Source organism: Macaca nemestrina, unplaced genomic scaffold (genome assembly GCF_043159975.1).
Source record: "Macaca nemestrina isolate mMacNem1 unplaced genomic scaffold, mMacNem.hap1 Scaffold_490, whole genome shotgun sequence".
Lineage (NCBI taxonomy): Eukaryota > Metazoa > Chordata > Mammalia > Primates > Cercopithecidae > Macaca > Macaca nemestrina.
The window spans coordinates 1-71535 of record NW_027257682.1 but is presented as its reverse complement, the minus strand read 5'-3'; the positions used below and the strand labels follow the sequence as shown (position 1 = coordinate 71535).

General features: G+C 49.1%; 1 protein-coding gene across 5 annotated transcripts; it reads left to right on the top strand.

Annotated features, from left to right (window-relative positions):
- Positions 1–18681: 18681 nt before the first annotated feature.
- Positions 18682–61178, top strand: LOC139361435 (SH3 domain and tetratricopeptide repeat-containing protein 1-like). 5 transcript variants are annotated; one of them, XM_071090030.1, is made up of 7 exons: positions 22363–26791; positions 27383–27547; positions 52007–52156; positions 55825–55947; positions 56654–56816; positions 57778–57974; positions 60792–61178. In XM_071090030.1, the coding sequence occupies exons 2-6, from the start codon at positions 27518–27520 to the stop codon at positions 57879–57881; spliced, it is 570 nt and encodes a 189-aa protein (XP_070946131.1). In that variant the 5' UTR covers positions 22363–26791; positions 27383–27517; the 3' UTR covers positions 57882–57974; positions 60792–61178. The 5 variants fall into 5 exon arrangements, with proteins under 5 accessions (XP_070946134.1, XP_070946131.1, XP_070946130.1 ...); XM_071090033.1 differs by lacking the exons at positions 22363–26791; positions 27383–27547 and adding an exon at positions 18682–18825; XM_071090029.1 differs by having other exon boundaries at positions 22363–27547.
- The last annotated feature ends 10357 nt before the right edge of the window (positions 61179–71535 follow it).

The window sequence follows — 71535 nt, the reverse complement described above, 5'->3', positions numbered from 1 at the left end:
TAATGCAGGAAGAAAAAACCAAATACCATATGTTCTTAGTTATAAGTAAGAACAAAGCGCTGATTATACATGGATGTAAAGATGGGAACAACGGATACTGGGAACTACAAGAAGGGGAAGGGAAGGTGGGGACCAAAACCTGAAAAACATATACACCATGAAATACTATGTTTTCTACCTGGGTTACAAGATCATTCATACTCCAAGCCTCAGCATCACACAATGTGCCAATGTAAAACCCTGCACATGCATTCACTGAATCTAAAATAAAAGTTGAAATTTTTTTTTAAATAGGTGAAGATCTGAATAGACATTTCCCAGAAGAAGAGATACAAACGGCCAACAAATACATGACAAAATTCTTACCACCTCTAATTGTCAGGGGGATGCAAATAAAAACCACCATGAAATGTCACCTGACACCTCTTACAACAGCTGTTATCGAAAAGATGAATAGCAAGTATTAGTGAGGATGTGGATAAAAGATAACCCTTGTATAGTCGTGGTGGAAATACAAACTACTATGGCCATTTTGGATAATAGTATGAAGGTTTCTCAAAAAATTTTTAAATAAAACTACCTGCTGGTGAGGCTGTTGAGATATAGGAACACTTTTACACTGTTGGTGGAATGTAAATTAGTTCAACCATTGTGGAAGACAGTATGGTGATTCCTCAAAGACCTAGAACCGGAAATATCACTTGACCCAGCAATCTCATTACTATGTATATACCCAAAGGAATATAAATCATTCTGTTATAAAGATACATGAACACACATGTTCATTGCAGCACTAGTCACAATAGCAAAGACATGGAATCAACCCAAATGTCCATCAATGATAGACTGGATAAAGAAAATGTGGTACATATACACCATGAAATACTATGCAGCCATAAAAGGGAATGAGATCATGTCCTTTGCAGGGACATAGATGGAGCTGGAAGCCATTATCCTCAGCAAACTAACCCGGGAATAGAAAATGAAACAGTGCATGTTCTCACAAGTGGAAGCAGAACAATGAGAACACATGGATACTGAGAGGGGAACAACACACACTGCGGCCTATTGGGAGGCAGGTGGAGGGAGAGTATCAGGATAAATGGTTAATACATATATGCATTGGAATATTATTCAGTGTTACATAATAATGAAATCCTGTCATTTGTGACAACATGAGTGGACTTTGAGGGCATTACGTTATATGAAATAGGCCAGCCACAGAATGACAATTACTATATGATTTCACTTGCATTTGAAATCTAAAATAAACAAACTCACAAAAGCAGAGAGTAGAATGGTGGCTGCCAGGGGCTGTGGTGTAGGGGAAATGTGTAGATGTGGTTAGAGCACAAAGTTTCAGATATACCATATAAGTAAGTTCTGGAGGTCTCATTTACAGCATGGTGCTTAAAGCTAAGAATACTCTATTGCATACTTAAAATTTGCTAAAAGGCTGGATTTTGTGTTCTTACCAAAATTTCTTACCAGTAATAATAATAATAATAATGGGAGGGACTTTGGGAGGTGAAGGATGTGTTTATAATCTTAAGGGTAGTGGTGTTCATGATGTATACTTATCCCCAGGCTCACTGAGATGCGTACCTTAAACATGGACAGCTTTTTAAATGTAATCATAGCTCAACAAATTGGGTTAAAAAAAAAAAAAAGAGGGGGTTGGTTAAAAAATTTAAAAGGAGGGGTAGACGTTCCCTTGTTTTTCTCTCTTGGTTATTTTCTTTCCTGCTGCCTGGAATTAAAAAATGATAGGTGGGCATTTAGCAGCCAAACTGGAGCCTCTTCTAAAATGCAGCAGAGCAGACAGCTGGAAGGGGCCTGCGTCCCTAATGAATTTGGCAAGCATCTGTACCAGCCATGATACGTGTAACTATAGATTTAAGTGAGAAACAAATAAACTTCTGCCTTGTTTAAGCCACTTTGTTCAGACATTAATTTCATATGCGTATAGAGAATATATGTTCCTTACGAGTAGGAAAAATGTTTATGCCATATGGTTCATAATGGGTGTTCAGCAATGTAGGGTGATGCTGATTATGATGACAATGGTGACAAACAGCATGAAATAATAAGTAATGAAAAAAAGTAGTTTAATAGTTGTATATGGTTACTTTCTTTAAAGATCCTGCTGCTAATATCATTCAATGTATTTGTATGCCGGTGGGAGTTTTATTAGATGTAGACTAAGAAAGTTTACATTATTTAATGAAAAATACTAGATCAATTTTAAAAAACAGTAAAAATATCATGAGATGGAACTAAGCATCTGTATTGCAGAGCAACTCTCCCAGGTGACTTTATGCATAGTAATGATTGAGAATCCCCTGATCTAGATCCAACAGATCTCAACCTTTATAGGTGCTATCAAGGAAGCACCTAAGGAAGACAATTTTCCTGACTATATCCATACCTCCAATTAGTAATAGATCTAGAGATCTAGAACCCAAATCCAGACCTCCTGCTTCCATGTGCAGTGGTCTTTCACTGTTCTGTTTTGTTCCACTTGGTGAAGAGGATTTGAGAATAAATGGCCGCATGATTCAACTCCCTCCTCTGCTCTGAGGAATATAGCCTTGTCCTAGCAAGCAAGAAGCTCATACAGTGGCGGAAGAGGCAAATATACATTCACTAATCTAACATACAAGGCAGTAAGCACTGTAACATCAACAAAGCACTTTGGGGTTTCAGACCAGGAGCAAGTGGGGTGATTAATTCTTAGCAGGGCTAGTAAAGTCTGGGAAGTGTTCACTAACAAAATGTCTGGTCATTAACGAAAGCAACTGGTTTCTCAACATAGTCTAATTTATTGTAACAATATAAATGGTTGTTTGTTCATAAACTTTCATCTTTTGCCAAAATGTTTGTAGCTTATGTTCCCATTGAACAAGGTTTTCTGGCCAAAACTGTGCACCCACATCAGTCCTCCCATAAAAGCAATTTTGCATGCATAGAACACCTCTATCTATGAATATTCCTAATGAGGTACAGAAAGGCTCTCATTATTCAAACAGAGACATTCCACTGGTGCTAGAGAGCCACAGACGGAAGTTTTCTCTGCCTCCTGGAAATGAAGCCAAACTTTCTTCTTTCTTCAGCCATGAGGATTCCTGTCCTCCTCTTCACCGTTTTCTTCTTTATGAGCCAGGTTCTACCAGGTAACAAAATAAACTTGGTAAGAATGGAGTGCCTAACACCTTACAGGGATTCAGTACTCAAAGAGAAATCACCATCATCTATGACCAGATAGGGGATCTCATAGGAAATCGGGAAGACACATCAGTCTCTGGCTCCCTGGTCAGGCCCAGTTCTGTCCAACCCATCTATATAGGCCCCACACACCCAGTGCCCACCAGGCTCCTGTCAGCCAGGAGGACCCGTGCTCATCCCCTGAAGCATCCCACAGGGACCTGCATTCCACAGGGACCCACATCTCGGGGCCAACCTCCATGGGGGCCTCTTGGTTGTGGTGGCAGGGGCGGGGGGGTAGTTGACCTCCAGCCCTCCCATCCTGGCCACTGTATTTTGTGGTGATCGTTCAGTCCTGGGAGCTTCCTGGGGACCCCGGAAGGAAGAGAACAGGGTGGTCATGGCAGCCTCAGCCTCAGCCCCAGGCTCTGGGACCAAGCGCAACAGAAGGTAGAGAACAGGGTGGTCATGGCAGCCTCAGCCCAGGCTCTGGGCCAGAAGTTGATAACGACCAATTGAGAGCAACCACCGAATTCGATCCTCTTACAGATACACGAGAAGTTGGCGAAGAACTGAATGTCGACCATTCTATGGTCATCCAGCATTTCAAGCCAATTGGAAAGCTGAAAAATCTTGATAAGTGAGTGCCTCATGAGCTGACCAAATATTTTAAAAAGCATCCTTTTGAAGTGTCATCTTCTCTTATTCTATGAAACAACAATGAACCATTTCTTGATCAGATTGTGACATGCCACGAAAAGTGGATTTCATACAACAGCCAGCTCAGTGGCTGGACTGAGAAGAAGCTCTAAACCACTTCCCAAAGTCAAACTTGCACCAAAAAAAGGTCACGGTCACTGTTTGGTGGTCAGCTGCCGGTCTTTTGATCCACTACAGTTTTTGAATCCTGGTGAAATCATTACATCTGAGAAGTATGCCGAGTTAATGGATGACATGCATGGAAAACTGCAGCACCTGGAGCTGGCACTGGTCAACATGAAGGGCCCAGCTCTCCACAATGCGTGACCACATGTCATACAACCAGGGCTTCAAAAGTTGAAGAAACTGGGCTATGAAGTTTTGTCTCATCTGCCATATTCACCTGACCTCTCGCCAACCAACTACCACTTCTTTAAGCATCTTGACAACTTTTTGCAGGGAAAACACTTACACAACCAGCAGGATGCAGAAAATGCTTTCCAAGAGTTCATCGAACCCTGAAAGCATGGAATAAACAAGTTTATTTCTCATTGGCAAAAATGTGCTCAATGTAATGGTTTCTTTTCTTTTAAAGACCAAGTCTCACTCTATCACCCAGGCCAGAGTGCAAAGGTGCAGTCTCAGCTCACTGTAACCTCTGCCTCCTGGGTTCAAGAGATTCTCCTGCCTCAACCTCTTGAGTAGCTGGGATTACAGGCACATGCCACCACACCCGGCTACTTTTTGTATTTTTAGTAAAGACGGGATTTCACTATGTTGGTCAGGCTGGTCTCAAACTCCTGACTTCCTGATTCACCCGCCTCAGCCTCCTAAAGTGCTGGGATTACAGGCATGAGCGACTGTGCCCAGTCCATTGTAATGGGTTCTATTTTGATTAATAAAGATGTGTTGAAGCCTAGTTATAAAAATTTAAAATTCGTGGTCCAAAACCACAATTACTTTGGCACCAACCTAATAATAGAAGAATTAAAAGAGGCCTTTATATTAGAGAGCCCATGGATGATAAAATAATAAAGAATATTACAATCTCCATAATGCACAAACTTGGTAACTTAGACCAACTGGATGAATTAAAAGACACAATCTATTAATACTAAAACATAGGAGAAATAGGTAATCTAAATATATTGATATCTATTTTAAAAATGGAATCAATACTTACTAACCTCACAGAAAACCTATATATTCCAAAAATCTGACATTCTGTCATGTTATTCTAACTGGTGGGATTCGGGGATTTCCATTTTGATAAGAACATAGGTGAGTCGCACACACTTACTTTCAGTGCTCATTGGTCAGGAAACGTATGTCCTCTATAGGATACTGCAGAGCGATGCGTTTTGGAAAATTTAGGTAAGATAATATTATTTTCAGAGTTAAAGGAAGACAACCTGTTTTATGTACAGCAATTCCTCATAATATCACAGGGGATACCATATTTAAACTTTGGGGTATCCCCAGGTATAATTCTTATTTGAGCCACATGTGAATTTCAGATACGGAGGCTGCCGAACTTTGGTGGCTTTCAACAGATGTGGAAGTTAATTCACAATCCACTTTGTGGAGGCATAAAATTCAATGAGCACTCATTTAGCATTTTATTTTAATATTATTTTTGTAAACTTTGCATTTCCAATTAGGTGAAATTTTAAACCTGTTTCAGCTCTTATACACTTTTTTTCCCCCCTGAGACAGAGTCTTGCCCTATCACCCAGGCTGGAGTGCAGTGGCATGGTCTTGACTCACTTCAACCTCCGCCTCCAAGGTTCAAGCAATTCTCCTGCATCAGCCTCCCAAGTGGCTGGGATTACAGGTGCCCACCACCATGCCCAGCTAATTTTTGTAGTTTTAGTAGAGATGTGGCTTCCCCATGTTGGTCAGGCTGGTCTTGAACCCCTGATCTTGTGATCTGCCTACCTCGGCCTCCCAGAGTGCTCAGATTAAAGGCCTGAGCCACCGTGCCTGGCCTCTTCACTCTTTTTAGGCAGAGGGGAGTAAGGGTTGCTTTAAGTTAGGAGGGACTCCCGTGTACCCAACCCATTTGTGTAAATTTCTTCCTTCAGAGTTCTGCAAATCAGCATCACCATTGTTAAAGGCCTTCCACATGGTAATAATTCTGCTACAGGGTTTTACGCACATGAAGTTTATGTTTGGCTGAATGAACCTCCTTGCTGTGGCACAAGGGGGGCATAGGCGTTTTCACCAATTATGAAGCAGGTTCACTGTGCAATGGCTACCAACTTTTCTGAGTACAATGAGACCAAACACATTCATACATAAATTCCATGAAGTGAATTTATTACTTACAAATAGCAAACAAAAGACAACAGAAGCCTAGGATTCAATATGAACCGCTACCACAAGATCAGGAAGGCTACCCAGAGCAGATGGATGGAGTTTTGATGTAAACACTTCACTTGCACTACAACTGAGGGACCCCAGAAAGCAGCCCACCTTCGGTTTTCTCCAATGATGTGGTTTGCTGGACACAAGCGTTGAAGACCATTCTGTTTTGAGCAGGGACTATAACAGAGCCTGGGCTGTTCTGACCAATGTCACCTGATTATCAGGATATTGTCTTCCCAGCATATCATACAGTTATCTTGAGAACTACCAGTAAGAAAGGGAGGAAAATGGCCCTGCACTCTTAAAACTGAAGGATCAGGATATTTGTTGTGACAGAGTCACAGACAGTAGCGACAGAGTGTTCTTGTGAGCCATTCACTAGTTCTCTTGACTGGAGCATGGCACCTAACTGCCTTTCTCTTTCCTTTCAATGGAAACTGTTTCAGAATATTTTGAATACTTTGAGTTTCTACATCTACAGAGTTGAGGCACATGATTGCTGGCAGTGTAGACTCTCTGCATGGTTACAGGAAAGAGTTCAGGAGCCCACCAAGCCACATTGGAGGAGACCACCTAATCCTCCAGAGACTGTCATTCCATCTTCCTGGGGTTAGCTCCACATGCAGTAAGGCCATTGTGTCTAAGGCCGGCAAGACTTGCAGTCCGAAGATTTGACTTTTGACAAGCCGATAAGCAGCAGTGATAAGAAAAGCCCACACACTCGCTAGGAATTTTTCAATGAAAGCAGCTGAGACTCTTCTTCATATATTTTGATAGGGGCTAATATCAAACTCTTTCTTCGCATTTTCTTTACTCATCCATGACTGAAGCATGAGGCACCATAGATGTACACCTCATCAGGAGGGTGTAGGGGACAGCGGCAAGGGGAGCAGCAGCACAAGAAACAAACAAGGCCACTACTTCTGCCTACATAAAAACTATTGTCTTGGAGTATACAATAATTAATAATGTTCACATGGCTGCCCTAAGCATACAGAGATGGTGACCAGAGTAGATGCAGGGACTACAGAGATACAGCCTGATCCTTGCTAATTAGGACTTAACTGTCGGCTTATGTGCTGCGCTTTTGTGCATTAATAAGCCAGGGCCTCAAAACTGCCTGCTAAGCACAGGCCAAATGTCATGCTGGGTGCAAGTAAACATTCATGTCTAGGAGATGAGAGCAGTTTAGTGTGGGAGAAGATGACAACACCTGAAGACCACAAAACACTGTGCAGACCAAAGGGAAGGCCCATCATCAGCTCACGGTTCTGACTCAGGCGGCTGCTGATGTGTTACGGAACCGTCAGCCGACAGCAGGTAGGTCAAGTTGAGCAGGTGTCCTTCATGAGGGCTGGTCCATTCCATTTGTGTTGCCAATTGTTTCAACAGCGTCTCACGCACCCCACTGGTGAGGAAGGAATGAGCACCCTACGTTTACTATCACCGTTAAACACATAACATCTATTACTAAACAGATAAGCCAGACATCAGTTATTAATTACATATAGGAGGATGGTGTAAGCTCCCACAGGCCCAAACAGGGATTAACTTGGAGCAGAGAGTGGTATAGCAGTGGTATAGCATTAAAAAAGTGAGGATGTTTTTTTTTTTCTTTTTTTGGGGGGGGGGACAGAATCTCTCTCTGTCACCCTTGCTGGAGTGCAGTGGTGTGATCTTGGCTCACTGAAATCTCCGTCTTCTGGGTTCACACCATTCTCCTGCCTCAGCCTCTCTAGAAGCTGGGACTACAGGCACCCACCACCACACACGGCTAAATTTTTGTATTTTTAGTAGAGATGGGGTTTCACCGTGTTAGCCAGGATGGTCTCGATCTCCCGACCTCATGATTCACCGGCCTCGGCCTCCCTAAGTGCTGGGATTACAGGCGTGATCCACCCACGCGGCCGAGGATGTTCCTTGTTCCTACAGGAGTATGTGATTGATTTGTCTATTGGCTGATAGGGAACTGAATCATGTGACACTGACTGGTAAGACTGTAATACTCTAAAATACAGTATATAAACTATCATATCATAATGGTGCAATACTATCTACTACAATAAGAAAGGCATTGATGAAAAGCCCAACGCTATCATATGTGACTGAGAGATTGAATGCTTCCTCCCTCAGATTGGTTACAACATATTGTCCTATCACAGTCCTCTCTCCTTCATTCAAAGTGAATGACCCAAATAATAGACAGAAATAATAAAGAATAAAGGGCAACAAATGCAAAGAACTCACGAGATGATACTCTACGGTAAAATTTATGTACTTAGGAATTAATACCAACTCATTATTAGCAAAAAATAAACATCTTTACATCAAGAGTAGTTTTTCCTTTAATAAAGAAAGGTGGAATGTGTATAATGAACAAGGGATAATCAAAATTTGCCAAATGAGGCTAGTAAGACAATCCCAACAATTCACAATCATTATTCACTGGTCCGTTAATCACAGGACAATACATAAAAGCGAAACTTACCTGACCGGGTGCAGTGGCTCATGTCTGTAATCCCAGCACATTGGGAGGCTGAGGTGGGCAAATCATGAGGCCAGGAGTTCAAGACCAGCCTAGACAACATGGTGAAACCCTGTCTCTACTAAAAATACGAAGAATTAGCTGGATGTAGTGGCAGGCACCTGTAGTCCCAGCTACTACAGAGGCTGAGGCAGGAGAATCACTTAAACCCAGGAGGCGGAGGTTGCAGTGAGCCAAGATTGCACCACTACACTCCACCTCGGCAACACAGTGAGACTCCATCTCAAAAAAAGGTAATAATGAAATAAAAAAAATTAAACTTACCTACACATTAGAAAAACATTAAAATTCAACCATGAATCCAGCACATTATCAAATGAATAGACAAAAATTCTACCAATAAACTGAATATCATTATCTATGAAAATCAAGTACTACTGCTTAAAGAGCATTTACAGAACTCTCACCTCAAGGTTTCCCTGAAAAACAAGGTGAATTGCATACTCATGACTCCTTAAGAATGAGCCACTGATAAAAACAATATACTTGTAACTTGTGTAGCATTTCATACATTTTTTCAAGCACTGCACCGTAATTAATTTGCATCAGGCTTTCCAAATTAGAAAAGCTTCACTTATAGAACTTCTTTCCTGTGGGAGTTTTCACATGACTTTTCAAGTAAATGTGAAAACTGAAAATATTCTTGCAGTTTCTAAACTATTAGAGTTTTAATCCTGTGTACGTTCTTGTATTTATAAGGTCCAGGGAGCTACAGTGTGCATTTTCATATGTCCTTGAGTGGGTATGAGAGAAATGAAACATTCCCACTTTCTAAAAAAAATAATTTTTTTTTCTAAAAACAAATAAATTTCAAGTGACTCTTGTTTGTTTTGATTGCTTGTTTTTAAGTTCATGACTTGATAAGGTTCCTTCAGAGGACTTTATTTCCTCTTCTCAGTACAAATTATCTTGTATCTTTCCCAGGTTTTTCAAAGTGATTTTCAATATTCTGGTCTTTCCATTTGTTTCCTAAAATGCAGACCCACAAAATTATCATGAATTATTACAAACTACAGAAACATTACTAGATTTAATGTTCTTTGTACACAGTGCCCATGCCTGATTTATTCACCAAATCATTCCCTTGCCACATTCCAAATCACAAATAGCACTGATAATAGGGAAATACTTCTGTAATTAAGTGAAATGTGTTGTCATTCTCACCTACAGAAGCCAGGTTCCTGCAGGTTTCCTGCATCACTTCTCTGTAGAGATTCTTCTGAGAAGAATCTAGCAAAACCCATTCCTCCTGGGTAAAGTTCACAGCCACATCCTCAAAAGCCATGGAGTCCTAGAACATTCCACACATGTGGATAGAAGGATGGGTGAGACTGACTGCACTGGGAATCTATACTCAATCCATAAGCTGTTTACATGATTCTAAAATTTCCAAGCATTTTTTCTATGACTTGATTGTCACAACTCTTACTCTGTTCACACATACTCCCTCCCACACAGCAGTACTAATGCTGGAATTGAACTATTCAGAAAGGCAACAGCAAAGTAGAAACACCCATCTCATTAGAGAATCCAGGGAGTAAGATGTGCTGCTAGGCGTTACCTTTTAACTTCACTTTGTGCATTTTTACTATCTGTCATAATAAAGTCCTACCTGATGTGCATAAGGGAGTTAATATTATCAGTCCTGAGACTACTTATTCTTAAAAATGCCTGCTCACAAAATTCCACCTTTGTTTGTAATAGTAACTTACATTTTGAAAGGGATTCCACCAACCCAAGTAATAAGAATGACTCACTGCATCTAAATGGCTTATGCAATATATTTGCCAAAAGTTTTTCTACCAAAGGTCTATTATTTTCACTGCAGTGGTGCTTAGGGAACCAGACACTAAAACACAGTCTGAACACTAAGTGTTCAACGAGTTTCCCTGGTAGACAATATTTTACGTGTGCTGTCACTTGTTAACTGGGGAGTTGAGCCCATTCAATGTGATTATACCAAGAGAAAGTAGGCTTACTAAATTTAATTGAGTAGTAAACAAAACCAATAATTGATATTTAACAGTACTAATACAACAATTTTTAAAATTTCTATTGCACAATGTCAAGGCAGAAAGGAATAAGAGGAAATATGACACATGTTTTTTAAAATGACATTAATGTCAGCACTTCCAGATGCTATTCCTATGAAATCACATAAATTTCCAAATCAGGTTTTTTTTAGGAAGGAAAAATTACTTTTTCATGCGTAGTAAAAATGACAAATGTCTAATGCTTTTTCGTCATCTAAAAAAAGAGTGATGACTTGTCTAACATACTTCTAAGATTTTCAAACGAAAATACTCAGGACAGCACAGTATTAGCAGAGAGATGAGCAAGCAGACCAAGGGGAAGAAAAGTCTTAATGACCCAGCATTTATAAGGAAAGTCGATGAATGATAGAGTAGGCACTGTAGAGTAGAAAAAGAAATCACATGTACTTTAAAATATGAGGCAAACCAGGCTGGCATCTACTTGGGAAAATGTATTGCATTCTTCTCCATTCCATGATCCATAATCAACTTGTATATTCAAATGTGAAAGATAAAACCAGAAAACTTTCAGAAGTCACAGGAAGATTTTTTTTTATGAAGGATTAGGCAGAATTTCTTTTATGTAAGAAAACAGTGATAAAGGAACAGACAAACTCAAACATATTAAAATTTAGGGAATAAAAAGAAAATAGAGTGGGCCGGGCATGGTGGCTTATGCCTGTAATCCCAGCACCTTGGGAGTATGAGACGGGTGATCACCTGATGTAAGGAGGTTGAGACCAGCCTGACAAACATATCAAAACCCCGTCTTTTTGCTGTTTGTTTGTTTGTTTGTTTGTTTTTTGAGACGGAGTCTTGCATTGTCGCTTGGGCTGGGGTGCAGTGGCAAGATCTTGGCTCACTGCAACCTCCACCTCCCGAGTTCAAGCAATTCTTTTGCCTCAGCATCCCGAGTAGTTGGGATTACAGGTGTCTGCCACCAGGCTCAGCTAATTTTTTTGTATTTGTGGTAGAGACAGTTTTTCACCACGTTGACCAGGCTGCTCTGGAACTCCTGACCTTGTGATCCGCCCACCTTGGCCTCCCAAAGTGCTGGGATTACAGGCATGAGCCACCGTGCCAGGCCTAAAACCCCGTGTTTACTGAAAATACAAAAATTAGCTGGGTGTGGTGGTGGGTGACTATAATCCCAGTTACTCGGGAGGCTGACACAGGAGAATCACTTGAACCCGGGAGGCAGAGGTTGCAGTAAGTAGAGATGGCGCCACTGCACTCCGGTTGGGTTACAGAGCAAGACAGTGTCTCCAAAAAAACAAAAACAACATGAAAAACCCCCTCAGATATCCAGATAAGAGGATACAGATATGTCCACTGTCATAAATTCTTCACCATGCTACAAGAGGGGAACTGACATTTTGGTGAATCTTTGTAAATCATCAATTTATCTATCACACTTTTATTTCACCAGTAGCATTGACAAAGCTAAGTCCTACAATTCCATTTGAAATTACCCTTAAAAAGAACAGACCTTTAAAACTTACTACACTCACTCTGGGGAAGAAATAAATACGAATTTTTAGCAAATAAAATGCATCATTTTATCTTGTCTCTTTGCAAATAGTATTTTATCTTTCAAGCTGTACTGACAAAATGTATCTTACACTCAATGAAAAACTGAAACTCAAATAAGAGGACAAGCCTTATCAAGGTAACAAACTCAGGGAGAGGCAGTGCTGACTCCAACACAGACCTTTCTAAGTGTCACGGCAGGCCATTCTATCCCTCGGGACACCCATTCTGTTCAGTAAAGCACTCAGTGACCACCTAGGAGGCATTGGCACTGCTCTTTGTCCTCCTGTGTGCCTTCAGTGCATTTCCATATTCAGGTTCTTGCACATCCTCTCTGGGGTGGGTTTTCCTCATCCTTTGGGAGAGTTTTTCTCTCTTCACAAGTCTGAGACAATCTAGAGAGCAGAAATCATTTCTGCCTTTTCCTCTCAATATCAGCATTCCATTGGCAGACCATCAATGTGTCTCCGAGGAATAAAACCTCCAGCTAGAGGAACAGTTTTATTTTATTTTATTTTATTTTATTTTATTTTATTTTATTTTATTTTATTTTATTTTATTTGAGACGGAGTCTGGCTCTGTCGCCCGGGCTGGAGTGCAGTGGCCGGATCTCAGCTCACTGCAAGCTCCGCCCCCCGGGTTTACGCCATTCTCCTGCCTCAGCCTCCCGAGTAGCTGGGACTACAGGCGCCCGCCGCCTCGCCCGGCTAGTTTTTTGTATTTTTTAGTAGAGACGGGGTTTCACCGTGTTCGCCAGGATGGTCTCGATCTCCTGACCTAGTGATCCGCCCGTCTCGGCCTCCCAAAGTGCTGGGATTACAGGGTTGAGCCACCGCGCCCGGTCGAGGAACAGTTTTAATGACCTATCTTTAATGACATTATGTTGTATTGTCCATTCATTTTAATGTACTAAAATTTTAATAACCCTAAGGGGTCACCATTTTAGATGAAACTATACCAGGAGATTCCTCTAAGGCCAAGAGCATCCAGCTGCTCCCCTGAGAGACTCTACCCCCTACCTCAGGCTGTCCTTGGGGATGAGATGACCCCGGGGCTGATACTCACTAGACCCTCCAATAGACATGGCCACTGTGGGTATCCTGGGTCATCCCCAGACGGTTCTAAAATGCCAGGACTAGGAAAAGACAGGAGGGTGGTTGAGGACACAATGCCCTGTAAAGTTTTCACGGGGGGAACTCAACCTAAAGACATTTTGGTAATATGTACAATTAGGAAAGATGAAAAGAAGAGAGGCACAAAGATTTTCTTTTTACAGTAGAGTGTCAGATGATTTATTCTCCACTTTCCTCTCATGTAAAAAGTTTGGAAACAGAAAAATATTTTGGCCAAGGTGGCTCACGCCTGTATTCCCAGCGCTTTAGCAGGCTGAGGCGGGCGATCACTTAAGGTCAGGAGTTTGAAACCAACATAGCCACAATGGCAAAACCCTGTCTCCACTAAAAATACAAAAATTAGCTGGACATGGTGGTGGGCGCTTATAAGCCCAGCTACTTGGGAGGCTGAGGCAGGAGAATCGCTTAAACCTGGGAGTCAGAGGTTGCAATGAGCTGAGACTGCGCCATTGCACTCCAGCCTGGTGACAGGGTGAGACTCCGTCTCAAAAAAAAAATATATATATATATATATATATATAAAAATATACATTTAAAATTATTACATGTAGATAGTATTTGAAGTCATGGGTATATACTGACTGTAGGTAGAAACAAGAGAAGGCAAGGAAAGTTTTTATATTTTTATATTTATATATAATTATATAAAATTAATACACATAATTATAATATGTAAATATATAATATAGGCTGCGCACAGTGGCTTACAACTGTAATCCCAGCAATTTGGGAGGCCAAGGTGGGCAGATCACCTGAGGTCAGGAGTTCGAAACTAGCCTTACCGACATGGAGAAACCCCATCTCTACTAAAGATACAAAAATTAGCCAGGCGTGGTGGTGCGTGTCTGTAATCCCAGCTACTCAGGAGACTGAGGCAGGAAAATCACTTGAACCTGGGAGGTGGAGGTTGCAGTGAGCCCAGATTGTGTCATTGCACTCCAGCCTGGGCGACAAGAGTTAAATTCCATCTCAAAATAAATAAATAAATAAATAAAACAAGAAATACATATTTATGTCTAAATATATAATTATAATACATAAATGTGTATATATATATTTATTATAAATTTATTAATATATGAAATATATTTATTTCTGAGACAGGGTCTGGCTCTGTCACCCAGGCTGGAGTGCAGTGGCACTATCATAGCTCATTGGAGCCTTGAACAGATGGCTCAAGCGATCCTCCCATCTCAGCCTCCTGAGTGGCTAGGATTGCATGCACACACCACCATGCCTAGCTAATTTTAAAATTTTTTGTAGAGACAGGATCTTCCTTTTTTGCCTAAGCTGGTCTTGAATTCCTGGGCTCAAGTGATCTTCCTGCCTCAGGCTTCCAATGTGTTAGACGTGGGCCACTGCATCTGGTCTAATGCATTTTTTAATTTGCGAGTTGATATTATTTAAAATTTGAAGTACTGAATGTGTTGAACAACTAACTTGCAGAATTCCGGAACAATGGACGGTTAGCTGTCATGTCCTGGTTCAAATCGTCCCAGCACACCAAGCCTAGAAACCTTTCAGCCAACTTCCACTTATGTCTCCCGGGGCAGGACAAGGTCATTTGGCCAATCCCCACTAAGAGGGACTCTGGAAAGGCAAGAAACTATTCTGTTCTCTATAATGGAAAGTGACCAGGGAGAAGGCAGCTGGGAGGACCAGCTGGGCCCTCCAACCAGCAGCATCCACCATCGACCAACTGCCCTACAGCTACACTGTGCTGGGCATTTGGGGCACTGTTATGAGCAAGAGTTTCCATTTTTTTTCTCATGGGACCTTCATGCTGGTGGCAAGAGACAATTTTTTTTTTTTTTGAGAGAGTTTTGTTCTTGTCACTCAGGCTGGAGGGCAATGGTGTAATCTCAGCTCACTGCAATCTCTGCCTCCTGGATTCAAGCAATTCTCCTGCCTCAGCCTTCCGAGTAGCTGGGATTACAGGATTGCACCACCATGTCTAGCTAATTTTTGTATTTTTTGTAGAGATGGGGTTTCACCATGTTGGCCAGGCTGGTCTGGAACTCCTGAGCCACTGCACCCAGTCAAGAGGGAGATTTTAAATCAGTAAGTATAATTGTGATGAATGCCAAAAAGAAGAATGTGTGTGATGGGGAGAGGACTTCAGTTATTGTCTCATATTTTAACACTTTCATAGGCAATAATTATAAACTTAGAAGCTTAAAACAACACACACTTTTAAGCCAATTTTGGCAAGCTAGGAGTTGAGCACATTTTAGCGGGTCCTGTGCTTGGGATCTCACGCTAAGCAACTGGGCTGCATCCTCATCTGAGGCTCCACCAGGGCAGAATCCATTTCCAGGTCCGCCGAGGTTACTGGCCGAATTCATTTCCTCGGACCCACTTGGCAAGGGCCCAGCTTTTTGCTTCCTTGCCTACCGGGCTCCTCCAAAGGTCCTTTCTCAGCACAGCATCTCCCTCCTGTAGCGCCTGCAGGCGGAACCTTTCTCTCTAGTGTGCGAAGGTGATGCACTGTGACAGTGACATCCCATTGCTTTTGCCAGGCCCTATGGGTTAGAAGCCAGTCACCGGTTTTGCTTGTACCCAAGGTCAGGAAGACTATGCAAGGGCATAGGTCATTGGGGGGTCAGTCACTTTAGGGTGTGGCTGCCACCACTGAACTTGGTGAGACTTTAAGGGTTGGTAGGAGCTGGCCAGGTACAGGGGTGAGGGTGTGTCAGGCAGGGGTGAGGGCATGGAGGCGGATGCAGAGGCCTGCACCCTGGAATGTCCCTTCACTCCCTGAGGTTTTGTTCTCCTGATCCCTGAGTACATCCCACAACACGGTGGGGCCCTAGCAGGGGAGAGGTAGGGAAGCATGTGTTATTCATCCGGGGACCTTGTTAGGCAAATCAGATTAGGGGCCAGGCTTTCAGTGGTGGGTGTGAGCGTGGGAGTGATGAGTGTGCAGGTGTGTGTGGGAAGAGCGATGGGGATGGGGTCAGCCCCAGCCACCATGAAGACCTTAACTCTGCATCCACCCATCCCAGCAGCCTCCCTGAGTGAGTGCCTTCAGGGCGCAGGTCCTGTTTTGCACATGGAATTGAATCAGAATGGGACACTGCCTTGCCTTAGAGAGGTCACACTTTTTCTCTTTCTTTTTCTTCTTCTTCTTTTTCTTTTTTTTTAAATTTGCGAGAGATTCTCACTCTGTTGCCCAGCCTGGAGTGCAGTGGTGTGACCTTGGCTCACTGCAACCTCTGCCTCCCAGGTTCGAGCAATTTTCCTGCCTCAGCCTCCTCGGTAGGGTAGCTGGGATGATAGGCACGCATTACCATTCCTGACTAATTGTTGTATTTTAGTTTCACCATATTGGCCCAGCTCGTCCCAGTCTCCTGGCCTCAAGCAATCTGCCCGCCTCAGCCTCCCAAAGTGCTGTGACTACAGGCGTAAGCCACGACACCGGGCGAGAGGTCCCACTTCATGCCAAGTGGGTGGCAGCCACTCAGACAGCACCCCAGCTGGCGCTGGGAGTGAGGGGTGCTCAGCGTCCTAGGAAGGCAGAGGGCTGCATGAGAGGTTCGGGGAGGAAGGATTGGAGGAGGATTTGAGATTTTCACCTGAGCAGCTGGGTGGATGGAGGGGCTGTTTACAGAGAATCACAAGAATGTGGATGAGCAGGTTAGGGCACTAATAAAGCACTCTGTTTTGGCCCGCGGAAAATTTGAGATGCTTCCCTGTGTCCAGCTGGGCCTTTGGGAAAGGTCAGGGCTGGGCATCTGACTGGGATGGATGTCTCTGGCAGGCAGCAGAGCATGTGGATGGTTTGTGAAGCCCGGAAGGGCATGAGATTTCCTGTGGCAGTGCCCACTGCAAATGGAAGGGCATTTGGCCTGAGTCCAGACATATACAAGTTGGGCAGAGAAGGGGGTGGGTCCCTGGGACCCACCGAGGAGCAGCTATGGAAGTACAGGAAAACCAAGGGTGTGGGGTCACATGAAGCAGGAAGCTCAAATAAGATGAGGAAAGACGTTTTAAAGACGATCAGGGCTGGGGACAGTGGTTCATGCCTGTAATCCCAACACTTTGGGAGGCTGAGAGGAGAGGATAGCTTGAGGCCAGGAGTTTGAGACCAGCCTGAGCAACATAGGGAGACCTCATTTCTATAAATAAATAAATACCATTGGTACTTGGCATTTCAGGCGGGGAACAGCAAACACATGAAAGCTCTGAGGCAGGAAATGGAAGTAATTAGTGCTCGTTCCTGGTTCCTTTATCAGACCTTAAAGAGATGCAGAGACATTTGAGGTACTCCTTGGCCGAGCTCCTTCAGGGAAGGCCTAAGTTCGCTTCTACTTCCCATCTATTAATTTTTTTTTTTTTTTTTTTTTTGGAGACAGAGTCTCATTCTGTCGCCCAGGCTGGAGCGCATGCAGTGGCACCGTCTCAGCTCACTGCAACCTCCACCTCCCGGGTTCAAACGATTTTCCTGCCTCAGCCTTCCCAGTAGCTGGAACCACAGGTACGCGCCACCACGATCGGCTAAGTTTTTGTATTTTTAGCAGAGATGGGATTTCATCTTGTTGGCCAGGCGATTTTCGAACTCCTGGCCTCAAGTAATCCACCTGCCTCGGCCCCACAAAGTGCTGGGATCACAGGCGCCAGCCACCGCGCCCGGCCCTACTTCACTCCTAACGCCCACCATCCGTGCTTCCAAATGTTTGCTGAATGACAAGGTGAACGAGTGAATGGGACTACGTGAGTTCAGTCAGCAGGCAATCCTATTCCTTGGACCTCAGTTTCCCTTTTTGTAAAGCAAGCCTGTCTCTCGCTCTCTGCCCTAAAAGCCTGAGTTCTGGGCTTGAGATGAGCGCGTTCTGTAGAGCAGACTCCAGGTGGACGTTGAGCTGGGTCTTCTAGGAGGCCAGGATCCGGCCAGCTCTTGGGTCCGGTCCTCCCGCGGGACCCCCACGCCCAGTCCCAGCGCCGCCCCGCCCAACCTCTCTTTGTTCCCCTAGGCCCCGCCCTCTCCGCGTAGCTCGCTCCCCATTGGCCGGGGGGCGGGGCGGCGGGCGGCGGGCGGCGGGCGGCGGGCGGCGGGCGGCGGGCGGCGGGCGGCGGGCGGCGGGCGGGGCCGTGTGCACCTGCGCGGTGTGTTTCCCGGCCGCAGCCCCGCGCCAGCTGCAGCTCCTTGATCCGAGTCGGATCCCGAGCGGGGAACACGGGCTGAAGCGGCGGCAGCGGCCCCGCCCCCGGGCTCCATTGTTGAGGCTGCCGCGGCTCTGTTGGCTGCTCAGCTGTGCTCCAGTCGGCCCAGGCGCGGCGGCGAGGAGCGAGCGCTGCGAGGCGGCGGTCTGAGGTGAGACGGCGCCATGGGCGACCGGGTCTCCGGACCGGGCGGGGGTCTCTGCCCCCGGCGTGGCAGCTCCGAGCTGGGCTCTGCAGGGTCCGAGGTCGGGATCCGGGGTCCTTGCGCCTGGACTTTGTCTCGGTCTCGGGTGGCACCGGGGGCTTCGCCCCTGCTGCGATACCGCGTGGGCCCGCGCGGGGGTCATGGTCCCCCTGCGGGTGGGGGCCGGTCCCCACTGCTCCCCGGCTCCCCGCGTCTGCCGCGGAGGGGACTGCATGGACCCGGGCGCTGGCTTCTGCCCAGTCCCCCGCGGCGTGGCTGGTCCCCGCGTGCGGCAGAGGGGGCCCTGCGAGGACCCACTCGTGGGGCGGGGTCCGGGTCACGGCGAGTGGGAGACTCCGCCGCCCTCCCTCGCAGCGAGACTGCTTCGCCAGACTCAACGAGGGGACTGTGCGGACCCTCGGAGGAGGGAGTCCGTGACTCTGGGTGGGGGCTCTTTCCCGCCCCGCATGACAGCTTCTTGAGTGTTTTGTCACCTATATAGGTGGCGCGTGGGTCCTGGCCGCCCTGCTAGTGGGGCTGTGCGGCGCCCCGTGGCTCGTCTGGGTCGACCCCGCCTGGGACGCGCGTGTAGTGGGGGTCCGCGCGCGGGGGGCGCACTGCCCCCGCCCCATGGTTTATCCTCTCACTTGCCCGGCGGGAGGAAGCAAGAGGCGCGGGCCCGGAGCTGTCGCGCAGCGTCCACACAGACCGCACTGCCCTCTGCCCTGGCCGGCGGGACCCGGGGGTCCATGGGCTGTCACCGCGAGTCCCACCGCAGTGTTTCCTGCTCTGGCCCTGGGCGGGGCTCTGATTCGAGGGAACAGGGCCCTTCTGCCCGGCGCTGCTTGATTTCTTCCATTAGTAATGGGAAGAAAAAAAAATCTGGAAAGCCAGATTGAACTTTGTAGCTCTTAGCGCTTGGAGAGTGAAAGAAACTCTCCCAAGAATTTGGCGGGCTGGAAAATGCGTTTCAAGCAGGAGCACCCACACCCACGGAATGAGGCCAAGGCAGTTACAGTTAGAGGTCAGATTTATGAGGGGAGACTCCGACCTCAGCTTGATGGGAAGACCTGATGCTGCCCCTCAGACGCTGTATTTCTCAGCCACCGAAGAAAGTGGAGTCACTCCTTAGTGAATGCTTTCATCAAACTTTTGAAAAACCTGTAATGTCCCAGGAAGGAAAATCGAACTGGACAGTTTTCCCCTTTTAAGAGTGTTCAACGTCCCGGAGACAAACAGCAGAAGGCTCAAGGAGTCCAAATACTCAACCTGAAGTTCTTTCTGAACAAGAGATGGTGTATAAGTAACAGGCATAGCCGACAAAACTGAACTAATGACCGCAGCTGTGGCTCCTAGCCCTGTAGGGTGTCATGCAGGCCCTTTTGCCTTCTCTGCCCTCCGCTGTCCCACACCCCAACGCTACTGCGCCACCTCCAGTCATCAGCTCCTGCCAACCCATTGCTATGTTTTGGAATTACAGGCGTGAGCCACCGCGCCTGGCCTGCATGAGTATATTTACTAATTGCTAAGTTACTCTGTTCAATACGTGTCTATTGAATTCCCCCATGTGCCAAGCATTGTTCTGAATACCTTATATGCACGAATTCACTTAATTTTTAGAGCAGCTCTATTATTGTGGCCCTTTTACGGTGAGGAAACGGAACCACAGAGAGGCTGGGGACGTTGTCTAACATCACACAGCCAGCGCTGTTGGAATTGAGGTTTGAACCCAGACAGCTGGCTTCAGATCTCTTAGCTGTTATCATAGATGGCACACCCTAACCTTAGGGCCGGCTCCCAAGCCTTGCCTGAGTTCTGCCTGAGCTCTGCGAGAGCCATGTATGTGAGGTTTCTTTCCTCTTTAAGAACACAAGTCTTGGAATTGTCCCAGACCCTGGTAGGACCTCTTGAGGACCAAAAACAGGGATTCTTCCAGCCTGCCCCAAGGCCAGATCTCTGATTTAGCTAGTTGGAAGGCAGACGCGGAAGAGAGTAATTTAGCCAGAACAAAAAGTCAGGATGGCTGGGCTGACTCGGCCAGATGTGGTGGCTCATGCCTGTAATCCCAGCACTTTGGGAGGCCGAGGCAGGTGGATCACCTGAGGTCGGGAGTTCGAGAGCAGCCTGGCCAACAAGTAGAAACTCCGTCTCTACTGAAAATATAAAAATTAGCTGGGCGTGGTGGTGGGCGCCTGTAATCTCAGGTACTTGGGAGGCTGAGGCAGGAGAATTGTTTGAACCCGGGGGGCAGAGGTGGCAGTGAGCTACGATTGCACCACTGCACTCTAGCTTGGGTGACAGAGTGAGACTCTGTCTCAGGGAAAAAAAAAAAAAAAAAAAAAAGGGAAGGGGAATGGCTGGGCTGTCTCATCCTAGGGAAGAGGCCCTACAGCAGCTGTAGGACCTTGGTCACTTGGGTGGAAAAGAAGGAAGGAAAAGCTTCACCCATGGCAGTGACCTGGACTGCAGAAACCACACTACACAGTCCACGTCCTGGAGCCTGGCCACCCCGTTTGTTTTTCTTCTCCTTGGGTAGAGGGTGTGGGGAGCTTTCTACCCTGGAGGCTGAGCAGCGCAGCTTCTAACCAGAGTAGGCATTTGTCTGTCCCTGGGAATACAGACAGCATTCTCATAACCAGCCCAAATCCTCCTGAACAGCTTTTTGTAGGGTGGGGCGGGGCAGGGCAGAGGGTCATTTTGACTCATAGGTACCTTTTCCACTTTCGCTGCTGATAACTGTGTTACAGATTAAAGTTTTGTTTTTGATACTGAAGAGGGCTTAAGAGAGTGAGCTATTATGGCACATCTAAGTCTGCTAAAATAGAACCACGGAGTAGTGTAGGAAAATCTCTTCTAAATTATGGATCATATATAGTGAACGTTCGAAGCCATGTGTACCTAAGTTGAAAAATCAAAACATATCTTGCATTTGGGTGACCCCGGTAAGTCTGGATCCCACTGCGCCTTGTGTGAACACAGGATGCTGAGGTGTAGGGATCAACAGGCTTTTTCTGGACATCTTGTGCTTCTCCCTTGGGGTAAAGTGGGGTGGCAGTAGGAGCACACAGCTGTTGGGCCCCTAATATTTGTCAGCTGTTTTACATGTGGGATTCCATTTAATACAATCTTGGAGGTAAAATTATTTTATTGAAGATGAAGATAGAGGCTTAGAGAAGTTATGAAAATTGTTCAAGGTCACGTCGGGTTTTTTTTTTTTTTTTTTTTTTTTTGTTTTTTGTTGTTGTTGTTTTTTTTTTTTTTTTTTTTTTGAGACAGAGTTTTGCTCTTCTTGCCCATACTGGAGTGCAATGGCATGATCTCGGCTCACCACAACCTCTGCTTCCCAGGTTCAAGTGATTCTCCTGCCTCAGCCTCCCGAGTAGCTGGGATGACAGGCATGCGCCACCACACCAGGCTGATTTCGTATTTTTAGTAGGAATGGGGTTTTTCCATGTTGGTTAGGCTGGTCTTGAACTCCCAGCCTTGGGTGATCTGCCCAACTCGGCCTCCCAAAGTGCTGGGATTACAGGTGTGAGCCACCACCCCTGGCCAAGGCCATGTAATTTGTTAAGTGGAAAGATGAGGTACTTGATGAACTCAGAAGTTTGACTTCAAGACCCTTGATCTTTCCATAACACGTGGTTCCTTCCCTGGTTGGTGGGGAGTGACTGAGGAACTCAAGGAAGCTGTGTTTTGTGGAAAGAAGACCTGAGGGGTGTATGGTCTTTCCAGGCTTGGAATCTGCCATGCTGGGCTTCTGAATTGTATAGCTTGGCCATATGGAGAGAAGCCCCTCATTTAAGACTTATTCTTTGGGGGAAATAAGGGAAGGCCGCCCACATGAGACAGGCAGGGGCAACTTTCTCGGAGCTGCTGTGGCAAGGGAGTCGGCACCGTCACTTGCGTGTGGCAGAGACTGACATGCCAGTGAGTGGCGGATGAGGAGTGGGGAAGCTTCAGGATGGAAAAGAACGGCTCCCAGTGGAGGCTGTTGTGGGGGCTGGAGGCAGCTGTGCAGAAGTGGGGTGTCCTACGTGATTGGTTAGGGTCGTATATGGCTTTCTGTGAATTATCCTAACTGGAAATAGGGGCCAAAACTAGGGTGGCTGTCGGTTTTGAGTCAAGTCCTGGCCACATGGGACAGAGTTGTGGTTTAGTTTCTGGGTTGTTGAGAGAGCAGTCTGGCTTCCTGTCTGATGTGCTAGCCTGGCTGACCTCCTGGCTGTTGATTGTAGATAGGGGATTGGTTTCTTGGGTGGGCAGCTACCGGTTGTGGTCTGAGTTCTGTCTTTATACATATGATCGGGCATGGTCTGTTTGTATATTCAGTCCCTCATTTTTCTTGTCAGTAAAAGTATCAAATGACATATTGGATACATTGGGAACTTTTTAGATGTCTGTGTCCCCTGGAGGAAGTTTTCACGTTCACATTTAATCAGAATGAATATAAACAATTGGGCCATTTATCTTGAAGATGTAAAATAGGAAATCTTCAACAATACTACCTCGGCGCCATTGCCTGTCTGTCCATCATTAGGGAATGTGTTTTTATCCCCCGCTGGCTCATCGTCCACCAGTTTGTGGTTGATCCACTTCTCTATACGTCTTGTCTTGTGTGCATCTCATTGTTTGCTAGTGTTAGCTTTCCCCTTCATCAGTGTAGTTTATTTGTGTAGCCTCTGTTGGTAGGAAGTTATTTGTGGAATTTGTGAATGGAAGGGACCTTGGAGGTCTGCTAGGTCAGCCCAGTGATTTTCAAGATAAACGGAAATACAGGGAAATGTTCCAGCTTCTTTGGTGGCAAAACCAGGAATAGAAAGCAGTGTTCTTTGTGCCACAATGTCATTGAAAGACAGCTCAATGTGGGCCTAAAATGCAGAGTAGCTAACTTTCATGTATCTCTGCTTCTGACTCTTGTTATCAGACATTTTAAATTGACCTTAATGTGTTAGCAGAAATATGAAAAGTCCTGACTTGTTTACATATAAGGTACTTCTTTGCCTACTCATTTGGTTGTTTTTTTCAACAGGATTGAAAAGACATTGTTATAAACTGAATGTTTATGTCTCCCCCAGATTCTTGTACTGGAGCCCTAACTGCCAGTGTGATGGTATTAGGGGATAGGACCTTTGGGAGATGATTAGGGTTAGATGAAGTCATGAGCATGGGCCCTGGTCTGACAGGATTAGTGCGGTTAGAAGAAGAGAAACCAGGCCGGGTGTGGTGGCTCACACCTGTAATCCCAGCACTTTGGGAGGCTGAGGTGGGCAGATCACGAGGTCAGGAAATTGAGACCATCCTGAAACCCCGTTTCTACTAAAAATACGAAAATGAGTTGGGTGTGGTGGCACGTGCCTGTAATCCCAGCTACTCGGGAGGCTGAGGCAGGAGAGTTGCTTGAACCAGGGAGTCGGAAGTTGCAGTGAGCTGAGATTGTGCCACTGCACTCCAACCAGGTGACAGAGTGGGACTCTGTCTCAAAAAAAGAAGAGAAAGCAGAGAGCTCCCACTGCCCTGGTGTGAGGAAACAAGAAGAAAGATGGCTGTCTGCAAGCCAGGAAGAGGTCCCTGTCTCGGAACTGAGTTGGCCGACACCTTGATCTTGGACTTCCAGCCTCCAGAGCTGTGAGCAATAAACTAATGTTTAAACCACACAGCCTATGGTGTTTTTTATGGTATTTGCCTATGGTATTATGGCCATCTGATAATGGCCTGTATCTAAGTTGGTGATGCCATGAAAATAAATGTGGTAGTTCATTCCTTTATATAAAGATAGCGCTGTGAGCCCAGGGCCTTTGCTCGTGTCTTAGTTGAGTCTTGTCTTCTTATAATAGCTTCCTAATTTCTCTTTTCCCCCTCTGATTTATATTATATATCTGGATTAAATCATATATGGTATGATTTTATACTTTATGTCTATACAAACTTTTAGTGATTTTATTTCATTTTTTTTTTTTTTTTTTTTTTGAGACATGCCCTTGCTCTGTTTCTCAGGCTGGAATGCAGGCATGCCATCACAGCTCACGGTAACCCTGAATTCCTGGGCTCAAGTGATCCTCCCGCCTCAGCTTCCTGAGTAGCTGGGACTACAGGTGTGCTATCCTGCCTAGCTAATTTTTAAATTTTTTGTAAGGATAAAGTCTTGCTGTGTTGTCCAGAGTGGTTTCAAACTCCTGGCCTCAAGCAGTCCTCTCACCTCAGCCTCTCAAAGCACTGGATTACAGGCATGAGTCGCCACACCCAGCCCAGTGACTTTTCATTGTTAAGATCAAGGAGGGGTTCCCTGGCTTGGCATTCAAGGCTCATGATCCAGGAGTGATATGGAAGTTTGGGTTTCAGTGTTTCCATTCCCGCCATCAGCCTTGCACTCCAGCTTGTTGCCTAAGCCCTGTTCTGAAGCCCAGCCTGAGAGCTGCACTTAGAATTTAGACCTTCTCATCTCTTCATCTTCTTCGTCTATGTTCTTATCTCCATCTGGGACATCATCTCCACACTTCTGCCTCTTTAAATCTTCTCCATCCTTCAAGACTTGAAATACTCACTTCCTTTACATGATCCCCGCTCTGACATCCAAGCTAGAATTAATCTTTCTTCCTTTAAACTCTGATAGTGATTAAAACTTTTCATTCTTTAATTATGCAGTAGTCCTGTGTGTTAGATATTATTATTTCCCCAGTTTTTCATAGTTACTCTGAAAATATTTACTGTAGTCATATATTTTGAATATGTAATGTGAGTGACATTCAAAAGGTCCTGGAGAGTGAAAGGCAGTCCTACTCCCATCACTGCTCTGTGACCACTGTTGCCAGTTTTGTTTGTTTGTTTGCTTGTTTGTTTTTCCAAGATGGAGTCTTGCTCTGTCACCAGGCTGGTGTGACCTCAGCTCACTGCAACCTCCACCTCCTGGGTTCAAGCGATTCTCCTGCCTCAACCTCCTGAGTAGCTGGGACTACAGGCGCACGCCACTGTGCCCAGATTATTTTTGTATTTTTAGTAGAGACGGGGTTTCACCGTGTTGGCCAGGATGGTCTGGATATCTTGGCCTCGTGATCCACCTGCCTCAGCCTCTCAAAGTGCTGGGATTACACGTGTGAACAACTGCACCCAGCCTATGTATCTTCTTTTTAAAAACACAGATGTTGGCATAAGATAAATACTGTTCTCCACCAATTCCCCACTGGTAAATATTTAGGTTGTTCCCAACCGTTTGAATTAATCAATGCTGAGTTGTATGTAATTCTTGCATATTTGCGTGAATATGTTCATAGGATGCATTGCTAGAAATGGAATTGTGGGATCCAGGGTTCTGCACATTTTAAATGTTGATGGGTGTTGCTCGATTCCCTTCCGTTAGGGCCATACCGTTATCTCACTGTCAATGTGTAAGGGCGCCTATTTCTATTTCCTTGCCAACAGTTTCTTCTGACATCACACACACACACACAAAAATAGCCCCCTTGTTCCAAAAACATGGACATTTTACCTTTCTACTTAAAGTGTGTGCACACTGACTGAAGCTCTGTGTTGCAGTGATACGTGCTGCTAGGATTGTGGCTGTTTTGAATTTGCTAGCCAGGCTACGGCTTTCCAGTCAGGTATTTTTTGTTTTGTTCATGTTGTTGCTGCCATTGGGGCAGGGTAATGTGTGTGAATTTCCCTCTACTGCCCAGCCAGATTTCCTTTCCAGTGGACGTGATTAGTGTCTCATCCGGCAGTCCTGTTTCCTGGTGATCTGGGCCAAGTGTCTCATCCGGCAGCCCTGTTTCCTGGTGATCTGGGCTGAGTGGCTCCATGAGAAGTTGCACCCATCTTCTCCAGTAGTGCGTCTTTTTACAGCAAGCAAAACATTTTCACCACGTTTCTAGCGGGACAGGCACTAGCTCTTTTCTGGGCATCAGGAGACCTGGCTTTGTTCTGGTTCAAGCAACAGCTGGTGAGTTACCAAAGACAAGTCGCATCTGGCCCCTGGTCCTTTGCTTTTTAAGTAGAATCACAGTCCGAGTGGGCATCACTGCCCTGGTCTCTATGCGGTGCTGAGTGTTGTGGGGATGATGGCCAAGTGTCAGGGTGCATTTCCCCACTAGGGGATTACAGTCCAGTCAGAGACACAGGAGGAAAGCTAACAGCCCCGGGCAGGTACACAGAACCAGAGGAGTTTGAAAGGGTGGTTCCAAGCTCCTTGGTGTGATTGATGTGATCACAATAAACATTTTATCTCTAAGTCTTGGGCCATTGGACCAAGAGAAGAGAGAGCTGGTGTTGAGTTGTAGTGAGAGGTGCGTGGTTCGTGTGCCTGCTGAGCCATTTTACCTTCTGTTTCCACCTTTTTCATGCTCCTGCTTGTTTCTCCAGAAAAAAAATGCAATAAGTTCCTTTCAAAAACTTTACAAAAGCCATAGATGCTTATTGAAAATAGTTCAAATGATATGGAAGACAGAAAGATAGTGAGTGTTTTTCTCCTGTGTGTTTGGATGAATGTGTCTTTGGGGTAGTCACTATTAACACTGGGTGTATTTCCTTCCAGATCTTTTCCAGTGTACCTACAAATATATATGTACACATTCTAAAAAGCAAAATAGTACCTGATAAACATTGAGTTCCCCTACTCCCACTCCGCAGTCTACATGGACATCCTTTCATGGTGATACGATGAGACCTGATGGACTCCTTTTATTCGCTGGAGTGGCAGGTAATAATAGCTACAGATAACTCACCTTCAGTGGGCATTTACCATGTGACAGGGTCTGTGCTCCTGGCAGGCTACATGAAGTGGGTCTTAAGGCTGTTTACAACAATGCTATGGGTGAACACAGTAATTGTTAACATTTTGCAAATGATAGAATTGCAGTAGAGAGAAGCAAAGCTGCTTGCTCAAACTCATGGCACGATTCCTGAGAGACAGAGAGAGAACACTTTTAGAACAATTGTTGTTATCATCAGGTGATTTATGATCATTTCAAGAAATAGTGCATTCAGCGAATACATTTCAGGGTCTGGTACAGTCTGGGAGCTGGTCCTGAAAATGCACTGGGCTAGAGGTAAGGGAGTGGTCCATTGGCCCTGGAACCCTAGTGCAAGGAGGGAGGTCCCGGGGAGAGGGGGCATGGAGAGGAGGTCTCTGAACAAACCTTGCAACATCCATTTCTGCTGAGTCCGGTCCGAGGTCTGGGTCTTGCCATGTACACTTTTCAGAGATACTTGGTTTTGATTTTTATCACGGCTCACCTGAGCAGCCATGGTTTCAAACTGCCTGGAGATGTGGTCTGGCAGGCCAGTGCTCTGCCCATCCTTCCCGCTCCTGCAGGAGGGGAGTCATCCTGGACTAGAGGACTTCGCCTGTGATCAGCTATCTCATAATAAGTGGATTTGATGCTGGTTTCGCTAGGTCAGGAAATTTCCCATTTGGAAGGAAAACTGATACTTGTTTTTGGGTTTTGCTGAGGAGCCACAGGGTTTAGAGCAGGGACTGGAAGTTTGTTGAGACACACGTGAGTGCACTCAAACATCTTCCATGAAACGTGGAAATAAAGACAGTGTTCCAGAGAGGTCCCTGGCTTTGGGATATAAATATTTCTGTAACAGAATGGCACTGGATGTCTGCTGTATTTTTTTCTCTGCTATTTTGGCAAATTTTATTTGGGTGTGTGTCTCCTGTACAGAAGGTATGACATCCGTTTTTGCCACCAAGTATTTACAGCCGTTGGTCCCTCCTATGTGGGTCACTTTTGTGCCATGGTTTCTTTGGCGAAATTGTAGGTCTCCTACCCAAAGCACATTGCCCATTTCAAGGTGCTCCTGGTTTCTGAACACCTGTGGCAGTGCCGTCCATGTGAGTGAAGCCAGCAGAGAAAGTACCCCTCCGCAGGAGGTGGGGACTGGTGATTGGCTGAGTGAGGAGGCTGGAGATAAGCCCTGGACTAGAACTTGTGACTGGCTGCTTTTCCTTCCCCTCCTCTCCCTCCTATTTTGCCACCACCCCCACTTTTAAAAAATTTCTTATTAAAAATTAAGCAACTATTTTGGTTTCCTTTATTCGCTATTCCTTGCTAATCGCATGCAGAGTGAGCCTGGGACAGTGGAAAGGAAAGTTGTACTTAGCTTCAGATGATCCTACCAGTCCCGCATTGAGGGGTTTCCGCCAGGCGGCATTGTCAAGTGGCGTTGTGGAGGTTCTCCTTTCAGTCCTCAGCCTTAACCAGCAGAGGCGGGTGGTACTTATTCCTGGTTAATGTTGAGGAAATTGAGCTCAAAGTGGCTAAGGGAGCTTCCTAAAGTCACATAGGAAGTAGGAGAGTAGAACCAAACACAGATTGTCCCTGAATCAGGCAGGTCGTCCGATTCCAAAATGAACTCTTAATTTTTGGAGATCAAAAAGCTGAACAGACACAGACACAGATATTTCTTTTTCTTTTTCTTTTTCTTTTTCTTTTTTTTTGTTTTGTTTTGTTTTTGAGCTAGGGATTTGCTATGCTGCCTAGGCCGGTGTAGACTCAAGCTGTCCTCCTGCCTTAGCGTTCTGAGTGCTGGACTTATAGGTTTGTGTCACCACACCCAACCGAACAGACATTTCCTGAAGGAAGACATCCAAATGGCCAAAAAATATGTGAAAAAAATGCTCAGTATCACTTATAATCAGAGAAATGCAAATCAGAAACCGCAGTGAGGTATCCTCTCACCTGTTAGGATGGGTATTATCAAAAAGACAAAAAATAACAAGTGCTGGTGGAGATATGGAGAAAAGGGAGCTCTTACACACTGTAGGGGGGTGTAAACTAGGGCAGCTGGCTGGGCGCAGGGCGCACGCTGACATCCCAGCACTTTGGGAGGCCGAGTCAGGCAGATCACCTGATGTCAGGAGTTTGAAACCAGCCTGGCCAACATGGTGAAACCCCGTCTCTACTAAAAACACAAAAATTAGCTGGGAGTGGTGGATCACATCTGTAATCCCACACTGTTGGGCGGCTGAGGTGGGTGATTCACTTGAGGCCAGGAGTTCAAGACCAGCCTGGCCAACGTGGTGAAACCCCATCTCTACTAAAAAATACAAAAATTTGCCAGGTGCAGTGGCGGTTGCCCATAATCCCAGCTACTTGGGAGGCTGAGGCATGAGAACCACTGGAACCCGGGAGGCGGATGCTACAGTAAGCAAGCCAAGATTGCACCACTGTACTCCAGCCTGGGCAACAGTGAGACTCTGTCTCAAAGAGAAAAAAGAATAAGAGTGAGTAAGCTAGGACACCCACTATGGCCAAGAGTATGGAGGTTCTTCAGAAAACTGCAAATGAAATTACAGTGTGATCCAGCAGTCCCACTACAGTGTAGATACCCAAAGAAAAGGAAATCATTGTCGAAGGGGCATCTGCACCTCTGTGTTTCCTGCAGCACTGTTCACCATAGCCAAGATATGGAATCAGCCTCGGTGTCCAACAGCAGATGATGGGTAGAGAAAATGTGGTCTTTATACACAGTGGAGTACTATTCAGCCATAACACAGGATGAAGTCCTGTTATTCTCAGCAACGTGGATGGAACTGGAAGATATTATGTGAAATAAGCCAGGGACAGAAAGTTGCACAGCACATGTTCTCTTATGTGGAAGGCAAAAAAGAGTGGATCTCATGGAAGTTGAAAGTAGACAGAGGATCCTAGAGGGTGAGAAGGGTGCGGGAAGAGGGAGATAGGGAGAAATTTGTTAAAGAATACAAAATTATAGCTAGATAGGAATAAGTTCTAGTGTTCTATAACATAGGATGACTATAGTTAACAAGAACATATAGTTTCAGGCTGGGCGCGGTGGCTCATGCCTGTAATCCTAGCACTTTGGGAGGCTGAGGTGGGTGGATCACCTGAGGTCAGGAGTTTGAGACCAGCCTGGCCAACGTGGTGAAACCCCATCTCTACTAAAAATACAAAAATTATCCGGGCATAGTGGTGGGTGCCTGTAACCCCAGCTACCAGGGAGGCCGAGGCAGGAGAATAGCTTGAACCTGGGAAGCAGATGTTACAGTGAGCTGAGATCACACCACTGCACTCCAGCCTGGGCAACAGAGCAAGACTTTTTCTCAAAAAAAAAAAATAAAATATATATATATATATATAGTTCCAAATAATTGGAGGAAGGGTATTGAACGTTACCAACACAAAGAAATGATAAATGTTTGAGATGGTGGATATGTTAATTACACTGATCACATACATTACATGTATTATAACATCCCTATGTGTACTCCATACGTATGTACAGTACACAATTATGTGTCAATTAAAAAAGAAAAAGCTGAACTTAGATTGGAATGGCTATGAAAGTAGCTAGCTTTTTCATATTTTTGATATAGACCCTAGGCATTTATTTTAAGTAAACTACCCTTGGCTTCAGGAAATATTTAGTATTTGAATTTTAGCCTTGCATTTTCTAATACAGAGAAGTAAAACTGTAGGCTTTCTTTAGATACCGTCACAGGGGTTTGCTGTGATGACTTTTTGTGTAATGAGGGGGAAATATACCTTAATTAACAGGCATACATGCTCATTGTTCTCCCTCGTACACATTTTTAGTTGTTGTCCAGGCATTGTGATACTTATGTAAACAGTATGCGATATCTTAGGTAGGAATCAGAATTTTAAGGTAAGAATACATAGAGTTATATATTTTTCAAGCTTTCAAAGTGGACATTTTACATGTCCATTACATAACTGTAATTAAATTTTCAAAAAGATAATACCTGTCTTTGATATGGGTGATGTGCTAGCTTTTTTTTTTTTTTTTTTTTTTTTTTGAGACAAAGTCTCACTTTCTCCCAGGCTGGAGTGTAGTGGTGCGATCATGGCTCACTGCAGCCTCAGCCTCATAGGCTGGAGAGATCCTCCCACCTCAGCCTCCCAAGTAGCTGGGACCACAGGTGTACAACACCATGCCCAGCTAATGTTTAAAATTTTTTGCAGAGACAGGGCCTCCCTCTGTGGCTCACGCTGGTCTAGAATTCCTGGGTTCAAGTGATTGTCCTGCTTCATCCTCCCAAAGTGTTGTGATTACAGTCATGTGCCACTGCCTGGCCCCATATAAGTGGGATGATGACTTTAGCCTAGGAGTTCCACATCAGCCTGGGTAACATGGCTCAAGACCCTGTCTCTTCAAAAACTAAAAAAATTAACTGGTCATGGTGGCACCTGCCTGTGGTCCCAGTTACTCCAGGAGGCTGAGGCGGGAGGATAACTTGAGCCCAGGAGTCGAGGCTGCAGTGAGCTCTGATCTTGTCATTGCATTCCAGCCTGGGTGACAGAGTGAGACCTTGTCTCTTAAAAAAAGTTACTGGCTACCTGATTATGCATAGGAAAAAACCCTGAACTCTGATCTAAACTTCATATCTCGTTCAAAAATTAACTCAAAATGGATCATGGACTAAAATGTAAAATGCAAAATAAAGATGAAAAGAGAAGCTAGAGACTGGGAGAAACTATTTGCAAACCAGATGTCTGATAAAGGACTCATATCTATAATATATAAAGAACTATCAAAATTCAGCAGTGAAACCAAATCATCTACTTTGAAAATGAATAAAAGACCTGAAGAGACATTTCAGATAACATATAAGCACATGAAAAGATGTTCAACATCATGAGCCATCAGAAAAATGCACACTAAAGCCACATCACTATACACCTATGAGAATGCCTAAAATAAAAAGTAGTAACAAGACCAGTGCTGGTGAGGATGCGGGGAAACGGGATCACTCACACTTGGCTGGTGGGAATGGAAGATGGCACAGCCATTCTGGAAAACAGCTTGACAGTTTCTGAAAAAACTAAATGTGCAATTGCCATGGGATGCAGCAGTCACATTCGTGGGCGGTTATCCCAGAGAAATGAAGACTTACGTTCACACAAAATCCTATATGTACCTGTTCATAGCAGTATTATTTATAAAGGCTAGAAACTGGAAACAGCCCGCAGACTGCTCAGCAGGTGAATGGTTAAACAAACTGGTGCACCCAGGCCCCAGATACCACTCTGCAGTAGTTAATGACATCGTTGTTCATCAGTCTTTCAAACTAGACACCACCATCATGCTTAATTCCCTTTTTTCCATCCTGGGTCTGAGTGGACTTCATTTTGCATTGCTTTCCAATGCATTTTCCCTCTGTCCTTTCTGGTTGCGCCTCATGCCTCATTTGAACTGTTGTAAGAGCCACCGAATTGTTTCTCTGCCTCTTCATGGAATCCTTTCTACACTTCATGCCCCGCATTGCCATTGGAACAATCTTTCCAAAATATGAACAAACTAACTTAAAAGGAATATCCCAGGTATCCTTCCAAATAAGTATAAGCTTTCTGTTAGAAGTTTGACTTCTTGTCTATAGGGAACCCCAGGACTGTAGAGAGATGGATTTCCTGTCTGCATTTCAAGATCAGGCAGAAATCCCTGGAGGGGCCCATGTGGAACAGTGGCACAAATACTGGTTCTAGAATCAGAAGCCCTCATATCCTGGTTCTAACACTAGCTGGATGTTCTTGGGAAAGTTTTGGTTTCATAACCTCAGAAACTCCATTTCTTAAGAAATGGAGATGAGGAAGCATACTCAAGGGATCACACAAGGCTGCTGGGAGGAGCGGATGAGGGGCCTGGTGAAAATGCTGTGTAATCCGTGAAGCACGTCGTATGTGTGAGAATTGGAGCTGTGTGGATAGCGGTTCTGGAATCATTGTATGAAAACGATGGAAAGCACATTCGTAGTTCTGTGTGATGATACCACTGGGCAACTGTGTTGTACATGCCTGTAACATGGGTGAGCCCCGGGTCAGTACAGCTCACAGTTTGGTTTTCATGCAGTTAGAAAGGCCCGAGAGGACCCTTCCCCACTCCAGCTGTAGGAAGGAGGTGGCTGTCTCCTGCCTATATTTGGTGGGATTGTCTGTGGCTCCTTAGGGACAGGAATGCAGGGAGTGGGGGAAGAAAGCCGGCCTGACTGCTCGCTAGTCAGCCTTCCCCCAGGGAGGTGTGGAGGGGTCATTTCGTGATAACTTGCCAAGTCTTTCTTAACCCATCTGCTCTTAGAAATGACCAGCATGACAAGTAAAAGACCCGTTCGAGACAGATGGGCTGTGTGTCCCCTGCGTTTATGGCTTCGTGGCCTTAGAGCTGCCAGAACTCGATAGCTGTCTGGGGAATGCTGGGTCAGCCAAGGGACTGAAAATAGTGAGAGGAAGAAAATTCTCCCCCGCTGTTCTGGTCTGGGAGTGATTACTGAGGAGAGCGGCATGGAGAGCCCAGCCATGGGGTCCCTCTCAAGCACGCCCTCACCGGGTCTCAACCTCCCTAGGCCTCCGTGATTTTCATCTGTCACATACTCACCTCCAGCAGGGATGTCTATGGTGATGAGATGAGGGAGCATCATAGCACATGTGGCACTTAGTAGGCTTGCGGAGAGTGGACGCTGGCGTCAGTGGAACAGGAGACTGGGCTCTGCGTGTGGACGCACTCACGTGCTGGTGGCATGGGTGTATAGAGGAGAGAGGGACGCTCTGCAGTTCTCCTTTTGGTCTGTCACCCCCGATGTTGTGAACAGAATCCGTGAGTGTATTCTGTTGCCCCAGTCAACTTTGTAGGCTGATTGATCAATTTTCTGCTTCCACTTTTGATTTCTTATGAATGGGAAAAGGAATACTTCAGTTACTTTTCTGGTTGATGGCATACATTCCTTGATATCACCTTAATGCTTTTTAATTTCTATGTATTTTGGATGCTGGAGCTTGCCTGACATCTGTGTTTTTATACCTCACCCTCTCATGTAACTGTTGGCCACACTAGGACCAGAGGGAAGTGACCAGAGCGATTGGTTGCGGGGCTAGGACTGGAATTCCCCAGCCTTTGGGCACCCAGCAGGCTCTGTTTTCTGTATTGCACTGCTCTTCCCTATTTCGACCCCTGTTAGGACAGTGGATGTGAAATGTAGCTGGGCGCTTTTGGGGGTGTACTAGGAGTGTGGCAGATGCCTCAGACTGGCATTTTCCCCTGATTCTGAATTCTCATGGCTCAGAGTCAGTTTCTAGGCTACTGACCGGGAATATACAGGGAGTTGTTTTGTGTGGCAAACTATGCCAGGGCATTTTTTTCACCGGGCAATTTATTTGGTTTGGACTGGAATAAATCTCTGATGTTGATTTCTTTGCCAATATTATTAGGGAGTGGAGCCTGACTTGTCTACTTAGCCCGATTCATAGTGCTTAGAATCTCAGTGAGTGTGTGTTGAACTGAGCGGAAGTGTGAGAGCATCTTGGACAGTGGTTTGTAAACCTAGCTGCATCTGGGAGGCTGTGAAAAAAGCATGCGTGCTTCCTCCAGACCAGTTGAAATAGAATCTGCAGGAACGGAGCCTGGGCAGCTGTAGTGCTGTTAAAAACCCCCAGGTGGTTCTGATATACCGTAAAGGTTGAGATCCGCTGATCCACAGTGAATTGGAGTCCTGGATCATAGACATGCCTGATGCTTTCACCAGCTTAGAATGGTTCTTGTGCTTTAGAACTGTGAAAAAAAGTGTTATGCAAACAAATGTGGAAATAGCCTAAATGCCACCTCCTGTTACTACCTGTCATGAAGTATATTCACCAGTTATTCACTCTATTCTGATCTCTACCCATTCCACCTTTTCTTCATGGAACAATAATTTGACAGTTGGTTGTGCAGAACCAGAGTAAGTCTAGTTTGATTGACGGGAAACGATTTGGGGTACGAAGTACTCTTTAGGCATTTATTGAACTCTTGTTTGTACCACCGCTGTGCTGGACAGTTTATAAATATTACTTCTTTTAATAAGGCCTATGGAGTCAGGCTGCCTGGGTTTTGCTAACTAGCTGTGTCATTTGGGGCAAGTTTTTAAGCTTATATAAACCTGACTTTCATCTATGAAATGGGATGACAAGGGGTCATTATCATCTCACAGGATCGTGCAAATGTGTGTGTAAAGTGCTTAGTTTGGTGCCTAACACATAGTAACTACTCAGTAAAGTTATTATTATACCATCATCATCATATCTAAATGTAAATATTAAGAGCTAATAAATTTGTAAAAGGTAGTATACCCTTACCCCTTGATCCAAAGACTACTTTAGTTTTAAGTGGTTGGGTTAATTTATCACTTAAATATTGGTCTCTTGAATACCTTGAATTTCAATTGAACATAGCCAGAGGATTTCATAATTGGACCGTTGCCTCTGGAAGTTGGAGCTTTGTTTGGTTGGTTTCACTTCGTACACTAAGCATGTGGCTGTGCACACCTTTGTGGTGCCTTCTGGTACTGGGGAATCAAAGCTTCATTAGCTTCTTTGGAGGAGATGATCTTACTCTATACGAGTCACTCAGATTTCGTTAACTATGTACCATCCAGGCAAGACCAGGTGCTTCCCACAGCAGCCTGTCCTTTTCTTAGCTCTCTCATCAATCCAGCCTGTTCCTTCTATTCCTCTTTATACTAGAACTTCTCTTTGAACAAAGAATGTTGTTTTGTCACTGCTAGATCCCCAGCAATTAGTAATGCCTAGCACATACTAGGTGCCTCCTGAATGTTAATAGGTGATAATCTAGCAGAACACAAGATAAATCTGCAGGTTGAGATTTAAGCTGTGTGGTATGAACACTGCATTGGCAAAATTATTAAATCAATTTTGTTAATACAAGTTTAACATGTCTTAGTAACTGACTTAGGTCAGGAATCATTTACTGAGAGTCTTCTAGGCCAGACATTGGGGACAGAAAGGTAATAATATATGATCCCTGCCTCATGCACAGGAAGTCTAGTGCGATGGACAGACATGTGCCAATGGCTGCCATGGAATATGGTGAGCATTAAGATAAAGGGGCACCCTGTGTGCCCTTGGAGCACAGAGCAGGGCTTGTGTTCTGGGAACATGGGCTCCCATGTGAAAACACAATTTTAATTAATTATTATTATTATTATTATTATTATTATTTTGGAGACAGAGTCTTGTTCTGTCATCCAGGCTGGAGTACAGTGGTGTGATCTCGACTCACTGCAACGTGCTCCCCCCAGGTTCAAGCGATTCTCATGCCTCAGCCTCCCAAGTAGCTGGGATTACAGGTGTGCACCACCACGCCTGGCTAATTTTTGCATTTTTAGTACAGATGGAGTTTCTCCATGCTGGCCGGGCTAGTCTTGGACTCCTGACATCAGGTGATCCTCCCGCCTCAGTCTTCTAAAGTTCTGGGATTATAGGCATGTATGTATTCATCCTTTAAAATATCTGCGGGTAGCACTTAACTTTAAATGAGTACTAATTAAACTATTGAATGGCTTTAGTATGGATTGAATGGCTTTGCTGAGGTCTCATTTTTAATTTCCTTCATTAGAGGAAAAAAAAAAAAAGGAAGGTTGAATATCCCTCATCCAAACTGCTTGGAACCAGAAGTGTCTCAGATTTTTTTTACATTTTTGGATTTTTGAATATTTGTATTGTATTTGCTGGTTGAGCATCCTGAATTCAAAAATCCAGAGTCTCAGCTGCTCCAATGAACATTTCATTGAGCGTCACGTCGGCACTGAAAAAGTTGTGGATTTCGGAGTTTCTGGTTAGGGAGACTCATCCTGTGTGGATGCTGGATTGTCGCAGGAGTTCTGGACAAGAGGTTAGGTGACTAGACTTTGGTTTTCACTTTGTTACTAAACAGGCTGTTTTCTTCCATAAGCTCAGCTTTAGATCCCCCGGTTTTCAAAGAAGGGGATGGGCCATCTGATGTTTAAGGCCTCTGTTAGGTGTGACCTGGAAACACCTGGCTTCAGTTCCTCTTCCTTAGGAGTGGAGAAAGAACATGGGAATTTTCAAATTGTTAGTCAACATTTACGGGGTCTTTGCAGCCTGGTTTTGGGTAAAGGTCATCTTTAGTGAGCCCAGGGAGAAGCACTGGTTTAGCTGTCAGCTGAGAGGGGTAAGTGGTCCTATTAATTTTCCTCTGTGTTAGTGAAAGCATTGTTAAGGGTCACAGTGTTAGTGGAGCTGGCTGGAAAGAGGAGGGGAACTCACTGTTACAGGTTATATGGAATGTCTTTACAGTCACTAAATGCTTTTTATGATATGTTTTTTAGGATTTCAGTGTTGTATGATTTCTCTGTGTTAAGCACAGGAAAGTTAACATCAGCAAAAAGGAATTTTTTTTTTTTTTTTTTTTTTTTTTTTTTTTGAGATGGAGTTTCATTCTTGTCGCCCAGCTTGGAGTGAAGTGGCATGATCTCATCTCACTGCAACCTCGGCCTCCTGAGTTCCAGCGATTCTTCTGCCTCAGCGTCCCAAGTAGCTGGGATTACAGGTGCCCGCCAGCATGCCAGCTAATTTTTGTATTTTTATTTATTTATTTATTTTTTTTTTTTTGAGACGGAGTCTTGCTCTATCGCCCAGGCTGGAGTGCAGTGGCTGGATCTCAGCTCACTGCAAGCTCCGCCTCCCGGGTTTACGCCATTCTCCTGCCTCAGCCTCCCGAGTAGCTGGGACTACAGGCACCCGCCACCTCACCCGGCTATTTTTTTTTACAATTTTTAGTAGAGATGGGGTTTCACCGTGTTAGCCAGGATGGTCTCGATCTCCTGACCTTGTGATCCACCCGTCTTGGCCTCCCAAAGTGCTGGGATTACAGGCTTGAGCCACCATGCCCGGCCTAATTTTTGTATTTTTAGTAGAGGGGGGGTTCGCCATATTGGCCAGGCTGTTCTTGAACTTCTGACGTCAGGTGATCCTCCCGCCTTGGCTTCCCAAATTGCTGGGATTACAGGTATGAGCTGCCACGCCTGGCCTTGAATGTTCTTTCTATAGGAATCTACAAAAGCCAGCTTTTGAGCCTAGTGGCAGAAAACCTCTTCTTCATTGTTAAGCTGTGCTGTCAGCTTGGAGGGCTTCAAGCCCAGCTGAAAAAGCTGTAGTATTTTCTGTCAGTTGGCTCTCTTGGAGAACTTAGTGAGCACTGGGCTGGAGTGATACTGTCAGAGTTCATGAGCTGTTTGAGGCTCTCAAAGCCTAGATACTGGGGTTGCCCAAGTACATCGGCTGGACTCACTATTTCTCTGGGGAGTCGGGGGGTGGAAAATGCTGTGGTCTTAACTCTGCTCTTAATTTGACAGTGCTGTTTTTAATGGTAAGAATGATGTCATGCGTTTGTATTTTGCTTCGTAATTCACAGAGAATTTAACAATCCATTATCTGATTTTATTCCCTCAGCAGTTCTGTGAAAAAGGCAGAGCAGTTTTCATATCTTCTGTTTTCCCGTGATTCTCTGTGGCTCACAGAAGCTAAGAGCCTTCACCAAGGTCATAGGGTGAATGAGTCGCAGAGCTGGGAGTAGAGGCTCAGGCTTCTAGTGACCCTGTTTCTTCCTGGATAGCTCGCTCTGGTGGCGCTATGCTCAGGTAACTGCGCATGCTCGGTTTGGTGTTTTGTAAATTCCTGCCCCATTTTGGGGGAGGTTCTTGGGAGGCTTCTATTCATTTTGGAGCATTTAAGTATCTTGTCCTGTCTCCCTCTTCCCAGATGCGTGGGCATTTCTGCAGGCCCCCAGGCTGGCCCTTGTGCGTGGGGGCGTCTCCTGCCTCCACGTTGCTTGCATGCCCCCTTCTGAAGGTGCTCGTCCCCGCATGGACCCCCTCGTGCCTGCCTCCACACTGCAGGCTGTTCGGTAAATGTTACTGACCCAGCATCGTTGTTTTCTAGAAATGGGACGGGGTATGGATGCCAAGTTCGTTTGTGTGTGAAGGCTGCGATGGTATCATCTTGCCTTCCCCGTGTGTGCTCCTTGAGGGTGTCGCTGTGCTGCGGTCATCTGTGTTCCCTAGGGTGCCTCCCTTGGAGTCCGGGCCGTAGCAGACATGCAGTCAGTGCTCATGGCCTAAATGAGAGGAAGGCCAACAGAGCCATTAAATCTGGAAAATGACAAGTGAGGGAAAGGAATTTTTATTAAAGGCATGTGAAAAAGAAATCTTTTTAGAAAAGTTGACCTATTTCTCAACTGGAGTTGAATTTCAGCTCAGAAAAGCAGCTGTGTGCCCAGAGGGATTTGGGATTTCAGTTTGTGGTGGATGAATTTAATTTGTTTTTGTATGAATGTATTATCCTTTTGTGGTTTTATTAGACCTTTCTCCCAAATGGAATCGATTTTTCTATAAAAGTCACACTTCCTTTTTGAGAAGTGTAACACTAATTGTATGGGATGGTCTCCCAAAAGATTACCTGCCAGGAACCAAACACACTGCCTCAGACTCACGGCCCCTGGTTTCTGCCTGTGCAGCTGCAGGGCAGAGAGGCACGCTCGAGCTGAAATCAGGACGCATGTCTGCATCTTCTCTTTCTTGACTGCTGTTTGGTCTCTGAGCTGGCCTGCCTTCAAACGTCTAGGAGCTTGGTGGGTGTAGACACCTTACGGTATGGAGGAGGGATATGGTGTTGCAACAGCCAGGAGACTCGCTGAAGTCTCGGTTCTCCTCCTGCTCACTGCTCTGACTTTGTACAAGTCACATTTGTAGGGCTGTGCACAGTGGCTTACACCTGTAATCCCAGCACTTTGGGAGGCCGACCTGGGAAGATCTCTTGAGCCCAGAGTTTGGAACCAGTCTGGGCAACATGGTGAAACCCCATCCCTACAAAAAATAAAAATTAAAAAATTAGCCTGACGTGGTGGCTCCTGCCTGTAATCCCAGCTACTGTGGAGAGGCTGAGGTGCGAGAATCACTTGAGCCCGGGAAGTCGAGGCTGCAGTGAACCATCATCACTCCACTGCCCTCCAGCCTGGTCAGAGCAAGACCCTGTCTCAAAAAAAAAAAACCAAAAACAAACAAACAGAAACCCATTTGTAATAGTGGCAGTAGTTAACTTTTGAAAGTTTGGAGAAAAGTTCCTAAATAACCTGTGACCATGGACAACTTACTTAGCCTTTCTCTGCCTTAGTTTCCTCATCTATGAAAAATGAGAGAATATGGTACTGATCTTACAGGATTTCAATGAGAACTAAACGAGATCAAACTCAGAGCCTGGCACCTTGTGAGTGCTCACTCAATGTTATTATTTCAACATTTCAGAGGAAAAAGAATGCTACTGGGTCATTAGGGCTAAACATAGTCTATGACTGGTGTTACTCATGGTCTTGGAAGGAACTTGAATTCCATATAGATAGTGTGATGGAGAAAGTATTTTGGGCATTGGCAGCATTTATTCAAAGAATAAAGGACGTGTCTGTCCTGTGTGGAGAGCCGTTTCCGCTTGTTTCTTTAAATGCTATGGGAAAAGCAGTCGGCCCTCTGCTCTCTGCCGGACAGCTTCAGTCTCCACGTATTGATTTGGCCAATTGTCGCTCGCTGCCATCATGGCAGGAGCAGTTGAAGGGACAGCTTGTCTTGATTTGCATTTTTGGGTGTTTGTGCTATTTATAGACAATTAAGACATGGAAGCCTGTTTATGGCAAGCTGGCAAATTCAGCAAAACACGGAAAAACCTGTTAGCATAGTTTGCACGTGTGCGGGCACAGAGCAGCCAAATAAACACACAGGTTTTCCTGTATTTTAAAAACCCTCTGGGGGAAAAAAGAAAGACATTAAACCATTGCCCAGATGGCTTATAGAGCTAGAGCTTTTTCCTTGAAGTACATGAGTATGGCTGTCAGACATCTGAAACCCGAAGCCATCTGAAAACATCATTTTGATACTGCCCCCTACCCGCCCTTTTTTTCCATTTGTAAGGGACAAGGATCCAGGAAGGAAAGTGTCAGCTTACAAAGGCTTTTGTTACAATTAATCGTTCATGTTCTTTCTTTTGGTATCTTATTCTCTGTTTACATTTTATTTTTATTTTTATTTTTATTTTTGAGACAGAGTCTTGCTCTGTCACCCTGGCTGGAGTGCAGTGGCCTGATCTCGGCTCGCTCCAACCTCTGCCTCCCAGGTTCAAGTGATTCTTGTGCCTCAGCTTCCTGAGTAACTGGGATTACAGGTGTGTGCCACCACATCCAGCTAATTTTTATGTTTTTAGTAGAGACAGAGTTTCGCCGTATTGGTCAGGCTGATCTTGAACTCCTGAACTCAGGTAATCCACCTGCCTCAGTCTCCCAAAGAGCTGAGATTACAGGTGTGAGCCACCGTGCCCGGGCGCTGTTTCCATTTTGTAACGCTAGCGTCACCCCAGTGTAGGGTGGCTAGGGGTATGGTTCTTTCCTGTTTCCTGGTGTATTTTCCTCTACAGCATCGATCACTCTTGAACATGCTTTTTGGTTGTCTCTACCTACAAAAATATATGTTCCCTGTTATATCACCAGCGCCTGGCACGTAGATAGTCAGTCAATATTTGTTGAATGAATGAATGAATGAGTGAATGGGCTGAAAGAACCTTATTCTTCTTTCTTCTGTCACTTCACAGCAAATGCTTTTGGAAAATGCTATGTGAACGGGGATTGTAAGCAGGAGAGGTTACACACATTGCTGTGGGATAGCCCATCATCCTCAGATACTTGTCTGGAAGGAGGTGGAGTACTTGAGTAGAAATGATACAAGACAACTTCTTCAGGAAATCAGCCAAGTGTCACAGCTTTTCACATAGGCGTGTGATGTTTGCGTATGTGTGTATGAAGAGCTGTCGTGTTCTAGAATCACGGGCCTTTAGATTCCTTGTACAGATAGAAAAGTAAAGGTCGAGGCCCAGGAGTGCTGCAGGCCACCGAGGTGGACTCCCTGTCTGCCCTCCTCAGTGCCCGGTCACTTCTCACTGCACTCCCCTCTTTACTGCTAAAGCCACTTTACCTGACTCTGAATGTGTAACCACGAGGGAGAAAATGTACTCCAGGCTCACAATTTGTGGAGAAAAAGCCCAGCAGGTGAAAATCATGTTCACAAAGTTTGTACCTAGAAAAAGTGGCCATTTCTATTATGTCTTTAAATTTCCCTGTTTCTCATACATTTTATGAAGAAGACAGTAGAAGGAGATTTGGGAACAGCAACTTTAGAACAAGGGGGAAAAAATCAAACCTAGAGCCTTCCAGTTTCTGTTTTCTTCTCAGTTTAGGGCTGAGTCACTTTAGCTTCCTGTCTAAGGGACTACTCAAATCTGATTAGAAGCCATTGTGGGCTGGTAATTATCCATAATTTTAGGAAGACAGATGCAGCACCAACTCTGTTCTCTAATAGCAGGCTCATTAATTTTAAATTTGCATGGCAGGAGAAGCAGATGGGGAGGTGGGATAAGCGTTCAGATGCTTGGTCATTGATAGCTTTCTACTTCCATGTATCACATGGGGATTTCAGACCCAGGAAGCCCGCTGAGAACTGACGATTATCTGTCCCCTAACCAGCTGGGTTCTTTTTCATCCTGAGCTCAGAAAGATTGCTTCTACTGCAGCCAGGGAAGACAGATGGTTGACTGGTTAGAAATCATGGCAGGTTATTTTCTCCACGTGCAGTTCACAGTTGGAAAGCAGAGCTATCAAAACTTGTCTTCTCTATTGTATTTCAAATCTGGGTGTTTAAAAAATTGTGTAAGCAAATTAAGCATTTCTTTAATGGTAGTTGTGTGTTCTTGATGCGAATGAGAGGTGCATTCCCTTGTAAAATCCCTGGGACTTAATAGGGGGATGTGAGCCTTAGAACAGACGTTGGTTTTCTAGATGATCATGTAGACATGATGCTGAGCACCAGACAAAGATGTTGATTGAAACGATTTAAAAAAATTTTGTCTGAGTTCAGATTTTACACCAATATTTAGAAAATCAGCAAAAGAACTTGGAGGAATGTTCTCAGGCATCCAGTTCAGCCCCCTACCCACATTGTCATAAAATCCGAGTGTGTGTACAGGGAGGTGCATTCCTTTCTGTTCTCATCACAGGTCCTCCCCTGGTTCTGCACCTGCCTGTCATGTGCGTCCATGTGAAGAGACCACCAAACAGGCTTTGTGTGAGCAATAAAGCATTTTAATCACCTGGGTGCAGGTGGGCTGAGTCCAAAAAAGAGAGTCAGGAAGGGAGATAAGGGTGGGGCCATTTTATAGGATTTGGGTAGGTAAAGGAAAATTACAGTCAAACGGGGGTTGTTCTCTGGTGGGCAGGAGTGGAGGTCACAAGGTGCTCAGTGTGGGAGCTTTTTGAGCCAGGATGAGCCAGGAAAAGAAATTTCACAAGATAATATAATCGCTTAAGGCAAGGACTGGCCATTTTCACTTCTTTTGTGGTAGAATGTCATCAGTTAAGGTGGGACAGAGCATTTGCACTTCTTTTGTGATTCTTCAGTTACTTCAGGCCATCTGGACAAATACGTGCAAGTCACAGTGGATGCGATGGCTTGGCTTGGGCTCAGAAGCCTGACATTGCCCTCTTCCCTACCTTCCCTACCTTCCCTACCTTTCCCCTCCTGTGCGCTTCTCTCACAAAGTGAATGGCCTCAGCCACAGCTTCTCTGCAGCTGCATCAGACTGTGGCGACAGGAGTGGTGGCTACTGTAGGGCCTGCTGTCCCCACGGAGCCCAGTCTTGCTTGCTGCTGCAACCTGGTCACCATTTTGCACCAAAGGTATGTAATTCTACAGAACGAGAGCCCACATGCTGGGGATGGAGGCCTCTTTATCATGGTGCTCTGCATATTTCAATCTTGGGTGGAAAGTATGGAAAAGTATGTGATACCTGTGGTTGGATGTCAGAAGGACGTTGTGAACTTGATGTGGACTGAGGATGTTAAGGTGCAACAGGCACCCCGGCTTCATTAAATGAGACTTCCCCATCTCCCTGCCAGGCACGCGCAGGGGTATGGCCACATCTTATGTGTTATTCTTATCTAGAGTGCGCCTGTCGTCATGCTTAAAATTACATGACGATATTCTGCCTCATAGAGTAGGTCCCAAACCGCATTCAACACAGAAATGTACTCTTGCTATTACACATAGAAAATGCTTTCATCTACCAAGTGGGAGAGCAGTCCTACAATCTGGGCTGGAATCGCAGAAGGAAGGCATTGGAAAGCAACAGATTCCCTAGTCCAAAGCTGGTTTTTGATGAACCTAGAAACAGGACCAAGAGAAGAGAATTTGCCTAAGGCCCTGACAGTGTCTCACGGTAGCATCTGAACCTAGCAGTTTCTTGACCTATTTCTTTAAATGATTAGTCATGCTTCCTCTGATTCCTATATAAACATTCATTTATATAATGTTCATTCTTCATTCATTCTTTTATATTCATTTGTATAATGTTCCTCATTCATTCTTTTGTTTCAGTGAGTTATTGCTGTGCTACCACGGAATAGTATTTGAGTCAAAATGTGGCAGTGTTGATCCCTTTCCAAGGATTTTAGTTGCACAGTTTGTCAAAGTTGTGCTAACAGTTTCTTGTTGGTTGCAAGGTGTCCTTTCAGAAGCCAATTGTGTGGTGTATTTACATTGATTGTTGGAGGTAGTTTGGTTAGAACCTACTTCGAGTGGCTGGTGTGGGCCTGGGGGACAGTGACAGCTGCCTGCTTCATGGGCAGAGATGAAGTAATTGCTTCCTGGGAAGTACCATCCTCCTGGCCACACTCTCCAGCCCATTTCGTTTGTGTTGGTTTCCTTGGCATCTGCACGTTTCTGGCTTCATGTGAGTCTCATTTATTTTAGCGTATGACTTCAGGCTGTGGGGAAGAATGGCCATTTTAGCACAGAGATGCACACAAAGGAACAACTGGCTAAATGTGAGTGAAGACATTCTTTGGGGGGGGGTTCATTTCTTGTATTCTGTAACAGGCGGTCTGGGAAGCATTCTGGACATGTGGCCTGCGCTGTCACAGTTCCTCCTTGTAGGATCACAGATGTTTGGAGATTGTAGTGATAACTGTTATCATTGAGAATGTCATTCTCACAGGCTCTAATAAGTCAGGATTTATTCAGTGTTAATTTGTTAAAGACAACTGTATTTCTAGCCAAATCCATGTGAGACGTTTCTCCTGGCAGTGTTGCTGTGGGTATCCCCGTGGCTTAGTCTTAGTGAAGCACACGCCTTTGAATACTGCAGAAGCTGTGAATACCCAAAGCGCACCGGAGTACTTTTACCATAGGGGGTGTTAGTCACTGATACACGTCTCAGTCAGACCTGATGGATTCTTGACCCCTTCCTTTTTTAATTTTTTAATTTTTAATTTTAATTTTTGTTTTTTAAGAGCACAACCCCTCAGGTGGCCACCATGAATCTCTGGTGTTTTCAGTTGGCTGCAGCCTATTTGCCATCTCTGGTTCAAACATATTCGAAGCCTGATGATGCTTCCCTCTGTTGTTCTTCTGCTGTGTGACCTCCACGCACGCAGGGTTCAAGACTGTCAGAGCTGGGAGCCACCTTCACAACTACCAGGGTTTCTGGAACCTCCTTCATCTAGCCCTGGGGATGGAAGAGATGTCATCAGAGGTGAAGGCTTATTAGGTTTACATGCCATTGATAACGAATGAGGAGGGTTTCTTTTATATAAGGGGAGCTTCTTAGAACGTGCTTTAGTAGGGTAAAGAAGCTTTTGAGGTTTGCTTTCTCTGGAAAGATAATTTGTGATCCTGCCGTTGCTTTCAACAAAAATATAATTTGCATACCAGTGCATTTTGTGTTACTGAGCACTGGCTGACAAATGGTTCTTAACTCGTCATTCACTCAGCCACTGTTTCTTGAATGGCATATGTGTGCCAGCTGTAGTAGGAACTCGCTAGGCTCTAGGACTAACCCTTATGAAACGGGGGTCCTGGGGGAAGCAAATGCATATAACTATAAACATTTGAGGTGATATCAGAGGGGGTGCCTATAGGTGCAAAACTTCGTTCATTCATTGCCCCATCTAGGAGGTTTTGTGTCTTAGCAGCGTGTTCCATAGCAACACATCCCTCTATCAAAATATTCATCATATTGTTTTGAAATTCTCTGCTTACGTATGCGTTTTTCCGACTAAGTTTATAACTGGTTAAGGAGAGGCTGTGGGGTATGTATTATATATATCTACACACACACATATATTTATATTTCTATACATTACCAATGTAAATATACTATATATATATAAACACATATGTATTTCTCCCTCTCTCTATATACACACCACACACATATATACACACACACATATATATGAAATACACACACACACACACACACACACACACACACACTTCTACTGCCAAGCACAGAAAGTCAAAACTAGGCAAGGGTTCTTTTAGTGTTCATGAAAAAATAGATGTGTTAGTTGAGAGCATCCTTCAGTTGCCAGGGGAAAGACAGGATGGGTTCACAAAGGGAGATAGTGTTTTGTTTTTGTTTTTGTTTTTTCTTTGTTTAACTCTTGAATTCAAAATAATCCAGACTTATGGAAAAGTTGCAAAAATAGTACAGAGAATTCCCATATACTCTTCCCTCAGATTCCCCTAACATTTCACCCCATTTGTACTTTCTCTTTCTCTCTCTGTGGATGTAATTTTTTTTTTTAATCTGAAATGTTTGAGAGTGGAAGGAAGAATGCAGGGCAGGGTGAAAGGTGGAAGGAGAGAGGTGGGTTGGGAGGCTTTTTTTTTTTTTTTAACCTTCTGAGATGGAGTTTCGCTCTTGTCACCCAGGCTGGAGTGCAATGGCACGATCTCAGCTCACTGTAACCTCTGCCTTCTGAGTTCAAGTGATTCTCCTGTTTCAGCCTCCTGAATAGCTGGGATTACAGGCACCCACTACCATGCTTGGCTAATTTTTTGTATTTTTAGTAAAGGGGTTTCACCATGTTGGCCAGGCTGGTCTTGAACTCCTGACCTCTGATGATCCACCCGCCTTGGCCTACCAAAGTACTGGGATTACAAGCATGAGCCACTGTGCCTGGCGATTGGGAGGCTTTTGCAGTAACCCAGAGCGGTATGATGAGGTCTGGACCTGGTTGGAAATGATGATAAAGGTGAGAAGTGGTTAGGTCTGGCATATAGTTTGAAAGGAGAGTTTAAATGGGTTAGATGACAAGAGAGAGACGTGGCTCTGAAGGCATAGTAGCCCTTGCCCTGCTGGGCCGGTCGAGACAGGCAGCCTAGGGCTACTACCGCACCCTGCGGGCAGCTCAGGACCTGGGCCAGCGGAGGAACCAGGCAGTGGTGCTGGCCAACTTCGGGACCCTGTGCCTGCACGCGGGTGCCAGCAGCATGGCCCAGCACTACCTCCTGGAGGCCGTGCGGCTGTTATCGAGGCTGCCCTGCAGGGAGTGTGGCCGGGACTTCACCACGTGCTCCTGCAGCTGGGCCACCTCTGCACCCACCAGAGTCCGGCCCAGCAGGGCAAGGGCTACTATGAGTGGGCCCTTCTGGTCACTGTGGGGATGGGCCATGTGGAGAGTGAGTGCCCCGGTTCCTCCTGTGCGCCTTCTGGGGCCACTCGGGTCAGGGCACACCTGGGGTTTGTGATTCAGAAACAAGGGGTGGTTTTTCCACCATCGAAAGTGCTGAGTCATGGCCAGCAGCAGATGTTGGCAAGCGCCCTGGAGAGAGGCGGTTCCCACACAGGGCCAGGCCCTCTGCCCTACTGGGGCAGCCAGCCCTTCCCAGTTTGCCCAGGGACGATGCTGCCTTGAGCACGGAAAGTCCTGCGTGCTGGGAATCCCTAGCCATAACCCTGGGATCAAGGCAGGCTCTGCTGAGCTGGGACTTGGGACCCCTCCATGAGCCAGGCCCTGAACGCCGGTTCTTGTGCCCGTGTTATCTGCTTGGTATGTTGGCAGCCTGCGCACCTGTCATCCCACTTCACAGAGGACACGGGGCGGGTGATTGCCCAAAGCCGCAGAGCAGTTCATGCAAAAGCAGCTCGTTGTGCAGTGTGTGCCAGGCCCCACCCACAAATGGGGCTTGTGGGGTCCTCGGGTGGCAGGGACTGAGCGTGGGAATGTGAGCTTTAGGCCAGAGAAGCCACAAAAGGGTAAGCGGCGTGATGGCGGGGCAGCACTTGGCCCCGGGTTAGGGAAGCCTCTTTAGTCTGGGACCAGAGGGTTGAGAGGATTTAGTCAAGTAATAGGTGGTGGGGGAGGGGCTGGTGGTGTAGCCTGTGTGAAGGACCAGGGATGAGCGAGTGTGGGTGAGTGGTGGTGAGTGAGTGGGGGTGAGGGAGCCGAGGTGTGATGGGGGTGAGTGAGTGGGAGTGTGAGTGGGTATGAGTGGGGTGTGAGTAGGGGTGAGTGAGGGGGGATGAAGGGGGTGTGAGCGGGGGTGAGTGAATGGGGGTGATTGAGTGGGGGTGAGTGAGTGGGGGTGAGTGGTGGTGAGTGAGCGGAGGTGTGATGGGGGTGAGTGGGGATGAGTGAGTGGGGGTGAGTGAGCAGAGGTGTGATGGGGGTGAGTGAGCAGGTGTGTGAGCGGGGATGAGTGGGGTGTGGTGGTGAGTGAGTGGGGGTGAGTGAGCAGGAGTGTGAGTGGAGACGAGTGAGTGGGGGTGAGTAAGCGGAGGTGTGATTGGGGTGAGTGAGCGGAAGTGTGAGCGGGGATAAGTGGGGTGTGAGCGGGGGTGAGTGAGCAGGGCTTATGCAGGGAGGTGCAGAGTTAGGAGTGGGTGGATTGGGTGCTGGATGGTGAGAAGCTCTTCTGGAGAGCTAAGCAGGGCCTGGGGCCTCAGGCTGTGGCTTGGCCTTTTCCCCAAGAGCACTGGGGAGCCATGGAGTGCTATCGAACAGTCACTGCAGACTGAGCAGTGAACGGACAGTCGGTGGGCAGGGCTGTCCGAAATCTAGGCCGCAGAGGATAGATGAGGAAGTTGAGTCCAGGGAAATGGCCGAGACAAGGGATCCTGTTGTGGGTCCCCTCTGCCTTGCAGCGCTTTGTCATGGCATAGTGAGACCACTCAGAGGTGCCTCCTGTGGCCTGGACCAGAGCCCCAGGGGCTGTGGCCAAATCTGCCCATTTCCCAGCACAGGCCTGGCACCCACTCCTGGCCCTAGGAGGGATGAGATTTTGGGAAAGACCGTGTGAAGGGGCCCCGGTCCCACACATCTGCCCAAGGAGGGGTGGGGGGTTCAGACCCAGGCTTCTTCCCCAGGGGCATTCTCTGACTGGAAGGAGACCCTCCAGGAATCCAGCGCCCCAACCCCCACTGCAGCCTCCCGTGGCTCCTGGCACAATAGCCTGTGGCACCTCCTCCTACGAGGCCCTCCCCAGGGTGCTGGGGGATTCAGACTTGGAAATGCAGGCCAGGGAACGGGGATCATGCTTCCCTGTCTCCCCACCCTGCGCTGAACGGTCGAGGAGACCGAGGGTGGGGCTGATACCCCACATGCTTACTTGGGGTCATTTTTGAGTCACTTTCGGTAGTTTGTGTCATTTTAAGAGTTTGGCTGTTGTGTCTAGATGGTCTGATTTGTTGGTGTACAATTGTTCGTAGTGTTTTCATGGAATCCTTTTATTTCTGTCAGGTCAGCAATAATGTTTCCTCTTTCATTTCTGATTTTAGAAACTTGGGTTTTTAATTTTTTATTTATTTCTTTTTATTAGAGATGGGGTCTCTTCATGTTCCCCCAGGCTGGTCTTGAATGCTGGCCTCAGCGATCCTTCCACCTCGGCCTCACAAAGCGCTGGGATGACAGGCGTGAGCCATGGGGCTCAGTCTCTGATTTTAGTCATTTGTGTCCATCTTTCTTTTCTTGGTCAGTCCGGTGAAAGATTTGTCAATTTTGTTATTATTTTCAAAAAACCCACTTTTGGTTCTGTTGATTATCTCTTTTGTTTTTCCATTCTCTATATTTTTACTTCCCATTTCCACTCTTATGTTTATTATTTTCTTCCTTTTATTTGCTTTGGGTTTAGTTCATTCTTTTTCTAGTTTCTCAAGGTGGAAGGTTAGGATTTTGATTTGAGATTTTTCTTCTTTCTTTGAATATAGACATTTACAGTTATAAATTTCCCTTTCAGCACTGCCTTAGCTGCATCTTGGAATTTTTGATACATTGTGCTTTTTTTTTTTTTTTAAAGACAGAGTTTTGCTCTATTGCCCAGGGTGGGGTGCAGTGGTGCAATCTTGGCTCACTGTAACTTCTACCCAGGTTCAAGCCATTCTCATGCCTCAGCCTCCCGAGTAGCTGGTATTACAGACGTGCACCACCCCACCCGGCTAACTTTTATATTTTATTTTTTTATAGAGACGGGATTTCAACCATGTTTCCCAGGCTGTTCTCAAAGTCCTGGACTCAAGCGATCCTCCCGCCTCGGCCTCCCACAGTGCTGGGATGACAGGCGTGAGCCACCGCACTGGCCCGGGCTGTGCATTTGTTTGCATTCTTCTCAAATTAGTTTTCAGTTTCCCTGATGGTCTCTTTGACTCACTGGTTGTTTAGGAGTGTGTAATTTCCACATATTTTTGAATTTCCCACATTTCCTTCACTGTTGATTTCCAGCTTTGTGCCAGTACAGCTGAAGAACACCTCTGCTTTGGTCTCAGTCCTTCTCCATTCACTGCGGCTCATTTTGTGGCCTGGCACATGGTCTGTCATGGGAAATGTCCCCTGGGTTCTCGAGAGGACTGTGTATTCAGCTGTTGTTGGGTGGCGTGTGTAACAGATGTCCATTCGGCGTACCTGGTTTCCTGTGTTAATCTCCGGGATGTTTCTGGCACTAGGAAATCAGAAACTTTCCACCGTTCCCAGCGCCCTGGCTTTGGGAGAGGCCAGTGAGCCTGTGGCTTGGGAGCCTGGTTGCATGAGAGAAGCGTGTGTGGGAATGCCAGGGGCCGGCTTTGAACCCCATTCCCCCAACATGATGCTGTGTGTTTCGGACATGACACTTGGCTTTGCTCTCTCAGGGTTCCATCTGCTACAGGGTCTACTTGTGCCCCTGGCCTCATCAGCTCAGGCTGAAGGCGGCCCTGGTCCTGGCCAGAGGGGCTTTGTGAAGCAGAAATAGATGGCCTGGTGCAGGCGCCGAGCCTGGTCAGGACCTCGGCCCTGGGAGTTGTAAAGAAGGCCGGCCTCTACCGTGAGCATCTGCACCAAGGTGTGCCCACGTGACTGTGTGCTCGGCGTCTGCCCTGGCATGGGTGCATGGCCTGTCTGCGCTCAGTCTCCCCGCCTATGGGGCCCAGGCTCACAGAGGTGTGAAAGAGGCAAGCACGGCGCAGGGGCCTCCGAGCCCAGCCAGCCTCGCTTTGATCCTGGGAGACTAACATCTTCCATTTTTTCTTCTGCCCAGGCCAGCTGCGGGCCGTCCAGCGGCTGTGCTACTTCTACAGCACCGTCATGCCCAGCGAGGCCCAGTGTGTCATCTACCATGAGCTCCAGCTCTCCCTGGCCCGCAAGGTGGCCGACAAGGTGCTGGAGGGGCAGCTCCTGGAGACCATCAGTAGGTCTACCTGTCCCTGGGCAGTGAGTGGTAAGGGCTGGCTTTGCAGTGGTGGAGGTGGGGGCGGGCAGGGCAGGGAGGGGGGCACAGGGAAGCTGGCCCAGGGCCCCAGCAGCCCCTCTCCTTTTGATCATTTGGTTCCCTGGCATCAGATGTTTTGAGCTGGTGGGCCTGGGGTCGTCCCAGGGCTGCTGCTGGCCCGTGAGTCCCAGCTTGAGCCTCACTTGTTGGGTCAAAGGTGAACTCCACCCCAGCAGAGGCAGTACATGCACTCTGGGCTGTTCTTCCTACTATGGTGGCTTTTGTCATCTGACCTCTGCCTGCCCTGAATCTTCACTACTGGCCTTCATCTGTCCCCATCCATCATTCATCCATTCTTTTATCATCCATTATTTTATCATCCATTCTTTTATCATCCATCTATTCACCCATCTATCCATCCATTCACCTATCCATCCACCCATCCATTCATCCTTCTATCATCTATCTGTTTACCTGCTCATCCTTCCATCCATCCATCCATCCATCCATCTATCCATCCATCCATCCATCATCCATCCATCCATCCATTCTTCCATCATCTTCCCATACACCTGTGGGTCCTTCCATCCATCCATCTATCATCCATCCATCCATCCTTTCATCCTTCCATCATCCATCCATTCACCTGTTTGTCTTTCCACGCATCCATCCATCCATCCATCATCCATCCCTCCACCCATCCATCCATCCCTCCGTCCATCCATCCATCTATCATCCATCCATCCTTTTATCATCCATCCATTCACCTGTCCATCCATCCATTCACCTGTTCGTGCATCCATCCATCCTTCCATCTATCTTTCCATCATCCATCCAACTGTTCATCCTTCTATGCATCCATCCATCCATCATTATGCTGTTCACCTCTTCGTCCATCCATTCACCTGTTCGTCCATCCTTCCATCCATCCTTCCCACCATCTTTCCATTATCCATCCAACCATCTTCCATCCATCCATGATCCATCCATTCACCTGTCCATCCATCCATCCATTCATTCATCATCCATCCTTTTATTCCATCCATCCATTCACCTGTTCATCCATCCCTCCATCCATTCTTCCATCCTTCCATCATCCATTCACCTATTCATTCTGCCATCCATCCATCATCCATCCATCCATCCATCCATCCATCCATCATCCATCCATCCTTCCATCATTCATCCACTCGCCTGCTCATCCTTCCATCGATCCATCCATCCATCCATCCATCCTTCTCTCATCCATCCATTCACCTGTTCATCCTTCCATTCACCTGTTCATCCTTCCATTCATCCATCCATCATCCATCCATCCATCCATTTGTCCATCCATCATTCATCCATTCATTCAGCCACTATCCATCCACCTGTTCGTCCATTCATCCATCCATCCTTCCATCATCCATCCATTCACCTGTTCATCCTTCCATACATCCATCATTCATCCATCCATCCATCCATCCATCCATCCATCCATCCATCCATCCATATATCATCCATCTACCCTTCTAGCATCCATCCACTCACCTCTTGTTCATCCTTCCATCCATCCATTTATCCATTCATCCATCCATGCATCCTTCCATCATCCATCCATCTTTCCATCATCCATCCTTCCATCATCCATCCATTCATCTGTTCATCCTTCCATCCCTCCTTCATCCATCCATCCATCCATCCATCCATTTATCCATTTATCCATTTATCCATCCAGCCAGCCATCATCCATCCATCTGTCCATTCATCCATCCATCCTTTTATCATCCATCCTTTTATCATCCATCCATTCACCCGTGTATGCATCCATTCATCTGTTCATTCATCCATCCGTCCATTCATCCTTCCATCAACCATCCATTCATCTGTTCATCCTTCCATCCATCGACCTGTTCATCTTTTCATCCATCCACCTGTTCATCCTTCCATCCGTCCAACTGTTCATCCTTCCATCCATCCACCTGTTCATCCTTCCATCCATCCACCATTCATCCATCCGTCATTCATCCACCCATCACACTCACCTCCTGTTCATCCTTCCATCCATCCATCATTCATCCATCTATCCATTTATCCATCCATCCATCCCTCCTTCCATCATCCATCCATTCATCTGTTCATCCTTCCATCCATCCATCATCCATCCATCAATCCATCCATCCATCATCCGTCTATCTGTCCATTCATCCATCTGTCCATCCATCTGTCCATTCATCCATCCATCATTCTTCCATCCTTTTATCCATCCATTCACCCGTGTATCCATCCATTCACCTGTTCGTCCATCCATCCGTCCATTCATCCTTCCATCATCCATCCATTCACCTGTTTATCCTTCCATCCATCCATCATCCATCCACATATCCATTTATCCATTCATCCATCCATCCATCATCCAACCATGCTTCCATTATCCATCCATGCTTCCATCATCCATCCATCCACCTGTTCGTCCTTCCATCCATCCATCATCCATCCACCCATTCATTCATCCATCCATCCATCCATCATTCATCCATCCACCCACTAATCTACCCATTAATCCATCCCTCCATTCATCTATCTGTCCATTGGTTTATCCATACATTCGTCTATCCACCATCTAGCCATCAATATGCACATACATCATCTACCCTCCACCCATCCATGCATTATCTACCCACCCATATATACATGCAGACATACACACATCATTCCGCCCGCCCACCCATCCATCCATCCATCCATCCATCCACCCACCCGTCCGTCCATCCATCCATTCATCCGTCCGTCCATCCATCCATCCATCCATCCATCCATCCATCCATCCATCCCAGCATTAATCTATCCACACACCCATCCATCCATCCATGTGTCTACATCTCCTCATCCATTCATCCATCCATCCACTCATTCCTAAGCCACTGCTGAGCACCTGTTGTGTGCCTTTTCCCTCCCTCCAACTGGTTCCTGCACATCCTCCCCCAGTGGCCAGCATCTTCTCCCTGAGGGCAGAGGCGCGGCCCCTCACAGTGCCCAGCACCTGCTGGTATACAGCATATGCTCAAATAATGTGACCACTCAGTTAACACACAGAAGAACTTGCTCCAAGCGACACGTGGCACATCTCCTTACAAAATGAATCTATCATAGTGGCTGTTTTCAGAGGCTTTCCCAAACACAGTGTGATCTGGAACAAATTGTGAAGCCCACGAGCCTGGTGAAGCTTTCATTATTGAGCACCTGCTATATACCTCCATGAGCTGAGGAGAGGGATCAAGAGCTCATGGCCAAGAGGGGACCAGGCCCACCCACAAACACTGTTGATGTGGCAGGGATGTGGCAACGCAGAAAGGAGCCAGGGGATGGGCTCCCAGCAGTCTGGGGGCCACGGAGACTGGTTTGAGTGCAGGGGGAGTGGGCTAGGGCTAGCCCTGGTGGTAGGATTCACAGGTGTCGGGCTCCTGGGCTGCAGCTGCTCAGTCACCTCCTGGCACTCAGGTGCATCAGTTCATTGTCCTCATGCCAGTGGTGGGGGCAGCCCTAATGCACAGAGCCTGAAAAATGCTCAGGTGTACCTGTAGTGTGTGAGAGGAAGGAGGCTGGCGAAGGTGGGCGTGGCCATCTCGCCAGGTGTGGGTCTTGAGGGAACTTCTGTCTCCTTTCAGGTGGCACAGAATGTGGTCCTGTACACAGGCGACCCCAGCCTGGGGCTGCAGCTGTTTGAGGCAGCTGGAGACATCTTCTTCAATGGGGCCTGGGAGCGGGAGAAAGCCGTGTCCTTCTACCGGGTGAGCTGGCCTGTGGGCTGATGCGGGTGGGCCTCAGGGGGGCACCTGGAGGGCTGAGGCACAGCTGTGGCAGGGCAGAGGCCTCCCACCTGGAGGCAGGGCCACCCATGCACATGCTTAGTTTCCAAGTGTTCTCACCGGGAATGATACTGACCGTGCCCCTGCCCGGGACAAACGCTCGGGGCCTGGATGTGACAATGGCTCTACCCTTGTACCTGATGATCTCAAGCAACCATGAGCGGGAAGTCCTGTCCCCATCTTCCAGATGAGGAAACTGAGGCTCAGAGAGGCACAGGGACATGTCAAAGGACACACAGCATGTCAGTGGGAGGCCCAGGTCTGCTTGCACCCCGAAGTGGGACGGCTTCTCCCTTCCTCTGAGCTCACGGTGTGGCTCAGCCCTGGGCACAGATCAATGTGGTGTTTTTAGAGCAGAGAGGAGTGCTGGCTCCCCCCAGTCAGACCCCTGGTGCCCAGGTGGGAGAGGCTGGTCTGAGGCTGCTGGGTGTAGCTGGATGGGCCTCAGGTGACTCTTCAGCCCCCAACTTGGGTGTCTGAACTGTGTGTTATCCCAGAGCACAGAGCTGTGTGGAGGTGCAGGGGTAGCTGGGGCGTGGGAAGCTCCAAGCATATGTTTGAGCTCTGAGGAGGGCGCTGGGCAAGGTGGGTGCTGCGGGAAACCTGACCCCACCTGCCTGTGTGGTAGGACCGGGTCCTGGCCCTGGCCCTGGCAGTGACTACGGGCAACTGCAAGGCGGAGCTGCAGCTACAGCTGTGCAAAAAGCTGGTGGCACTCCTGGCCACACTGGAGAAGCCCCAGGACGGCTTGGAGTTTGCCTACGTGGCCCTAGCACTCAGCATCACTCTGGGTAAGTCCCCTGAGCCCCCACCCTGCCAGGACCCACACTTTGCCAGAGCCCAGCCTCCAGGTCTGCAGGGCAGGAGCTGAAACAGCTGCTGGATTTTCCTGGTCTCCTGTCCAGGCAGGCAGATCTGCCCAACTGGCTTCCCCATCCGGCTGTGGGGCACAGCCCGAGGTCTCTCATGCAGTGCAGAGCCCCCTGCCTGGCTGAGCTCTGCTTCCTCTGCCTGTTCCTGCTGCTGACCACAAGGGCCGTCCAGTGTGCCCTCTGCCTTCCAGACATGCCAGGCATCTCGTTGGTCCCTGTATGTGCCAGGCTGAGTGGCACATTCCCTTTATCTTGTGCCCTTCCCACCCTCATCAACCACACGGCTCTCTGGCTGATAAAATCCCAGCTCCCCTTCCAGCAGTCTGCCCCTTAAGGCCGGGCATCCCCTGGTGCTGTGCCAGGGTCATCTGTCCCCCTCCAGAGACAGGGAACCCTAGGCAGGCCGCATGCCCCAGCACCTTGTGCCCCGTGGCCCAGTACACAGTAGGTGTGCAGCTGACTCCCCAAAGTAGGGGGCTCTGATTGTGACAGACGCAGGAGGAGTTGGATGTCACGTCTGTGGGTTGCCTGGAGCCGGGGTGCCCGGGAGCACCTGGACTGCATGGCTTTTGGGCTCCCCTGGTTAAAACCAGTGAGCAAAGGCAGGTGGCTATGTGTAGGCACAGAGCTGGGCCATCCAAGTCCGACTTTGCCAAAGCCTCACAGTAGACAGGGGCAGGCCTTATTAGTTCTGCTTTGCAGATGGGAAAGAGTCTGGGAACCTGGAAGGGACTGGCCAGAGCTGCCCAGGCGACCACAGGTGCCTGGAGGCAAGCCAGGTGTGCTGCCCGGGGTCTGCATACCTGCTCCTGAGGGGCCTGTGCCCTCCCTGCCCCAGGGAGCCGCGTCCTCACACCTGCCCCTTTGGCCTGCACCCCAGGGGACCGGCTGAACGAGCACGTGGCCTACCACTGGCTGGCTGTCCTGCACCATCGGCTGGGCCAGGGCAAGCTGGCGGAGCAGTTCTACCTCAAGGCCCTGTAGCTCTGCAACTCGCTACTGGAGTTCGACGAGGAGACCCTCTACTACGTGAAGGTGTACCTGGTGCTCGGTGACATCATCTTCTATAACCTGAAGGTGGGTGGGGAGGGGCAGGGCTCGGGGTGTTCCCGGCCCCCTTGGAGTGGGATCTCTACCCTGACCCAGAGGCCTGGGTTCCAGCCTGCCTTAGGAATGGCCCAGTGGCCTCCCTGGAGCTCTGCACGCGGCTGGAGGAACCGGCAATGTTAGCAGATACAACCCAGCTCCCAAGCTGACCTGGCCCCACCCTCAAGAACTCAGTCTCAGCCAGGGAGGCTGACACATGAGTGGGCAATGGTGGCCTCTGGGTAAAGAAGGGGGATTGTAGTCAGGGGGACCCTCCTGGAGGAGGTGACACCAAAACTGAGTCTTGACAGTCAAGTGTCAAGTTGCATTTAACAAAGAAAACAGGGTCGGGAGAAGGACATTTCAGAGGACGGCATCATCCTCACATTGAATCCACATTGCAAGATCCAACCCAAATCCTGGCGCCTCCTCTAGGAAGCCTGCCCAAGGTGCCAGCCTGCACTGAGCAACTCCTTCCTGGAGTCCCGAGACACCTTGAATCTTCACATCACCCAGGAAGGGTGGGGTGGGACCAGTGTCTTACCATCGGGTTCACAGACAGGGAAACCCCAGCTCAGGGCAGGTGCAGTGGGGCGGGGCCCCAGCCAGCCAGGCTGAGGCCTTGCTGGGTCGCGTCTGTCTGGAGCGGAGGTGCTGTGCTCCCTCTGCCCCCAGCCCTGCAGGGGTGGAGAGCTGGGACTGTCAGACTCAGACCTGGCGTGTCTCCACCCCTCTGCCCAGCAGGCACCGCCCCTCCTCAGCATCGCACCGGCACAGCGTCAGTGCTCCTTATGGGCTGAGGGGCCAGGGCACTCCAGTCCTGGGGCCGAGATCTTGGGGTCCTTAGAACAACATGAGGAGCTGGGGCAGCCCTACGACCTCGCCCCGTATCGTATCCCCCACCGCAGGCCTGGGGCTGCCCGGAAGGCCCCCGCCCAGTGCTGGCGACACCTGGTGGTCAGAAGTGGTCCCTGTGGCCTCCCAAGTCCCAGCCAGACAGGGAGGTGCCAAGTGTCAGACCCAGAGGGACGCTACTCACCGCTCAGGGGCTCGCCTGGGACCCAGGGAGACGGGCCTCCCAGAAGAGGCCTTTATCTCTCTTGGTCAAGCCTGCCGCCCACTCCGCCTGCCCAGGAGGAAGGAAAGGGCCAAGTAGTACCTGAGAGGCCCAAGTCCACGGTTGGGGTTGAGGGGCAGAGGCCTCCTTCACCTCCTTCCCATGCACAGCCCTCTGGGCCTCATCGTGACTATGCTGTCAGCGCAGGCCAGCTTCCCACAGGGAGGCCCCCTCGGAATTCCCCAAGGGCGGCTGTCTTTCCAAGGCTACACCCTCCTCCTTGTACGAGGCTCTGGACCCAGGGCCCAGAGGAGTAGGAGAAAACGCCGGGCTGCATGGGGCCTGGAAGTCTGGCAGAGAGGCAGGGGTAAATGGGCATCTTTGCCGATTGCCTCTAAAATGGGGTCCCCTTTAGTGTACACGTGAGAGTGAGCCCTGGAATAGGGAAGATTAAGTGTGTCCTGGCTCAGCCTGCCACTCACTAGCTGTTGCACACACTACAGGCACATGGAAATGCACACATAAATGCACACGGGCACAGGCACACGCACACACAGGCACGCGCACAGACACGCACACACAGGTGCACACACGCACACACAGACATGCACACAGGCACGCACACAGGGACACGCACGCACAGGCACACAAACACGCACAGACACACGCACAGGCACACTCACAGGCACACGCAGAGACATATGCATTGGCTGGCTCCTTCCTGTTTAGTTGGGATGCCCCCACCCCTTCAGGAAGCCTTTGCCTTCCACCCCCGGCTGAGTCTAGGGCCTCCTGGGCCCCCCACAGGCTCCTGGGCTTCCCTCTGCCACAGCCTGGGCCACCCTGTGTGGTCAGTGTTTACTCCCAGGTCCCTCAGACTGGGAGCAAGGACGTTAGGCTCAGCCACGCACCCAGCACAGAGTCCAGTGTTCGGCTGGGCCGGGGGCATTGGATGAGAAGTGGCGGTGACTCGGGGCCTTCTCATGCCCCTGCTCCGTGTGTGGGGCGGGGCAGTGGGGGAATGGACTGCTGCATCTTGGACTTTGTCCTTGACCCTGGGAGCCATCTTGAGATGGTAAAGGACAGGCCAGGCATGGGTCTTAGAGAGGTTCCTTGGGTGACCCCCATGTGGAGGAGGCGCCTGGGGAGAAGCCGGGTGGGGGATGGGAGGGTGAAGGAGGAGGTCTGGGAGGCGGCATCCCAACCCAGGGATGGTGAGTTTGGGCCAAAGATGCATTGACAATGGGAGTGGATGTCTGGGGCGTCACACTCCGTCAATATTTCAGGGAACATTGCCAGAGAGGACACCTGTGAGATGGTTTTGTACCTGGCCTGTCCCGTGGAGGGCCTGGAAATGGTCAGCATGGACAGGGGCCAGAGGGGAGCCTGGGTCACTCAATGCTGTGCCCCTGCTGTGGCTCGGAGCCACGGGTCTTGCATGGAACTCTCAGAGCAGGCAGGATCTGCCCTGACCTCGGCCCATGGGGAAAGCAGCCACTGCCTGCAGAGAGGGTGGCACTGGGGCAGGACGGTTGGGGTGAGTGGGGCGTAGGGACAGTCAGGAAGGCTTCCAGTGGTGTCAGGGTCGTCCCCACTTCCTGCAGCTGAGACCACAGCAGTGTAACAGGTTTCGGGGCTCATGGGGTGAGCCCCCATTGGCTGGACATGTGGAATGACCTGGAGATAGGAACGGCCTCTGGGAAGATGGGCTCCGAGTCCCCCTTTTGCTGAGCATGACCTGTCCCCTTCAGGACCCGTTTGAGTACTACCAGCTGGCACTGGCAGCCGCCGTGGACCTGGGCAACAAGAAGGCACAGCTGAAGATCTACACGCGGCCGGCCACCGTCTCCCACAACTTCCTCCTGGACCGTGAGAAGTCGCTCCTCTTCTACCAGAAGGCCAGGACCTTCGCCACAGAGCTCAACGTCCGCAGGGTCAACCTGCCTCCTCTGCCACTCTGCGGGTGGGCCCCCTGGTTGGCCCCCAGCCACCCTCGCTGAGGACAGCATCCGAGGGAGTGGGTTTTGTGCGAGGAGGATGGTCTCCTCCCTCTCCTGGTGTCTCCCGTGGCTCATTTTCTGGGAAATGGGGCATGAAAGCAGGGTTCAAATAGCAATAAATTTTTCTTTGCAATAACATACCGAAGTCCCCAGGGCATCCTTCCCTGTGTGCTTCCTGGGCTGTGTCTAGGGGCCAGCTCCTTCCCTGGTGGCAGCCCTCTGATCTTGGGGATGAGAAGGACCGTGAGTTCAACAGACCTGGGCCAGGTCACCATGAGCCTCGGTTTCCTCGGTGGCCAGAGGGGAGATGGTGGTGGAACTCTCTGGGCAGCTCCCTGCTCTCCCTGCTCAGAGCTTTTGCTGTAGGTCTCGTGCCGCCCTTGACTTTAACCTTCAGGCCACTGTGCCCGGATGTGGGAGCTGCTAGTGTCCCTGTTCGCCATTGAAGAAATAGAGGCACAGAGAGGTTAGGTGTCTGGCCCACCGTCACACAGCAGGTAGGGGCAGAGAGGCAGAGCCCAGTATACTGACCACCACACCACCCTGCCAGCCTGCAGCCAGGAAGGTGTCCCCCATTAGGACCCAAGGTCAGCTCCTGGACCTCTCTTGTGGTGTCGGGAGAGCCACAGGCCAGTGAGGGTGGCCCCGGGGATCCCTCACTCAGTGTCCTCTGCTCCCAGACTTGGTTGGGCTGAGCATGGCCAGTCCCACCTCTGGCCACTGGTCAGCCCTGCGGGAAGTGAGATGCAGGGATCTCTGCCTGTGTAGATGCTGCTGCCCAGTATTGAAAGCCTTATCTGGGCTGCCCCCAAGCCATCCCCACATACCCCTCCCCTTCCGGTCCCCGGCCCTCATCCCAGTCCCTGGAATCCCAGGTTTTCCTTGTTGGAATCTCTTGGCCTTAGGGAACACAGCTCGCACGGTCTCTTTGCCAGTTTACAGCAAGGAAACCGAGGTTCAGAGACTGTGGGTGTCCCACGTGATTCTCACATACACTGCACTCTCCCAGGCCCCTCTTTTAAACACTTTAAATGAGGTGACATTCACATCGCATGCAATGAACTATTTCAACGCGAATAATGTGGTGGCATTTGTGGATTCACAGTCCTGTGCAACCACTCACGCCATCTAGTTTCAAAATGTTTTCATCTCCCCAGAAGAAACCTGCCATCCTCACTAAGCTGTTACCCCTCCTTGGTATCCCCCAAGCCCCTCGTTTAATGGAAGGGGAAACTGAGGCCCGGAGAGAGACTTGCCAGTGGGCGGAGCTCTGATCATAGGGAATCAGGCAGCCATCTGCTGCTTCAGTCCTGGGTTGGTTTTCCACCCAGCAGAGGTGACAGAGCCAGGAGGTTCTGGGAGCGCCACAGGTGTCACTGGTTCAGTCCTGGGTTGGTTTGCCACCCAGCAGAGGTGACAGAGCCAGGAGGTTCTCGGACCCCATGCTTGCAGCCAGAGCCCTGCCCCGAGCCTCCCCACCAGGGGGCAGCAGAGAGCTTTCCAGAACCGGTCGCGGGGCTGGCGGGAAGCAGCGGGTCAGAGCTGCTGACAAACCTCACGTGGACCCCAGATCGCTGTCTCTGTGGGTTGGGCTTGGGAATTGGAGAGGAGGCCTCATGATTGGAAACGTGAAGACAGCACGGCCTGGCTGGAGGAGTGGGAAGCGCCGTCACGTTGGCTGAGGACACAGACCTCCTGCCCGCTGGGCCGGGCCTGCAGCCATTCTTCTCGGGGTAGGGTCCGCAGGTCCGGCTTGCTCTCGGCCCCTGACCTGCCTCAGAGTCCGGGGGGCTTTGGAACTGTGCCTTCCCATCTCCACCCACCCTGGCTGGTGCCATGAGGGGCCTGGATCCTGGGATCCTGTTCCTCTTGGGCAGCAGAGACTGGGGGACCAGAGGAGATGATGGGTCTTCAAGCCCCACATTCCAACCCCAGCCCACCACTGACAGTCTGGGGGTTCGAGATGAGGGAGTTGATGTCTCTGAGCCCCAGTTTTGTCACCACTAAAATGAGACCGACATACTGGGGCAGAGTGCCAGCCCCAGGGCTAACAGGCCTGTTTCCTACTGACAATCCCTCTTACTCCTAGGAATAGCTCCAACAACCGCACACTAGGGAACGCTCAACCCAGGCCAACTTGTCAGAGGCACGTGAACCAGAGCGACTCCATCTTGAATGGGGGCTGGGTAAACGGAGGCTGAGACCTGCTGGGCCACATTTCCAGGAGGCTAGGCATTCTTCGTCACAGGATGAGATAGGAGGTCCCCACAAGATACAGGTCATAAAGACCTTGCTGATAAAGCAGGTTGCAGTAAAGAAGTTGGCCAAAGCCGCAAACCCAAGATGGCCACGAGAGTGACCTCTGATTGCCCTCACAGCTCATTATGTGCTAATTATAATGCGTTAACTGCTACAAGGCACTCCCACCAGCGCCACGACAGTTTACAGATGCCATGGCAACATCTGGAGGTTACCCTACATGGTCTCGGAAGGGAGGGCAGAAACTCTCAGTTCTGGGAATTGCCCACCCCTTTCCTGGAACACTCATGAATAGTCCAACCCTTGTTTAGCGTATGATCAAGAAATAACCATGAAAATGGGCAACCAGCAGCCTTTGGGGCCACTCTGCCTAGGGAGCAGCCATTCTTTTTTTTCCTTTTTTTTTTTTTTGAGATGGAGTCTTGCTCTGTTGGCCAAACTAGAATGCAGTGGCATGATCTTGGCTCACTACAACCTCCACCTCGTGGGTTCAAGCGATTCTTCTGCCTCAGCCTTCCTAGTAGCTGGGATTACAGGCACCTGCCACCACACCGTTAATGTTTTGTATTTTAGTGGAGACAGGGTTTTGCCATGTTGGACCAGGCTGGTCTCGAACTTCTCACCTCAGGTGATCCACCTGCCTCGGCATGCCAAAGTTCTAGGATTACAGGAGTGAGCAGCTGCGCCCGGCCAGAGTAGCCATTCTTTTATTCCTTTTCTTTCCTAATAAAGGTGCTTTCACTTTATGGACTCACCCCGAATTCTTTCTTCCGTGAGATCCAAGAAACCTCTCTTGCGGTCTGGATCGGGACCCCTTTCCAGTAACAAACTTTCTTAACCTCTCAGACCCCTCGTGTCTTCATCTGTAACCAAAGACAAAGCCTCCCCCGAGGTTCCAACAGTGAGGAGAGAACACATGGGAAACGAGGGGCACAGAGTTGGTGTGCAGAACTAATATCACAGACTGGGTGTCAAGCCACTGTCATATTGGAAGTAATATCATGCTCTCCCCTACAAGTTATGAGGAACAATATCACAGGGGGGTGTGTACCTTCTCCGGTAGTGGGAGTAGTATCGTCATCTCTTCCTTTAGATGACAGGAACAATATCACAGGGTGGGTGTACACCCCGTGTGTTTTTGGAAGCAATATCATTCTCTCTTCTTCTAGGTTTTATGATTCATATCACAGGTGGGGTGTACACATCATCCACTCACCCCCTGGATATCAGCAACCATATCACAGAAGAGGTGTCCACCCCCTTCGATATTGTCAGCCATATCATCTTCCTCCCGCCTGGATATTAGGAACAATACCCCGGGGTTGGGGGCGGTGTACACCCACTGTGATATCGAAAGTAAACTCAGCCTCTTTCCCGTTGGATATTAGGAACTATATCACAGGTGTGTGTGCACCTTCTGGGATATTGGGAGTACTGTCAGCCGCCAACCCACTGAATATTAGGGATAATATAGGGGGGACAGGGTGGTTACATCCCCTGCGATATTGAGAGCAATATTCTTCTCTTTCCCCTGTACATTAGGAACCACATCACAGGGGTATGTACACCTTCTTCGATATTGGGATTAATGTTATTGTCTCCCCCAACTGAACGTCAAAAACGATATCACAGAAGGGTGTACACCCCCTGCGATATGGCCAGTAATATCATCGTCTCTACTTTTGGATACTAGGAACAACATCACAGAGGGTGTGTATACTCCCCAGCAATATTGGGCATAATGTTATCCTCTCTTCCCCTGGATATTAGGAACGATATCCCTGGTGGCGGGAGGTGGAGTACATTAAGAACAACATCACTGAGTGGGTGTCCACTCCCTGTGGTATTGGGTGTAATATCATCCTCTCTTCCCCAGGATATAAAGAAAAACATCACAGGAGGGGTGTACAGCCACAGCCCCTGCGTTATTGGGAGTAATAGCTTCTTTTCCCACTCTCGATATAAGGAACAATATGCTAGGGTGGGTGTACATCCTCTGCGATATTGGGCATATTGTCATCATCTCCCAACGTGAATATTGGGCGTAGTGTCCCAGGGGGGGTGTATGCCTTCTTCCATATTGGGAGTAATATCATCCTCTCCCCTCAGGATTGTAGGCAAAATATCGAAGGGGTTTTACACTTTGTACGATATGGGCAGTAACATCATCCTCTCCCTACCTGGATGTAAGGAACTATATCACAGCCGGCTGTACACTTCTTGCCATATTGGGAGTCTTATCATCCTCTCCTATCATGGATATTAAGAAAAATATTACAAAGGAGGTGTACACCCCCTGAGATATTGAGAGTAATATTATGCTCTCCCCTTCGGGATATTAGGAACTATATCGCAGGAGGTGTGTACAACCCCTGCGATATTGGGAGTCATATCATCCTCTCCCCCTGAATATAAGAAACAATATCACAGGAGGATGTACCCCCCCGTGATATTGGGAGTCATATTGTGTTAGTCGGAACAATAGCACAGTGGGTGTGTACAACCCCTGCGATATTGCCACTAGTAACATCGCCTCCCACCCAGGATATAAGGATCAATATCCCAAGGGGGTGTACACCCCTGCGATATTGGCGGTAATATCTTCCTCTCCCCGGCTGGCTATTAGGAACAATGTCACAGAAGGGGTGTACACCCCCTGCTTTATTGGGAGTAATATCATCCTCTCCATCCCTGGATATTAGGAACAATATCACCAGGGAGTGTACACCTCCTGCAATATTCAGACTGATGTCATCCTCTCGCCATCTGGATATTAGGAAACATATAACAGGGGTGGTGTACAACCCCTGCGAAATCTGAAGAAACATCACCCTCTCTACCTTTGGATGTTAGGGAAAATATCACAGTGGAGGTCCACGCCCACAGTGATATTGGGAGTCATATCATCCTCTGCCACCTTGGAAAGAAGGAACAAGATGTCCGACGGGATATACCCACACTGCGGTAGTTTTAATAATAACCTCTACCCCTGGCTACTAGGAATAACATCATAGAGCAGCGTACACTTTCTGCGACACGGGGAGTAATATCATCCTATCCTGGCTGGATATCAGAAAAAAGTCTATTAATTACTAATATTAATAAATATAAATAATAAATATTAATTCTAGATATTAAAAATCACAATTAAGATACTAAAATTAATACTGATTTAAAAAGTTGATGATGAGTATTAATAATTAATAATTAATAATATTAACACAATTAATAATAAAATAACATCAACAACTAACGTTACTTAAATCAATAATAAGTGGTATTGGCTATAAAATAATAATTATTAACAAATATTAATATTAATAAATGACATTGATATTAAAAATTAATCCTTGGAGTAGATCATAACCTATTCAAACAATTATTAATAATTAATGGTAAACTATTAATTGATAGTATTATTGATAATTATTAAAATGGAACCTTGATGTATAATAATTAACTATATGATTGTCCCCGACGCAATACACTGACAGTGTACACCCGTCTGTGAAACAGTTCATTATTTCAGGAGAGGGAGACGATACTACTCAGAATAGCGTCAACCGGCTGTGAGTCCACAATGGCTCCCAATAGCCAAGGGGGGGAGAGGGGGTGGCTATTGGTCCCCACCTCGCGGGGGGTGGCTCACCCCCCTGCGAGGTGGCTCCCAATAGCCAAGGGGGGGAGAGGGGGTGGCTATTGGTCCCCACCTCGCGGGGGGTGGCTCACCCCCCTGCGAGGTGGCTCCCAATAGCCAAGGGGGGGAGAGGGGGTGGCTATTGGTCCCCACCTCGCGGGGGGTGGCTCACCCCCCTGCGAGGTGGCTCCCAATAGCCAAGGGGGGGAGAGGGGGTGGCTATTGGTCCCCACCTCGCGGGGGGTGGCTCACCCCCTGCGAGGTGGCTCCCAATAGCCAAGGGGGGGAGAGGGGGTGGCTATTGGTCCCCACCTCGCGGGGGGTGGCTCACCCCCCTGCGAGGTGGCTCCCAATAGCCAAGGGGGGGAGAGGGGGGTGGCTATTGGTCCCCACCTCGCGGGGGGTGGCTCACCCCCCTGCGAGGTGGCTCCCAATAGCCAAGGGGGGGAGAGGGGGTGGCTATTGGTCCCCACCTCGCGGGGGGTGGCTCACCCCCCTGCGAGGTGGCTCCCAATAGCCAAGGGGGGGAGAGGGGGTGGCTATTGGTCCCCACCTCGCGGGGGTGGCTCACCCCCTGCGAGGTGGCTCCCAATAGCCAAGGGGGGGAGAGGGGGTGGCTATTGGTCCCCACCTCGCGGGGGGTGGCTCACCCCCCTGCGAGGTGGCTCCCAATAGCCAAGGGGGGGAGAGGGGGTGGCTATTGGTCCCCACCTCGCGGGGGGTGGCTCACCCCCCTGCGAGGTGGCTCCCAATAGCCAAGGGGGGGAGAGGGGGTGGCTATTGGTCCCCACCTCGCGGGGGGTGGCTCACCCCCCTGCGAGGTGGCTCCCAATAGCCAAGGGGGGGAGAGGGGGTGGCTATTGGTCCCCACCTCGCGGGGGGTGGCTCACCCCCCTGCGAGGTGGCTCCCAATAGCCAAGGGGGGGAGAGGGGGTGGCTATTGGTCCCCACCTCGCGGGGGGTGGCTCACCCCCCTGCGAGGTGGCTCCCAATAGCCAAGGGGGGGAGAGGGGGTGGCTATTGGTCCCCACCTCGCGGGGGGTGGCTCACCCCCCTGCGAGGTGGCTCCCAATAGCCAAGGGGGGGAGAGGGGGTGGCTATTGGTCCCCACCTCGCGGGGGGTGGCTCACCCCCCTGCGAGGTGGCTCCCAATAGCCAAGGGGGGGAGAGGGGGTGGCTATTGGTCCCCACCTCGCGGGGGGTGGCTCACCCCCCTGCGAGGTGGCTCCCAATAGCCAAGGGGGGGAGAGGGGGTGGCTATTGGTCCCCACCTCGCGGGGGGTGGCTCACCCCCCTGCGAGGTGGCTCCCAATAGCCAAGGGGGGGGAGAGGGGGTGGCTATTGGTCCCCACCTCGCGGGGGGTGGCTCACCCCCCTGCGAGGTGGCTCCCAATAGCCAAGGGGGGGAGAGGGGGTGGCTATTGGTCCCCACCTCGCGGGGGGTGGCTCACCCCCCTGCGAGGTGGCTCCCAATAGCCAAGGGGGGGAGAGGGGGTGGCTATTGGTCCCCACCTCGCGGGGGGTGGCTCACCCCCCTGCGAGGTGGCTCCCAATAGCCAAGGGGGGGAGAGGGGGTGGCTATTGGTCCCCACCTCGCGGGGGGTGGCTCACCCCCCTGCGAGGTGGCTCCCAATAGCCAAGGGGGGAGAGGGGTGGCTATTGGTCCCCACCTCGCGGGGGGTGGCTCACCCCCCTGCGAGGTGGCTCCCAATAGCCAAGGGGGGGAGAGGGGGTGGCTATTGGTCCCCACCTCGCGGGGGGTGGCTCACCCCCCTGCGAGGTGGCTCCCAATAGCCAAGGGGGGGAGAGGGGGTGGCTATTGGTCCCCACCTCGCGGGGGGTGGCTCACCCCCCTGCGAGGTGGCTCCCAATAGCCAAGGGGGGGAGAGGGGGTGGCTATTGGTCCCCACCTCGCGGGGGGTGGCTCACCCCCCTGCGAGGTGGCTCCCAATAGCCAAGGGGGGGAGAGGGGGTGGCTATTGGTCCCCACCTCGCGGGGGGTGGCTCACCCCCCTGCGAGGTGGCTCCCAATAGCCAAGGGGGGGAGAGGGGGTGGCTATTGGTCCCCACCTCGCGGGGGGTGGCTCACCCCCCTGCGAGGTGGCTCCCAATAGCCAAGGGGGGGAGAGGGGGTGGCTATTGGTCCCCACCTCGCGGGGGGTGGCTCACCCCCCTGCGAGGTGGCTCCCAATAGCCAAGGGGGGGAGAGGGGGTGGCTATTGGTCCCCACCTCGCGGGGGGTGGCTCACCCCCCTGCGAGGTGGCTCCCAATAGCCAAGGGGGGGGAGAGGGGGTGGCTATTGGTCCCCACCTCGCGGGGGGTGGCTCACCCCCCTGCGAGGTGGCTCCCAATAGCCAAGGGGGGGAGAGGGGGTGGCTATTGGTCCCCACCTCGCGGGGGGTGGCTCACCCCCCTGCGAGGTGGCTCCCAATAGCCAAGGGGGGGAGAGGGGGTGGCTATTGGTCCCCACCTCGCGGGGGGTGGCTCACCCCCCTGCGAGGTGGCTCCCAATAGCCAAGGGGGGGAGAGGGGGTGGCTATTGGTCCCCACCTCGCGGGGGGTGGCTCACCCCCCTGCGAGGTGGCTCCCAATAGCCAAGGGGGGGAGAGGGGGTGGCTATTGGTCCCCACCTCGCGGGGGGTGGCTCACCCCCCTGCGAGGTGGCTCCCAATAGCCAAGGGGGGGAGAGGGGGTGGCTATTGGTCCCCACCTCGCGGGGGGTGGCTCACCCCCCTGCGAGGTGGCTCCCAATAGCCAAGGGGGGGAGAGGGGGTGGCTATTGGTCCCCACCTCGCGGGGGGTGGCTCACCCCCCTGCGAGGTGGCTCCCAATAGCCAAGGGGGGGAGAGGGGGTGGCTATTGGTCCCCACCTCGCGGGGGGTGGCTCACCCCCCTGCGAGGTGGCTCCCAATAGCCAAGGGGGGGAGAGGGGGTGGCTATTGGTCCCCACCTCGCGGGGGGTGGCTCACCCCCCTGCGAGGTGGCTCCCAATAGCCAAGGGGGGGAGAGGGGGTGGCTATTGGTCCCCACCTCGCGGGGGGTGGCTCACCCCCCTGCGAGGTGGCTCCCAATAGCCAAGGGGGGGAGAGGGGGTGGCTATTGGTCCCCACCTCGCGGGGGGTGGCTCACCCCCCTGCGAGGTGGCTCCCAATAGCCAAGGGGGGGAGAGGGGGTGGCTATTGGTCCCCACCTCGCGGGGGGTGGCTCACCCCCCTGCGAGGTGGCTCCCAATAGCCAAGGGGGGGAGAGGGGGTGGCTATTGGTCCCCACCTCGCGGGGGGTGGCTCACCCCCCTGCGAGGTGGCTCCCAATAGCCAAGGGGGGGAGAGGGGGTGGCTATTGGTCCCCACCTCGCGGGGGGTGGCTCACCCCCCTGCGAGGTGGCTCCCAATAGCCAAGGGGGGGAGAGGGGGTGGCTATTGGTCCCCACCTCGCGGGGGGTGGCTCACCCCCCTGCGAGGTGGCTCCCAATAGCCAAGGGGGGGAGAGGGGGTGGCTATTGGTCCCCACCTCGCGGGGGGTGGCTCACCCCCCTGCGAGGTGGCTCCCAATAGCCAAGGGGGGGAGAGGGGGTGGCTATTGGTCCCCACCTCGCGGGGGGTGGCTCACCCCCCTGCGAGGTGGCTCCCAATAGCCAAGGGGGGGAGAGGGGGTGGCTATTGGTCCCCACCTCGCGGGGGGTGGCTCACCCCCCTGCGAGGTGGCTCCCAATAGCCAAGGGGGGGAGAGGGGGTGGCTATTGGTCCCCACCTCGCGGGGGGTGGCTCACCCCCCTGCGAGGTGGCTCCCAATAGCCAGAGGGGGGGAGAGGGGGTGGCTATTGGTCCCCACCTCGCGGGGGGTGGCTCACCCCCCTGCGAGGTGGCTCCCAATAGCCAAGGGGGGGAGAGGGGGTGGCTATTGGTCCCCACCTCGCGGGGGGTGGCTCACCCCCCTGCGAGGTGGCTCCCAATAGCCAAGGGGGGGAGAGGGGGGTGGCTATTGGTCCCCACCTCGCGGGGGGTGGCTCACCCCCCTGCGAGGTGGCTCCCAATAGCCAAGGGGGGGAGAGGGGGTGGCTATTGGTCCCCACCTCGCGGGGGGTGGCTCACCCCCTGCGAGGTGGCTCCCAATAGCCAAGGGGGGGAGAGGGGGTGGCTATTGGTCCCCACCTCGCGGGGGGTGGCTCACCCCCCTGCGAGGTGGCTCCCAATAGCCAAGGGGGGGAGAGGGGGTGGCTATTGGTCCCCACCTCGCGGGGGGTGGCTCACCCCCCTGCGAGGTGGCTCCAATAGCCAAGGGGGGGGAGAGGGGGTGGCTATTGGTCCCCACCTCGCGGGGGGTGGCTCACCCCCCTGCGAGGTGGCTCCCAATAGCCAAGGGGGGGAGAGGGGGTGGCTATTGGTCCCCACCTCGCGGGGGGTGGCTCACCCCCCTGCGAGGTGGCTCCCAATAGCCAAGGGGGGGAGAGGGGGTGGCTATTGGTCCCCACCTCGCGGGGGGGTGGCTCACCCCCTGCGAGGTGGCTCCCAATAGCCAAGGGGCGGGGAGACGGGGGTGGCTATTGGTCCCCCACCTCGCGGGGGGTGGCTCACCCCCCTGCGAGGTGGCTCCCAATA

Excerpts from the sequence above, each read along its gene's own strand:
- LOC139361435 (XM_071090030.1), top strand. The coding sequence starts at position 27,518 with ATGGACTCCTTTTATTCGCTGGAGTGGCAG. Across the intron at positions 27,548-52,006 it reads TTTATTCGCTGGAGTGGCAG|GCCAGCTGCGGGCCGTCCAG; the intron begins GTAATAATAGCT and ends TCTTCTGCCCAG. Across the intron at positions 52,157-55,824 it reads GCAGCTCCTGGAGACCATCA|GTGGCACAGAATGTGGTCCT; the intron begins GTAGGTCTACCT and ends GTCTCCTTTCAG.